Source organism: Benincasa hispida, chromosome 8, assembly GCF_027475165.1.
Source record: "Benincasa hispida cultivar pf3 chromosome 8, pf3_genome.v1.1, whole genome shotgun sequence".
NCBI lineage: Eukaryota > Viridiplantae > Streptophyta > Magnoliopsida > Cucurbitales > Cucurbitaceae > Benincasa > Benincasa hispida.
This window is the reverse complement of record NC_143485.1, coordinates 32,251,609-32,323,697: the sequence shown is the minus strand read 5'-3', so window position 1 is coordinate 32,323,697 and position 72,089 is coordinate 32,251,609. Positions and strand designations below refer to the sequence as shown.

Sequence of the window (72,089 nt, the reverse complement as noted above, 5' to 3'; positions counted from 1 at the left end):
TTGATTCTCGAAAAATTACTCACGGAAAGTCTGTCAAGTAAATACGATTTGCTAAACGACAGCTTGGAGAGACTAGACAATCGCGGAGTGTTTCTATACGATAGACACTCAGCTAGCCAATGAGCTAAACGATCGTGCAGCTTTAGCTAAACGATCACATAGCATTTGTTAAACGATTGGGTATTTTCTATATGATAGACTTTGACATCTCCCACTTGCTCAATCATTTACATGATTGTTCTTCCTTCGATCTCACCCCTAACCAAGTCCACATAGAGCCCATACTTCTGGATTCTCACATGGAGAATACCAAGGTAGCCATTTTGGTGGTGTCATACTCAACTTGAAATTGTCGAGGTTATTTGGAGGTTGTTCGTGGTGTTCATGTGGAGTCCGTTGTGTTCGTGATCTTGGAGATCGTTGTGTTCGAGTTTGATGTGATCGTATAGTGTAGCAGTCGTGGTGTTCAAGTGTTCGTGTGTTGCCGTCTTGCTGTGAACGAGCATTCGTGATCAAAGGTGTTGAAGATGAGTCTTCAAAGGTATGTGTGTTCTTTCCCTTGATCACTTAGTAAAGCATGCTATAATTTCGATTTGTGCATGACCGTATATTTCGGTTTATTGACTATAATTGTTGTTGTTCATATACGATTGAAATTTGGAACGATTCTTCCGCTGCTCATGGAAATCCTCATGATCGATTTTCTTCAAAATATTACAAGTTAATCACAAAGCATGAGAATCATACAATAAAATTATTGGGCGTCAATCAACAATTAAAATCATACAATTCATAAATATAAATTCAGATTAAAACCCATAAACAAGTTTGTATACATCAATAAATCAAAATCTCACAAAATTACATCGAGTTCCTCCAAATCCCTGAGCTAAGAAACCAAAATCTTATCTTTCCATGGAGGTTGAGAAGCTACAATCCAGCATCTACTCAATAAATTACTAAAGGAACGCCCAAAATACAAAGTGGAAGAGAAAAGAGAGGGGAAATTCGACTAGAGGCCGAAGGTGGGCGCATCTTCTGGCCTTAAGGGAAGAAACATATATATAGGGGTTGGTTGCAGCATCGCAATGTTGTAAACAGCATTGCAACACTGCCTTGTGCGCACGTTCATCATAATGTTCATAGCGTTGCAACGTTACAAGCAGTATTGCAACGCTACCCTGTTTCGCCCGAAATAGACAGCTTCTGCCTTATAGTGTTGCAACGCTCCTCCGAGGGTATTTTCGTCTGTTCATGTCCATTTGAAGCTCGTTTGCTCAAATTAGCTCCTAATTACTCCAAATTAACCTCAAATAGATAGACTGATTCTACCTCCAAGATGCTCAATACCTACAAAATCATCAAATAAACACATTAAACATAATAATGACCTAGAATTAAGAAGAGGAAAATAGCACATTTTTTATGCTATCAAATACCCCCAACTTAATTCTTGATCATCCTCAAGCAAGGTGGAATCACACATTCACACAGAAAATTATGCTTGCTCAATCATAAGGATCGTTACTCTAGTCTCAACAGTCTATAAGGATGAGATTTGCAATCAAAAATGAAATCCGATTACAATAAATCAACAAAGAACATTTAAAAATGATTCTAAATCTACTCATGCATGAGTGAGTGAAAATCCCTACTAATTAAGCTCGCGAAGCCCGGAATGGTTTTATAGGGCCCTCAATTCATTTTCCCCCTACACAGGCTCGAAGGTTTAAGAGCCAAGCTTCCTAGACTTAACTTTGTAATGGAACACTTAAGGAAACCAAACTTTTATTCTATTTTTTTATATTTTATTTATTTTCCTTTTTTTTTCTCCTTTTTACTTTACATAAAAGAGGAAACTTATCTAAACATGCCAGCTTCATTTTGGCTTACGCACACGGGTGTCATGCGATTCATCCAACTATGAGCAATGTCTCCTAACAAGGTGTCGAAGCTTATTCATTTCTCAGGGTACTTTAGCTTAGAGGGAAACTACGGGTGTCATAGCCGTCCCAGGTTAATCATAACCCAAGAAATAGAAGTATTCCCCTAAAAAAAAGCATACAAACTTGCTTTTACTTTACAACACACGCTGCCTTTTACAAACTTGCTTTTTACATACTTTACACTTGGCTTTTACAATAGAAAACAAGAGTTTGGCAAAAACTTAGGCATCCAGTACTAGGTTGAGTTTTCAGTCACTTAACACGTATCACCTAGGCCTTTCAGGGTGACAACAAAAATATTAGCCCAATAAAACAACTCTAAGCATGCAAATCCAAATTTCGTTGGACAAGGGACTTAAAGATGCATGAAGATAAGAAAATTTTTAGAACGGGCTAAAAATCATGATCATGCTCTTTAAACATAGTTTCATGCAAACCTAATCACAAAAAGGGTGCGTCGTCCACTACTTCATCATAACAAACCAAGCAAGAGAGCAAGAAAGCAAATTAAGCACACAAACATTGTTCGAGTACAGCGCTCAAGGACCCCAACAATCACTACATACCCCACCCCCAACTTAAAATGATACATTGTTCCTAATGTATCTCTAATCTAAGCCCAATAAAATAAAAGAGTTAAGGGAATAGAAAACCTCCCTTGGTGACGCTTCTACACACGGGATGGTGGCAAGATGGATGCCGTAAATTGATCTTCTTCTTCTTTAGAGCAGAAGGAAATATCTTACAAAAGAAAAAAGAAGTTAAACTAGAAAGCAGTAAAGGAAAGTAAAAAATTTTATCACCTGGCTCCCTCCAGGAATGACAAATTTTAAACGTTGATTGCTCGATGTGACCTGTCCTCTATCAAGGTACAAAGAAATTCTCGTATTTCTCTGGTCCCTCCTTGGATGAGTTAATATAGCCTGGTAAGGCTATAAGGTTTCTCATTTCTGAAGAGAACCAGACAGGTCGAATTTTAGAATTTGATAAAAAAAAAAAAAAAAAAAAAGGTAAAAAGAAAGAATCAAAAGACTCAAACGACTCTAAAGAGTCCAAAGAAAGAAAAGACTCAACAGACTTGTGAGGACTAGGGGGACAAAACTCAAACATATATGAAATATCAGGAGTCAAAACAGGGCGAGGTCTTTTAACCTCTAATTCTATCACCTGGATGTCGACAGATTTAGGCTCTAAATTCTCCTTAACCTCACAAACTGGCAAGCATGAAGTGACGTCCTTCTCATCACTGGAGTTGTAGCACTCCGCAAGGAACTCGGCCTTCGAGGTATAGACGATGGACTGCTCTGGTGTGCTTTCAAGTTTCTGCATGGCCTCGTTCAGCTAGGAAACTCGAATGATCAATCCTGCAGCCGAGCTTGAAAATCCTACTGAAAAATCTTTGTATCCTGCTGAAACTGAAAAGTACTATTAGCAAGTTCAGAAACTAAAAACTCCAAAGTCATACCTGGGCACGAATCTCCAAGAGGTGGTTTATGCTCCTCCACCGTGTCGACATGAACTACCTCATACCTCTGGATCTCTGGAAAATCAAAAGAGTGGTCTAGCAACGGCTCGTCCGGCCTCCCAGCTAAAGTTGTAAGTCAAGCAACAAAGTCACTCAGACTTTGCAAGTCAGTCCTACCCTCGACCTCAGGGCGAAGACTCTTCTACTAGATGTCCTTGAACTCTTGCTGCCTATGGAGGTTATCCTGCTCAAACTTAAAAGCTCTGTCAGCAAGCTCCATAACCAAAGCCTTTAAAGACTTACCGGGTACAACCAAATTATAATAGCTAAAAATGACTTTTATTTCTTTCTGGATGGTTATGTCGAGTACAACCAAATTATGATAGATCTAGAAGATCAAGACAAGACCACATTCACCTGCCCATATGGGACCTTCGCTTTTCGCCGCATTTCGTTTGGCCTCTGCAATGCTCCAAGCACATTCCAATGGTGCATGATGGCCATCTTTTCAGATTATCTCGAGGACTCTGTGGAAATCTTCATGGACGACTTCTCTATTTATGGGAACACCTACGAAGTCTGTCTAGCTAACTTGGAGAAGATACTTAAGAGATGCGAAGAGACGAATCTGGTGCTCAATTGGGAAAAATGCCATTTCATGGTAAAGGAGGGCATAGTGTTGAGACACAAGGTTTCCCGTGATGGGTTGGAGGTGGACAAAGCAAAAATCGAAGCAATTGAAAAACTTCCACCTCCAACAAGCGTGAAGGCTGTACGAAGCTTCTTGGGGCACGCTGGATTCTACAAACGCTTTGTTAAAGATTTTTCGAAAATAGAACGACTGTTGAGTGCGTTGTTAGAGGCTGACGGAAAATTTGATTTTGACGACAATTGCTTCAACACATTTTAAATTTTGAAAGAGGCGCTGATTACCGCACCCGTACTAATTGTACCTGACTGGACACATCCTTTTGAAATTATGTACGATGCAAGCGGGTATGCGATGGGAGCACCTTTAGCGCAAAAGAAAAAAACAATCTTGCATCCCACCACAGAGAAAGAGCTTCTGGCGGTAATTTTTGCGTTGGAAAAATTTCGAGAATATTTGCTGGGGACAAAGGTACTCATCCATACTGATCATTCGACAATAAAATACTTAATGACAAAGAAGGACGCAAAGCCGAGATTGATCAGAGGGGTTCTCCTCCTTCAAGAATTTGACATAGAAATAATTGATCGGAATGGGACAGAGAACCAAGTTGCAGATCACTTGTCTAGACTGGAAAATCCTGAGGTTGACCGCAATGAGTCTGAGGTGAGTGCGATGTTCCCGGATGAGCAGCTGTTCCATATTGAAGAATTGCCCTGGTATGCAGACATAGCCAATTATCTCGTTTGCGAGCAATTTTCTAAAGATTACACCTACCACCAACAGAAGAAGCTCAAGCATGAATGCCGACATTATTATTGGGATGAGCCGAATCTGTATAAAAGAGGGGCAGACTATATTTTTCGATTATGCGTACCAAATGCTGCTCAACAACGCATATTATCCCAATGTCACGACTCACCATATGGTGGACACTTTGGAGGGCAGCGCACAACAACCAAAGTTTTACAGAATGGATTCTTTTGGCCTACATTGTTCAAGGATGCAGTTGACTACGCAATGAAGTGTGATCGGTGCCAACGCACAGGTAACATTTCATAGAAACATGCAATGCCAATGAACACCATCTTGGAGCTTGAATTGTTCGACGTATGGGGGATTGATTTCATGGGACCATTCCCTCCTTCAAATGGTAAACATTACATTTTATTAGTCGTCCATTATGTATCCAAGTGAGTAGAAGCAATAGCATGCACCGCAAGTGATGCGATGGTAGTCTCCCAGTTCCTGAAGAAACATATTTTTACTCATTTTGGCACTCCCCATGCCATCATAAATGATGAAGAATCCTACTTTGTCAACCATAATATCAAGAAGCTGCTGCGCAAATACAACATTCTCCACAAAGTGGCCACCACATACCATCTCCAAACGAATGGTCAGGCGAAAGTGTCCAATCGAGAAATTAAGTTGATACTTGAGAAGGTAGTAAGGCCTTCACGAATAATTGGGCAACAAAGCTTGACGATGCGTTATGGGCATATCGGACTGCATTTAAAACACCCATAGGTATGTCCCCATATGCATTGGTATTTGGTAAGGCGTGCCATTTTCCTTTGGAGCTGGAATATAAGGCACTGTGGGCAGTAAAGAAGCTGAACTTTGATTTGAAGAAAGCAGGAGAAGTGCGAAAAATGCAACTAGTCGAGCTAGAAGAATGGAGGATTAACGCATATGAAAATGTGAAGATTTATAAAGAGCGCAACAAGCATTGGCATGACAAACGCATATGCGGTAAGAACCTTCAAGTCGGGCAAAAGGTCTTACTCTTCAACTTACGTCTACGGCTCTTCCCAGGAAAATTAAAATCACGTTAGTCTGAACCCTTCATCATTAAAGAAATATTCCCACTTACTGCGGTGGAGCTGATCACTGAGGATGGAAGCCGTACATTTAAGGTTAATGGACAGCGAGTGAAGGCATATTGCGGAGGTAATTTCCAGGCAGAAAAGATCTCCGTGAAGTTGAAAAACTCGGAATACCCTTTGTTTGATTCTTGAATTCTCATTCCTTCGTCACTTTAATCATTAGTTATCTATCACATTTTACTCTTTATTACCTCTAAAAAAAAAATCTTGTTGTTTTGTTTAAAATCATTTGTCCCTCTCTTTGTTTGTTTACAACGATTAAGGCACGGGATTGCGAAGATGCTACATGAAGCACCAAATTATCTCACTCGATCACCGTAATCCAAAGAAGAGAGATCGCCGCAAAGAAGGATGCGTCAATACACAATGCGGGCGACAGCGCAAATTTGGGGGTGTATTCTTCCTTATCCTTTATTTCAAATTTTGCGCTATCGCATCGCATTTTAGTTTTAAAAGTCTTATCACCGCATCCTCTTTGATTACCGCAATCATTTGACATAGATAAATTTAGTAAGTTATCGCAGGCTGTTTCTTTGCCAAGTATAATTTCAATGATGAAAAATATGCTTCTATTTCTTTCGTATATACTAGAGTCATCATAACTTTAAGATATTCACCTCATAAAATATTTCTAGAAGTTAGGGGTTTGTTAGCTTTCTTTCAAACTCTCTTTACGAAACTTTCTAAGAACATCGTATGACTTATATCAATCTTTTGGCAATGAGGACATTGCCGTATTTTAAATTTGGGGGTGAGGTATTTATTTTCGACCTTACTATTCTCTAAAATAAAAATAATATTAATAATAATAAATTAATTAATTAAAATAAAAAAATCATATATATTTTGGAAATAATAACTCCACTGTCAACGCAATGAGAAACCCATGTTGATAAGAGTTAAGTTGTGAAAGGCACTTACCCTTAGTTGGATGTCCGTATGACACACGTGGGGGCAAGCCAAAACGAAAGTAAGTCACTAGGATCAACGCATAAATAAATGACCGCAACTCCGCTATAAAAAAGGTATGAGTTTAGTCTGAGAAAGAGCGCATTGCTCGTAGTTGGATGTTCACATGACACACATGGGGGCAAGCCAAAACGAAGGCAAGGCACTTGGATCAGCGCAAGGTTAGAAAAAAATAATAATGACAAGAAATATGCAAGGATAAAATCAATTGACACCCCGGTGGAAAATTTTCTTTTTGAAATAAATCATGCGATGTTTCAGAAGTTAGTAAAGTCTTTTTGAAAGCTAAGCTTCGGTCCCTAGGTCTTAGAAATATTTTGAGAAGAGACTTGAATAAGACTTAAGGAAACTTTAGTATATAGGATTTGAACGAAGTATCCTTGAGAAATCTAGGAAAAGAACATTGCGGTTGACTTGCTAAAGAAATCTTTAGCTTATGCTTGAGGACAAGCATTGTTTAAATTTGGGGCTGTGATAACGGGCAGAAATGCACATTATCATAGTGCTAAGTTCTTAAACAATGTTGGATTGCGTTGATAAAACATGTCAAATTGCGTCCATCAAGCATCCATTTCATAATATTGCGGTCGCATGCGTTCATCGCATTAGAACAGTTGATTTTAGTGTTTTTATGCAGAATATGCATTGACGCAATGCAAGAATTGCGATCATAGAAAATCATTGGTCAAGCGCAACTTCATCACAAGGCTTTACGATGATTGTGTTCGCAAACATTCGCCCGAGAAGGATTGCCGCAATTTGGTCAGCGCAACATGGTGGGCGCATCTGGGTGAAAGGCTAATTAATCGCGATGGGACAGAAAGCTAATGACAGTCGAATCCGAATTAAGTTGACAGCCGATAACAATCACAAGTAAATTCATCTTTTCGGTGACAAACATTCGACGCATCATTCAGGAATTAAAGCCGTCCCATCTGTACAATCATGAGAGAGAAGCAGTCGTTCACCTTGGATGTTCTATAAATACCAGAGGCATCCTTCAGAAAAGAGGTTCACCATTCTTTAGTTCGAAGTTTCATACGCCCTTGTTCATAGTTTTCTTTCATTTTAAGGCGGACGCGAGAGAGGAGGTTGTGCCGATAGATCGTTCCGGTAAGCTTGGGAGAGCGCCGGAAGCTTCAAGGACAGAGAGAGTTCCGACGCCTGCGGAAGCGGGAACATCTTTAGATCCGAATAGAGATTACAGTGTAAAAGCCTCGGTCAACAAGGAATTGCTACCAGGCTCTCTACCTTTAACTTCCATTGTTATTTTGTACTCCATTCATTTATTGAAATGGAATCTACTTCTCTATATCTGTTCACTCTCTGTTATTTATGCATGAGTAGCTAAATTAGTTGAATGGGTTGAGAAGCATTTAGCTAGCACAACTAGCGAATCTTCACTCTATACGATTATCTTGTATTATGAGTGCTTCATTCGTCCATTAGAGATACTCGGAAGGGTAGTCTAAGGACAGAATCTAGGCTTGGGAAGGTCAGGTTAGAATCTAGGCTCAGAAGAGTCAGATTAGAACGCACAAGAGATAGGAGCTTAGGAATAAGCACTATTTTTTATCAACGCATCGCATGCATCCTAAAGATAGGATATGATTGTATGCGGTCACCTTGCTTTTATGCACTTTGCATCATCGTATAGGACAAGAGTAGAGACTTAGGGATAAGCTCTATGGATACTTTTGAATTCAACACATGCATTCTAGACTTAGGAGCATCGCATTTGCATTATAAAATGACTTGTTGTGCATGGTTGTAGCATGATCGCATAGTCTTACGCATTCCCAAGTAATGCTAGCTAAAGATCTTCTCAACCCGTTCATCGCATACTCAGTGCATCTATCACACAATTGAATTTTCTCAAATCCGTCGCATTTGTTTATTTTTTCATTAATGCAATCAACAACAAACCAACAATTTATTTATTTGGTTACCGCAAAGTCTTCCTAAAAATTACCAACGCAACCTGTTTTCACAAGTCCCTGAGTTTGACCCTGAACTTACCATGAAACTCAGTGGAATTTACACTTGGATTTCGCTGAGGAAACTTGCGTGCACAACGCAATTTCACCATCGCATATCATCCACATTTTCACTTCATAAAATCAAGCATCAAGTTTTTGGCGCCGTTGCCGGGGACTTCAGCCAAATAATGTGCTAACGGTAATTTTTTCTAATTTCTTTGCAGACTCTCAATCTCTGGAAAATTACGGCCCGGAGATTGAGAGAACGCTTAGATGAAGACTGAGAGACTGCCAACAGCAACCACAATCAAATAAAGAAGAGATGGCGAAGCTGCCTGAAAACGGAGCACCAAATGATAACAATGTCATAGCAAATCCAATCCTGCTGGCAAACCTCTATGATTTCTCTCCAGGAATCATGAGGCCTGCCCTCAACGGAAGCAGATTCAAAATGAAACCGGTGATGCTATAGATGATCCAAACTGCAAGACAATTTGGAGGAAGGCGTGGCGAGGACCTGCATGCCCATCTTCTTTTCACCAAGTGGCCAACTAAGGAAGTCAACTCGGCAAGCTCGTGGTGAAGGCCACTTACCTCATCATCAAAATTTGCAATCTGGCCATTGGACGTCCAAGATTAATTTAGAAATCCAGCCATGCTTAACTAACACAAAAAGAAAACAAATCAAAACAAAAGAACCTTTAACTAAAAATTAACTAAGAAGAACTAATTAGTTTCTGTGGCAACGGCGCCAATTTGGTGGGGTAGAGTTTACTGTCTCCCATAAACCCGCACCTACACAAATAATATTTATAAATCACCGAACGAACTACTTATACTAACTGGTAGTACAAGCGGCAAGTTCGGGGTCGAACATCAGGGAAGCGCGGAAGATTAGTTCATTGAAGCTCATTTTCAATATAAATGGGGGGGTTGGTGTGGATTGATAATTGAAAGTGCACGAAAATAAAATGCAAGAAAAGTAAAGATAGAAGCGCAATTAATCGAGATGTCTCAGCTTAGAGGAATGGATTCACCTAATGTAATTTAGATCATTGACCAAATTTATGATTTAAACTTCTTATTTATGCTTAGCCCAATTGATTGGAATCCCAACCAATGGTCTTAATTATCTAATTAATCAAAATGCACAAAAAACGAATCTTCTCCATACAAATTAATGAATCGCATTAAGTTTTAGGGATTACGCTAAGATGAGTATTTAACTTCCAACGTCTAATTAAACAATCAATATGGTTTTTCTATAGGTTGCTAGGAGTAGTCCTTTTTGCCTAACAAACCTATTGCTTCCATTGGGATTAACTTATAAATCTTGTCAAGTATTACAATTTAATCACAAAGCACTAGAATCACACAACAAAATTATTGGGCGTCAATCAACAATTAAAATCATGCAATTCATAAATATAAATTTGGATTAAAACCCATAGACAAGTTTGTATACATCAATAAATCGAAATCTCATAAAATTACATCGAGTTCCTCTGAATCGCTAAGCTAAGAAACCAAAATATTACTTTCCCATGGAGGATGAAAAGCTACAATTCGTCATCTACTCGATAAATTACTAAAGAAGTGCCCAAAATACAAAGTGGAAGAGAGAAGAGAGGGGAAATTCGGCTGGAGGCCGAAGGTGGGCGCATCTCCCCGACCTAAAGGGAAGAAACATATATATAGGGGTTGGTCGTAGCGTTGCCACACTGCCTTATGCGCACGTTCATCATAATGTTCGTAGCCTTGCAATGCTACCCTGTTTCACCCAAAATAGACAGCTTCTGCCTTATAGCGTTGCAACGCTCCGTCCGAGGGTATTTTCATCCGTTCACGTCCCTTTGGAGCCCGATTGCTCAAATTAGCTCCTAATTGCTCCAAATTAAACCTAAATATCTCGTAACGATCGATTCTACCTCAAAGATGCTCAATACCTACAAAATCATCAAATAAAAACATTAAACATAGTAACGACCTAGAATTAAGAAGAGGAAAATAGCACATTTTCGGTGCTATCAATCTAGCAAGACTATATTGCTAATTCTACCATGGAGGCAAAATTTGTAGCTGCTTGAAAACCTACTAAAGAAGTCATTTGGCTTAGGATATTGTGGTAATAGTGATATTGTGGCTCCAAACACGTCAATGCCAATCACCCTTTATTGTGGTAATAGTGATATTGTGGCTCCAATGAGCCTCAAAGCCATAAAAAAGGAAAGCATATCGAGCGCAAGTATCATCTCATTCAAAAAATAGCGCAACGAGAATATGTGATCGACACGAGATTGTTTCAGAGCACATTGTTGCTGATTCGTTTACAAAGGCTCTCACGACGGAAGCTTTTTAGGGTCACCTGGAAAGTCTGGGTATGGGATATGTGTCATCTTGTTTAAGGAAAGTGGGAGTATTATGAGGTATAGAGTACGTCTTAGTTTATTGTGTTGTGTACTTTACTTTATATTGTATTTGTATTTTACTCCCCACTCACTTTCAGACAAGTGGGAGATTGTTGGATTTAGTGTTCTAAATCTCATGGATCTTATAGTTTGTAATTTGTAAATATAAATTATTTATTTAATAAAATAAGATGTATTTTATTTGACAATTATATTTCATTAACTCAATCAAATAAACTACTATCCAAGTTTATTTAATGTAGCTTAAAAAATGTGTGGTAGACATACCGTGGATCTTGTTCAAGTAATAACCTAAAAGGCCTGTTGTATGTAGATAAGGTTGAGTATCTTATCCTGGTGACACTATGGGTACAACCCACTGTGTCCGTGTTACAAGAGTTGTAAGTATTACATACAATTTGATCCAAATCGTTCATGTGAAGACATGTGAGTGGGGGTATCCTGTAAAAAATGTCACACCCCCTCCCGAGTGCACTTTTCTAGCCCAAAACAAGGCGTGAAGATAGCATAACCACCCTTTTGTAATACTTACTACCCGACTTAACCTGTTTTTCTTGCTCCCGTACTTATAAGCTAGATAAACATCTAAAATCTAAACAAGACTATTTATTAATGATAATCCAAAGTTTATCGTACAATTCTCTGCCAAGTACAAGGGTTAACCCTTTTTATAGCCAAATACAGACAGGTGATAACAGGCAGAAATGCACGTTATCATAGTACTAAGTTCTTAAACAATGTTGGATTGCGTTGATGAAATATGTTACTTAGTGTCCATTAAGCATCAATTTCATAATATTGTGGTCGCATGCGTTCAGCGCATTGGAACAGTTGATTTTTGTATTTTCGTGTAGAACATGCATTAACGCAATGCAAAGATTGCGATCATAAGAATTCAATGGTCGAACGCAACTTCACCGCAAGGCTTTGCGTTGATCGTGCTTGCAAACATTCGTCCAAGAAGGATCGCCGCAACTTGGTCAGCGCAACATGGTGGGCGCATCTGGGTGAAAGGCCAATTAAGAGTGATGGCACAGAAAGTTGATGACAGTCGAATCCAAATTAAGTTAACAGCCGATAACGGTCACAAAGTACATTCAGCTTTATCGATGATAATTATTTGGCGCGTCAATCAGGAATTAAAGTTATCCCATCTATACAACCAGGAGAGAGAAGCCGCCTTTCACCATGGATGCTCTATAAATACCAAGTGCATTCTTTAAGAAAGGGTTCACCGTTTTTACAACAAGTTGATCAGTCCGCACGTCTTTGTTCTTAGTTTTCTTTCATTTTAAGGCAGATGCAAGGGAGAAAGTTGTGCCGGTAGATCGTTCCAGTAAGCTTGGGAGAGCGCTGGAAGCTCCAAAGACAGAGAGAGGGTCGACGCCTGCGGAAGCGGGAACATCTTTAGAACAGAATAGAACTTTCAGTGTAAAAAGCCTCAGTCAGCAAGGAATTGCTACCAGGCTCTCTACCTTTAACTTCCATTTTCATTTTGTACTCAACTCATTTATAAGAATAGAATTTGTTTCTCTATATCTATTCACTCTCTGTGATTCATGCATGAGTAGCTAAATCAGTTGAATGGGTTGAGAAGGATTTAGCTAGCACAACTAGCGAATCTTCATTCTTTGCGATTATCTTGTTTATGTATGCTTCATTCGTCCATTAGAGATACTCGGGAGGGTAGTCTAAGGACAAGATCTAGACTTGGGAAGGTCAGGTCAGAATCTAGGCTCGGGAGATTCAGATTAGAACGTATAATACAAGAGATGGGTACTTAGGAATGAGCACTATTTGTTATCAATGCATCGCATGCATCCTAGAGATAGGATATGATTGTATGCGATCACCTTGCTTTCATGCATTTTGCATCATTGCATAGGACAAGAGTAGAGACTTAGGGATGAGCTCTATGGACATTTCGCATTCAACACATGCATCCTAGATTTAGGAGCATCGCATTTACATTGGAAAATGACTTGCTGTGCATGGTAGTAACATGGTCGCATAGTCTGATGCATTCCCGAGTAACGCTAACAAAAGATCTTCTTAACCCGTTCATCGCATACTCATTGCATCTATTAACGCAACTGTCTTTTCTCAAATCCGCCGCATATATTTATTTCTTTTTCATCAACGCAAACAACAAACCCAACACTTATTTATTTACTTAGTTACCGCAAAGTTGTCCTAAAAATTACCAGTGCGTACTGTTTTCACAAGTCCCTATGTTCGACCTTGGACTTACCAGAAAACTCAGAGGAATTTACCCTTGAATTCCACTGGGGAAACTTGATGGCACAACGCAATTCCATCAACGCATATCATCCATATTTCTACTTCATAAATACAAGCATCAACAGGAACCTAGGAGCCCAGTGAGTGAATTTTAAGAAACATGCTTTGCAACAATATTTTAAAATAATAACATAGTTTAGTAAGCAAAGCAGTTCATAAAGCTTATTCAGTGTACATAAAGAACACTCATCAAACCTGTACCCACACTGGTTGGGGTAGACTGACTCAATATGCCCAACCTAACTGGAGTAGACCAACTCAATACTCTCAGTCCTTGCTGGTGTAAACCAACTCAATACTCTCAGTCCTTGCTGGTGTAGACTAACTCAATACATATAGCATAAATTTGTCGTACGTGCACGCAGAGCTCTTGTCTTGGTACTAGATTCAATGGTTTGAAACCTCTTTCTCAAACCATAACTTTTTATAATAAAGCATGGATATTCAAACAAGAGTTTTCAAATAACTCAAGCATATCATAATTTTCAAAGCTTTGCTTAAACAAGAATTTTCTTTTAAAATAGTCACTCACAACTTAAGCATATAAACATATTTGCAAAACATTTAAGAAGTCACTCACAGTTCACCGACAAGGATTCCCTTGAGTTTCTCGTTCTTCGAAATCTTGATAATCCTAAACTTAAGTGATAACCTCTTAATTAACAACTATAACTTAAAACATTTCAAGATTATCCTTAATTTCCTCTCTAACCCAATTTAGGGTTTACTTTTCTAAATTAACTTCTTAATTAACCCCCAAAATTAACTTAGGATCTCCAATTGTTTCAAATTTAGGTGTAAAACATCATAATAACATCAATTGGAACCCAAGTTAATCATAAAAATAGCTAAATAGTTCAAAAATATCAATTTTCCTAATTTTTAATGATGGTCAACAAAAAGTCAACGGGGTCAACCCAAAGAAAGTCAACCTCATTTTCAACCTTTAGCATTTAGGTAACCCATTTTTGGCCAGTTTTTTTGGCTACACTCTGGCAACCAATTTCTCCCAATCTCTCCATAGTCACTCAAATTAACTATACTAACCTCTTACCATCATGTAACTTCCTCACTTATAAGTTTGGAGCTGAGAAACACCTTGAATCGTCCAGAATCATCCAATAACGCCACGGTGCTTGATTTTCCGTTGAGAAATTTTAGAATCTAAATTCGACAAATTCCAGCCAAAATCAATCAAATTAACCCCTATAGAATGATAGAGAAACTTTTAAAGTAGCTTACCTTTTAATTTGGAGCCTCAAATCACCCTCTAAGGCCACGAATTAATCCAAAAATGAAATAGAATTCTTGTTTTTCTGTTAACTTCGACCAACTGTGTTTTTCTTCTTTTTCTTGTTCGTCTGGCCACAATTTCTCAATGAAAATCTCTCAATTTCTTCCCTATAAATTCCCAAAAGGTTTAACTTACTTTCCTTTCAAGTAATTGCTCTGAAAGAGGATGTTAAACCAATTTCCTCTCTTCCCCTTTTATAGGACAAGAACCTCAAATCCCACAAATCCACCTTCAATTATTGGTCGACAGCTCGTACGTCCAATCAGCCACGAATCCTAGCAGATGATCTTCCACCTCTTATCCTTCAAATCACAAATTAGCAACTCAATTTCTTGAATTTCTCAAACTTCTTCAAATCCCCTTTTCCTTCTTATCCTTTTTGGTTCTCCCCCTTTCTCCCTAATTATTTTACTATTTCTAGTTCAAATGGGACTAGTACTTACTAAATTTTCCAAAATTTCACTCAAAGCCATCAATTTCGTCAAATTTATAAATGTTGACTTTTGATCTTTAACTTTGACTATTGCCATTGATCGTTGACTTTGACCTTAACTTTCTTGAGCATGCCTACTTCATTATCCAATGTCCTATACGTGTTTGACTCGGTTGGCTATCCTCAAAGTACTTCTCGTGTTCCTCTTTATTTCCCACATCTTCCTTAAGACTCGTTCCAATTTAAACCAAATCTTGAGTTCCCGAGGTTACTCACCATCACAAGTCCTCTAGCATCCTGAGGAGAGGTAAAAAAAGAGAGGTTTACACAAAAAGTTTATATAAGACCTGACCACGAAATGTTTGATCTCTCTTTATAATACTGTTAATTAAATAGACTAATATTTCATAGTATGACCATAGTTAACTCGATCTTAATTCTGAGTGGGTTACGAACTTCTATCTATAAGGGAAATCCTTTGAATTATATGGGTGAGAGTGGCATATATCGCCGACTCAATAAACCTACCATTTTAGGGATTTCTCCAAATGAGAACTGAGACATAACTCCATAAGATGGAATCACTCATTCCTACACTCAGGAAAGTAGATGAATTGCTCTATTACGTGCTAACTCCAAGTCTTAAACAAGGGGCCCCTCCCTCACATTGGCTCAAGAATGATTTTTTTATGATAGAACCATAAACAAGTTGGTCATTAGAGGATCATTGGGACTTAAGGAGAAAGAAATAATTACAGGGGTAAAATAGTAATTTTTACACTGTTGTAATTACGAGCAATTCGTGGAGGATTGCCCTATTAATGACTATTTATATCCATGGACACAGAAATATATCTACAATATGAAGAGTATAGATGTGGATCTTTGGTAGAGTGACCCACGATTCATGGATGTTAATTAAGTTAATTAAAGAGTTTAATTAATTTAATTTTGAATCATTAGAGCTTCTGATCTATAGGTCTACTAGGTCCCCTATAGTTGCATGGGAGTGGAGAGGGGGTGTGAGGGAATTTTTTTCCCCTCAAGTTAGTTTTTGTTTATTAATACAAAAACATAATAGATGTTGGGGATGCTAGATCTTACTACTCTCTGCATTTTTTTAACTCTTTCAATCTCTCAAAGAAAAAGTGTTCTCTCAAAAAATTCTTCTTTTCCCAACCAATTCGGATCCCACAATCCAGCTGATCTTCCTTGAGAATAGTCGGATAATCTAGTGGTGGTGTTTTATTGTTCGAGTTCTTGGGAGATCGTGCAGAAGAAATTCTCAGACGTCCTTAAAGAATTTGTCTTCAAATGTATTATTTTTTCTATGTTATAGAAAATTCATGCTCAACCTTTTAATTCTGTAAAATCAGTTTTGAGTTTTTCCCTTCCTAATTCAAAGATAAAAACATTTAAATGCTTCCGCATTGGGATTCAATCCCTTCACAAGGTTCATCAATATTCTGATTAAAGCCATAAAACTAGATCGTAGTATCAAATCTTGTTGCGAATTTCCTAAAACTCGTAGTTCGTAATCATGGAAACATATTCTATTTATCAATAAAAGTATTATTGAAGAATTTATTCAATAAAAGTGTTATTGAAATTGAAATTGCATTATGCTATAAAATCTAATAAACAAATCCATGGCTATAGTATGAATATTGTGTACCTCGTCGTGGATAAGATTGGGTACATAGCCAATAAAAGAGGATCAAGTTATAGTATATAGCCAAAAAGGTCTATAAGTATATGGATAAGATTGGGTACCTCGTCGTGGGGACACTATGGATGCGGCCTACTTTGTATACTGATACAAACAACGTGATCCCGAAATCATTCATGTGGAGACATGTGAATGGGGGCATCCTATGCAAAAGAGTTTTACATAAGACCGAACCATGAAATAGTCACTTTTCTTTAAACAGCTTTTTACTGTTAAAACTGACTATTTCAATTCGATTACCTAGGGTAACTCGATCTTAATCCTGAGCTAACTATGAACTCATGTTTATTCGAGATTATCCTTTGATCTGCATAGGTGAGAATAGTTTAACAGCATTGCTCAACAAGCCTCCCATTTTGGGGATAAGACGGAATAGATAGTTGGGAACATAGTCCTGCAAGATGGAATTCACTCCTACCCGTTTTAGTGTTAGTAGATAGGTTGTTCATTTAAGTATTGATTCCTGGTCTTGAATAAAGTGGCCCCGCCCTCTCATGGCCGAGAGGGACATGGTTTATTAGTTGGACTATAAACCAATTGTTCAATAGAGGATCAGTGGGAGATTAAGGAGCAAGATGTATTTATAGAGGTAAAACGGTAATTTTGACCTAGCTGTAAAATATGAATGACCAGTGAAGGATCAACTTACTGATGAAGGTTAAATCAAGTGGACAGAAATATATCTATAGTGAGGAGAGTGCAACCATCGAGCTATAGTGATGTGTCTCGGTGGTTAACGAATATTGATTAATTAGGGTTAAATAGTTTAACCGATTAATCTCAAATCGTTGGAGCTCATGATCTGTAGGTCCATAAGGTCCCTCTACTAGCTCATAAAAGATTAAACCTTGGATTAGAAAATTGGGCGAATTTGAAGTGTTCAAATACAAAATTAAAGTTTGGAATTTGAAATGTTCAATTACGATGTTAGGGTTTGGATAATTATATTCGATATAATTAATGTTTAAATTTGTCAAAATTGAAGAGTTTAAAATGTTTAAATATTGATTTAAATATTGATTACATGAATAGGGATCATGTTTGGATTAGGTGTTTTATTAACTTAATCTTTGATATTAAATTATTGATTAATTAATTAATTCAATTCAATTAATTCATTTCAATTTTAAGAAAATTCATTTTTGGAAATTGATTTTTAGTTTAATATAATTTAAGTTAAAAATTGAATTAAATTATAACTAAAATTGCAAATAGTGAAATTATCCAACATTTGATGGTTTTGATGATTAATCCCAAAATCAACACCTAGCCCACTATGTTATTGCCTTTCGAAGTGTCAAATTGGTTGATAACTTAATGCTTGCAAGTGTTTATTGAATAAATAGTTCAATTTCAGAAATGAAAAGGGATGCATGTTGAGTTAATTGAAAATTTTGAGAATTTTTGAAATTCTCTCAAACTCTCTCCAATCCCAACTTCTATTGAGCTCAATTGAGAGTTTCTACCACTTAATGCAAGGCTGAGAATGGTAGAGAAGCTCCTCTTGGTAGTCTACTAAAGATTTGGAGTTCAATTTCATGGAGTTCAGCAAGAATCAACAAGAATTCTATAAAGGTATACACATATGAAACCCTCTTTATATTGAAATTTTTTTTCAACATGCTTTAAACTAAAATCAAATGTATTAAGGTGCTTAATGATTATGTTAGCTTCTGCTTTATGCTTGTTTACTCTGTCAATTGGTATCAGAGCATGACTTAAGCACTCAATTAATGTTAATTTGAGTTTGGTGGGTGAAATTCTAGCATTGCATGTTTGGTGACTGTTATGGTTTTTAATTCAACTTTGGCATTAGAATTATCTTTGATTCAGTTGTTAAATTTGTAATTGGCTCTTGGTTGATGAGCCTTAATGTATGCTTAAGGGTATGTAATTTTATTGGAGTCAATAGAGTTGAAAATAGGTTGTAATTGAAGATTCAAGCAAGCAAGGTCAGAAGCAAAAACTGTAGATTCAACCACTACCTTCGCAGCGTTGTGACGCTATTCTTAGAGCGTCATGACGTTGTTCATCTTGAAGCCCAAGGCGTTGAAATATTAGGATGGAGCATTGCAACGCTACTCATCCCAACCCAGAAACGTGCACGCACTAGGACTAGTTCGCGGGAGTAAGCCAGTTCGACCGATTTTGGCTGTTAGGGGTCCGGTTCAACCCAAATTTGTCTGGTTCATACCATTTTGGAGCTTTGGAGGGCCGGTTTGGGTGGTTTGAGTCGGTTTGAGCGGTCTAGAGGCACTTTGAAGCTGTTTTTGTATTGAATTTGTATTAAATTAGTTTATTTTCTTTCTTAGGATTCCAGGTCCATATCAGTGTTTAAATTTGTTATGCATGTGATGTACGTTATATTTAAATTAAACATATATGTGCATATTGTAGGCCATGTAGATTTTAAATCTCGCCATAGGAAAGCATGTTTCATGCATTAACATATGTTATAAATTAATTATAATATATAGTATGCATGATTAGGGTTTCATAAGTTTAATATAATTGTTATATTAATGTATGAAATGCATATGTGAATGTTATAGCATGTGTCTATAGTTTTATATGAGTTATAAAATGGGTTAGACATTTAAAATCTATAACAAAGATAAGATGCATGCTCACTTAAGTTTAATAACAACTTGTTTTAATAGTTAAAATGGGTTGTTATCTTATAAAACACGATTACAAACTCAATGGGTCTATAATCCTGTCTCAAGCTGGAGGTATTTAAGTTTAGAGTTTACGTAACACCTCCTACCTGGGGATTTTAGCTGAATTACTGAGTGTTGTTAACCGATTTTATGAGCATGCGTGGGCAGTGTGAGGTAATAAAATGGTTCTATCACTTAGACATCGTAAGTTGAATCCAAATAGAAACATTATACTTGGATAAACCACATAGACTTAGGATGTTTTTTTAGCCGAAATATACCCAAGTACAAAAGATACCCAAATAATTAGAACACTTCAGTGGGAGATTAATAATATATGCGATATATTATTTTTAGCTCTTGCATCCCTAAGAGTTCACACCGTGAGATCCATGCTTGACTTCGTGTCGCTTTTACTGCGACTGCTCTATTCAGAAAATGTTTGCATGGGTCAATATCAAGGTGAATAGGGGAAGTAGTTCATAGTAAGTGGGTGTAGGAAAAGTATCAACATATCCTACGGTCTCTTCTATTAGTTTGAACCGTGAGATTCCTATGTTGCGCCTGTTGTTGTTTTTTAGGTGACACTAGCTAGTTGTTTTTACAATCCAATCTAAGGTCTTAAAGAATAGTAGGGAAGATCAAGTGATAGTCTACAACTTGTTGAGAGTAGAAATCAAGTTGGAATTGAAGGATTGAAGAGTTCTTCAAAGGTAATCTCAGAAACCCTATTTCTTAGTTATGAACATGCTTGCTTGCTTGCTAAAATTGATAGAATTAGAGTACTTAGATCTTAATTGCTTCCACATGTTGAATGTCAACAACAACAACTGGTATCAGAGCATGATTTAAGCACTCAATTCATGTTAATTGTAGCTTGGTGGGTGTTTTTCATAAGTTGTGTGAAGGTGGGTGCTAATATGGATAATTTCATTTTTGGCATTAGATTTCTTTTTGACACTGTGATAATTATTGTAATTGGCTCTTTGTTTATGGGCCTTAATGTGTGCTTAAGTGTCTATAAATTTGTTAAAGTCAATAGAATTGCAATTAGGTTGTAATTAAAGAAAGAAGGAAGCAAGCTCAGCAGCAGAAAAACATTTTTGAAGCTACTGCCTCGTAGCGTTGCAACGCTCCAAGCTCGCAACGTTGCAATGCTGCTCTTGGAGCATTGCAACGTTGTTCATCAGATAGCCCTGACCCGATCCATGACCCATTGACTAATCTCGTGAGCTCTGCATCTCATGAAGTTTGAGTTGTCTCGTGAGCTTCAGACGTCCCGTCCACTCTAGCCATCTCGTGAAGTTTCAATCATCTCGTGAGCTTCTGACATTTCATGCACTCCATCCGTCTCATGAAGCTCTAACCACCTGGTGAATCTCCAGACGTCTCGTGACTCATCAGCTCCTGTGCACCAGCTACTCCCTCTGACTCGCCCGCTCGACTGAAGATGGTTCAACCCGTTTAGATGGTCTGGACCAGTCTAGTTCAACTGGTTTGACTAGTTTTGATCGATTTTGGCCAGTTTTTGGAGTTTTGGAGCTGGTTCAAGGGTTTTTCAAGTGGTTCGAGCCGGTTCAAAGTGTTTGAAGGTAGTTTGAGGCAGTTTACTGTTTATTATTGTAATAATTTAGGTTGTTTGCATGCTTAGGATGCCAAAGCTGGTCCATATCAATATGTGTTTAATTATTTATGCATTATGAATGTATGTTATAATTAAATAATATTGTATGCGCATATAGTATGCCATGTAGATTTGAAATCCCACCATAGGAAGCATATAACATGCATTAAGAGTATTTTATAAATGGTTATAATATAGAGTATACATGTGTTACGGTTTCATGCTTTAACATAAAGTGTTATAAATTGTGAAATACTTGATGAATGTTATGGATTGAAAGCATGTCTATATTTTATAAAGTGTTATAAAATGAAGTAGATATTTAAAATCCACAACAAAGATAAGATGCAAGCTCACCTGGGGTTAACAAATAACAACTTTTTTTAAATAGTTAAAATAGGTTGTTATCTTGTAAAACTTTGGTTACAAACCCACCCGGGCTAAAATCCTATCTAAGGTTGGAGGTACTTAAGTTGACGATTTACAGAACACCTGCTACCTAAGGATTTTTAGTCGGTTCTTGAGCATTGTTAGCCTAGTTTTATGAGCATGCATGAGTTATATAAGGTAATAATCACCTAGACTTAGGTTGTTTATTAGCCAGAATATACCTAAAACAAATAGAACAATTCAGTGGGAGATTAATGACATATACGATATGTTATTCTTAACTCTCATATCCCTAAGAGTTCACACCATGAGATTCATGTTCGGCTTTATGTCACCCTATGAGTGACCTCTATTTAGAAAGTGTTTACATGGGTCAATAGCAAGGTGAATAGGGGAAGTAGTTCATAGTAAATGGGTAAAGCGTTGGGTTTTATGTCCTAAAACTCGTGGTTTGTAAACAATAAACTTATTCTATTAATCAATATAGATTTGATTGAAGTTTGATTCAATAAAATTGTTATTGAATGTTTGAATTGCTTATTTCGTTTTAGAAATAACCTAAATCCAATAAACTTAGATCCATGGCTATTACATGAATAATTGAACTTTATGTGGAGACTTAAGAGTGGATCAAGTTCGAGTAAATAGTCAAAATGGTCTATAATATACGGATGAGGTTGGGTACCTTATTCTAGGGACACTATTGGATGCAGCCCACTTTGTAGATGTTACAATTGTTGTAAAGTGCTACAAACGAAGTGATCCTAATTCGTTCATGTGAAGACATGCGAATGGAGGCGTCCTATGGAAAGAGTTTGTATAGATCGGACCAAGAAATTAGTCACTCTTACTTTATAACGTTGTTTACTGTTTAAGACTGACTATTTCAAAGTGATGACCTAGGTAACCTAACCTTAATCCTGAGCTAACTATGAACTCCTATTTATCCGAGGTTATCCTTAGATTTGAATGGGTGAGGGTTGACTCAATAGCGCTGGCTCAATAAGCCTCCCATTTCACTCCCACCCGCTTTTAGGGATAATGGAGAGGTTGTTCCCTTAAGTGCTGACTCTGGGTCTTGAACAAGGGGCCCCACCCTCTCGTTGGCCCGAGAGGGACTCGATTTAGTGATCGGATCACAAACCAATTATTCATTAGAGGATCAATGGGATATAAGGAACAAGATGTAATCACGGAGGTAAAATAGCTTTTGACCCAGCCATTATTACGAATAATCTTTGAAGGTTTGACTTACTAATTATGGTTATATCAAGTGGACAAAAATATATCTACAGTGAGGGGAGTGCAACTACTGGGCTTTAGTCGAGTGACCCGATAGTTAACGAATGTTGGTTAATTAGGTTAAAGAGTTTAGCCAGCTAATCTTGGATTGTTGGAGCCCATGATTTATAGGTCCATTAGGTCCACCTATTACTCACAAATGAATTAAACCTTAAAAAAGTGTGATAAGAGAATTTAAAACGTTCAAATTCAAATTGAGGGAATCGGTAATTATATACGATAAAATTACACGTATATTTATTGAATTAAATGAAATTGGAGAGTCGGATAATATTTAAATATGATTTAAATATCAATATTACATGAATGGAAATTCATGTCTGTGGAATAAGTGGTGTAAATAATTTAATATTGGATATTAAATTGTTTTCATTAATTAAATTGTTTAATTAATTATTCAAATTAATTTTATTTAAAATTAATTATTTGAATTGATTTTGATTAAAAATTTGAATTTTTGGAAAATTCAAATATTAAAATTCCATTTTAGATTTAATTTAAATTTTATGAAAATTTAATTTAAAGAAAATTGGATTTAAAAATGAAAATTTGGAAATACCCTAAGTGGGCTTCTCCATCTTTTGACACTCATCTTTCCACTTTAATTTCCACTCAAATCTTTATGGATTTGGTGTCATTCTTCTATGCAATTTGATGGCACTAAATAAGCAGAATAAAAGTTAGTTGATTCAGTTGAGATGAAGTGCATGCAAAGTTGAATTTTGTCGGTGAAGGTTGAAGACGTGTTCTTCAAACTTCAGTTGAAAAACCAGTCTTCTTCCATAAAATTCCCTCTAAGCTCAACTCATTTTAGGTTCCACCACCTAATCTAAGGTTCAAGAGAATAATAGGGAAGATCCAATGGTAGTCTATATCCTTTTGGAGTGAAAAATCAAGCTGAATTCGAAGTTAAAGAAGGTCTTCAAAGGTATATCTTCAAACCCTCTTTTTCTGTTATGAACATGCTTTCTTAAATGCAAAAATTTTTGAATTAGAGTACTTAATGATTCTGTATGTTTCCGCTAATTACATGTTAACTCCAACATGAAGGATGTGCGTCAACGTATCCGAAGGTCTCTTCCATTAGTTTAAACCGTGAGATATCTATGTTGCGCCTACTTGTCGTTTTTAGGCAACTTAAGCTAGTCGTTTTACGGCGACTATCCTCTCGGAGGGTTGTAACATGGGATTCAGAATAACTCAAACTCCAAAAATGGATAGGATCTCTTAGGTCCATTCCCAACCTTGACTTTCCAATTCGATAGCATCGTTAGGGCCGACATCTGGGGTCTAAAAATGGAGGGTTACACTTACAAGAGGTACTAATTGTTAGTAAATTCTTGACTGGAAATGGTAACTAAATGACTATAAGAATAAGAGTTATTCTAGAGTTAGTATTTAGTCAAGAATGTCTTGCTTCAGTGAAGGAGTATTTGACTACCCCTCGATAGCATCTATTTGTTGGAACATACCATCGTGCAACAGAAGTGACCAGGATCCATAAGCACTCTAATTCAATAATTTTGGCAGAAATGAAAGCATGCTTCAGTAGAAATAAATGAGTTTCGTGACATACCTTTGTAGAACTTCCTCAAAGCTTGAATCCAACTGCAAATCTTCTCTGAATCTTGATGTAGACCACCCCAAGATCTTCCCTACTATCCTCTTGGTGCACTAGATTGAGTAGTGGGACTCAAAATAAGCCTGAATTAAGGGAATATAGAGATAAGCTCACAGCAGCAACCCAGCACAGTAGTAATCCAGCAGAAGAACTCTTTTCTTCTCACGAATTGTTTAGAAAAATTTGATCGGTTGCATTACCTCAAAATCACTCCAATCTCTTCATTATATTGCAGGCGATCATGCAAAGAGATTAGCTGCATGAGATGCAGCTCATTCTTGGAGTAAATGAAGACCAAGTTGATGGGTTTAGTGTGAGCAACTTGAAGAAGTAATGGAAAATATCATTTTTCCATTTTGTGTTTTTTCCTTCTTTTTCAATTTTGATAAATTGATATCATAAATAAATTTCATTTTATAAAATTGAAAATATTATTAATTTTACAAAATTAATTTCATAAATTAATTTTCTTAATAAAATTAATAAATAATTATTTAAACAATTTAAATAATTCTAATTAATTTAATATCAAATATTAAATTAATTTCACAATACCATGTTCAAATATTTAAATCATGTTTAAATATTATTTCTTCAATTTCATTTAATTCTAATTTGAACATTTCAAATTAACTCATCACGCTACTCTAGAGCTTATATATTTACGAGCTAGTAGGGGGACCTCGCGGACCTACAGATCATGTGCTCCAACGATCCGAGATTAATCGACTAAACTCATTAGACCAAACTAACCCCCATTCGTTAACTAATGGGTGATTCCACTAAAGCCCATAGTTGAACTCCCCTCACTGTAGATATATTATGTCCACTCGATATAACCATGATTAGTAAGTTAACCTTTCACAAGTTGTTCGTAATAACGGTTGGGTCGAATCTCTATTTTACCACCGAAATTACCTATTGTTTCTTAAGTCCCACTAATCCCATAATGAACAATTGATTTGTGATCCAATCAACAAATCCAATCCCTCTTGGGCCAATGAGAAAGTGAGGCCTCTTGTTCAAGACCCAGAATCAGCACTTAAAGGGAACAACCTCTCTACTAACCCTAATCAGGTAGGAGTGAATTCCGTCTTGCACCTATGTCCCCATCCATTCATCTGATCTTATTCCCAAAATGGGAGGCTTATTGAGCAGAGACATTGGTCTACTCTCACCATTTGCAGATCAAAGAATAATCTCAAACAAACAGGAGTTCATAATTAGCTCAGGATTAAGGTCAAGTTACCTAGGTCATCACTTTGAAATAGTCAGTCTTAAACAGTAAACAGAGTTATAAAGTAAAAGTGACTGACTTTGTGGTCCGATCTTGTACAAAACTCATTTGCATAGGACGCCCCCACTTCTCATATCATAACATGCACAAATTAGGATCACTTTGTATGTAGCACTTTAAAACTCTTTGCAACAACTATAGAGTACGCCACATCCAATAATGTTACCAGAATAAGGCATCCAACCTTATTCATATGCTATATATCATTTTTACTATTTACTCGAACCTGATCCACTTGTATGTCTCCACATAAAGTTCAAGTACTCATGTAATAGTCAAGGAACTTTAGGTTTATTGGATTTCTAAAAAATAATATATTCAATAACAACTTATTGAATTTTCAGAATAAGTTCTATTGTTTACAAACCACGAGTTTTAGGACATAAAACCCAACACTATTCTGACTCACTAAAGTATCGTTGCAAATAAATAATGAAATTTGGGTACATTATTACTTTTTCTAAAATTTGATTGGATTTAAAAGCAATATACTTATTAGAATTTTTTTATATTTTCAGCATGTCAAATTCTTCTAAATTACTCGCTTCTGATAAATTTAACGGTATTAATTTTTCAATATAGAAATCAAATATAAACGCAATACTAGTAGATGATGATTTAAAGTTTGTTTTAACAGAGGAATGTCCTCCATCTCCCAACTCATCTGCAAACCAAAGAGATTGGAATGCATATGACAGATGGATTAAGGCAAATGAAAAGGCTCAAATCCATATCTTAGCAAATATATACGATATACTAGCTAAGAAATTTGAGAACATGATTTATGCTAAAGAAATCATGGATTCGTTACAGATATTGTTTGGACAATTTTTCAGGAATGATATTCTTGAAGAAGTTTATAACCATGACATAAAGGATAGAACCTCTATTAATGTACATGTCCGGGATATGTTAAAAGTAATAAACATGAATATCATAGATGAGAAAACTAAGAAAGCACAACAAAGTAAATATGGTTTACTTGTCATTGAAACGTGTTTAGTGGAAAATGATAAATTAACCTGGATATTAGATTCAGGTGTTGTTAATCATACTCGCGCTTTCACTCAGGAAACTAGTTCCTGGAGGCAGCTTTTAGATGGTAAAACAACCTTTAAGGTAAAGACTGGGGAGGCTGTCTCAGCTAAAGCAGTGGGAGATATGAAGTCATTTATTGAAGATAGATTCATTTTACTTGAAAATGTTTATTACATTCCTGCCATGATGAGTAATGTAATATCTATCTCATGTTTGCTAGAATAAAAGTATAAAATCTCTTTTGAAATTAATGAAGTGTTCATTATTTCAAAAGGTATTAAAATATGTTTTGCAAAACTAGAAAATAACTTATATGTGTTAAAACCAATTGAGGTAAAAGTTGTTTTGAATATAGAGATATTTAAAACAGCTGAAACTCAAAATAAAAAACAAAAATTTTCTCCTAATACCTATCATTAGCACTTAAGACTAGGCCAAATTAATCTCAATAGGATTGAGAGATTGGTTAAGACTGGACTCCTAAATTAGTTAAAAGACAACTCTTTACCACTATGTGAATCATGTCTTGAGGGTAAAATGACCAAATGATATTTTATGGGAAAAGGTATTAGAGCCAAAGAACCCTTAGAACCCATACATTTTGACATTTGTGGTCCGATAAATGTTAAAGCATGAGGAGGATATGAATATTCTATCAGATTTATTGATGATATTCTAGATATTGTTATATTTACCTAATGCATCATAAGTCTAAAACCCTTGAAAAGTTCAAGGAATATAAAGCAGAGGTTGAGAACCAATTAGGTAAAAATATTAAAACACTTCGATTGATCAATGTGGTGAGTACATGGACCTAAAATTCCAGGACTATTTGATAGGACACATAATTCAGTCTCAACTCATAACACCCGATCACCTCAACAAAATGGTGTAGCGAAAAGGAGAAACAGAACCCTATTAGACATGGTTCGTTCAATGATGAGTTATGCTCAGTTGCCTAGTTCTTTTTGCTGTAGAGACTGTTGTGTATATTTTGACATGGTTCCCTCGAAAAATGTTTCAGAAAAACCTTACGAGTCATGGCGTTCAAAAGTATGCCTATTTGTAGGAAACCCCAAATAGACAAAAGTTGGTCTATTCTATGATCCTCAAGAAGATAAAGTATTTGTATCGACAAATACAACATTCTTAGAGGAAGACCACATAAAAAATCATCAACCTCGCAGTAAACTAGTATTAAATGAAATGTCCACAGAAGCTACAGACAAATCAATAAAGGTTGTTCATCAAGCTATTCCTTCAACAAGAGTTGTTGGTGAAACTGGTCCATCAAATTCTTCTCAAGAGTTTAGAATGTCTCGATGTAGTGGGAGGGTTGTTCAATAGCCTGATCGTTACAAGGGTTTGACAGAAACTTAAGTCGTCATACCTGATAATGGCTTAGAGGGTCCATTGACCTTTAAACTGGCAAAGGAAGATGTGGATAGAGACCAAAGGATAAAAGCCATGGACCTCAAAATGGAGTCTATATACTTCAATTCAGTCTGGGAACTTGTAGATCAACCAGAAGAGGTAAAACCTATTGGTTGCAAATGGATCTACAAGAGAAAACGAGACCAAACTGGTAAGGTATAGACCTACAAAGCTAGACTCGGGGCAAAAGGATTTACCCAAAAAGAAGAGGTGGACTGTGAAAAAAAAACCTTCTCTCTGGTTACCACGATCAAGTCTATTAGAATATTCTTATCCATTGCTGCTTTTTATGATTATGAAATATGACAAATGGATGTCAAGACAACCTTTGTGGCTATCTTGAAGAGAGTATCTATATGTCTCGACCAGAGGGGTTTATAGAACAGGGTTAAGAGCAAAAGGTTTGCAAGCTTAAAATATCTATTTATGGGTTGAAACAAGCATCTCGATCCTGGAATATGAGATTTGACAATGCGGTAAAATCTTATGGCTTTGAACATAACATTGATGAACCTTGTGTTTAAAGAAGATTGTCAATAAGACTATAGCTTTTCTGGTTCTATATGTTGATGATATCCTACTCATTGGGAATGAGATAGGATTCCTGGCTGACGTTAATAAATGGCTAGCTTTGCAATTCCAAATGAAAGATTTGGGAGATGCACTGTATATTCTCGGAATCCAAATAGTTTGAAATCGCAATAATAGAATGCTAGCATTTTCTCAGGCATCTTATATAGACAAGATGTTCTCTAGATATAAAATACAAAATTCTAAGAGAGGTATGTTACCTTTTAGGCATGGAATTCATTTGTCTAAGGAACAATGTCCTAAGATACCTCAATAGGTTGTGGGAAATGAATTCCCTATGCATCAGTAGTTGGAAGTTTGATGTATGTCATGTTGTGTACACACCCTGACATATGCTATGCAGTTGGAATGGTCAGTAGATATCAGTCCAATCCTAGATATGATCATTGGACTGCCATTAAAAATATCCTCAAGTATCTTCGGAAAACGAGGTACTATATGCTCTTGTATGGTGCTAAGGATTTGATCCTTATTGGATACACTAATTCTGATTTTCAGACCGATATGGATTCCAGGAAATCAACTTCAGGATCAATATTCACTCTAAATGGATGAGCTATAATATGGATGAGTATAAAGCAAAGTTGTATTGTTGACTCCACCATGGAAGCGAAGTATGTAGCTGCATGTGAAATAGCCAAGGAAACAGTATGGCTTAGAAAGTTCTTGACTGATTTAGAAGTGGTTCCAAATATGCATCTATTCATCACCCTCTATTGTGATAACAATGGAGCAGTTGCAAATTCCAAAGAATCAAGAAGCCATAAATGCGAGAAACACATCGACCGCAAGTACCATCTCATTAGAGAGATAGTACACCAAGGAGACGTGATCATCATGCAGATAGCCTCAGAAGATAATGGTGATTATTAGTTACAGTTACAAGGAGTTGTTTCTGTCTAATGGTTGAGAATGTCTCATTTCAATGAAAGGGCACTTGATCACCCTACGGTGACTTTTGTCCTACCTCACTGAAGCATCATTGTAAAATAGATGTCACTTAGGGTCTAGACTATTTTGCTAAAACTTGATTGGTTTTCTAAAAGTGGTTTAATGCAAGTAGACTAAATTAAGTTTGTTCTTTTTCAACAATTTAAAATGGTTACTGCTACAATTAGTTTACTTGTCGCCGACAAATTAACTAGAGAAATTACGCTAGTTGGAAAAATACGATCAACACAATTTTGATCATCGATGACCTGCATTTTGTCCTGATGGAGGAGTATCCTTCCATTCTACCTCCTACTGCTCCTCAAAATGTTCAGGAAGCTTATGAGTGCTGGACAAGGTCAAAAGAAAAGGCCCGAGCGTATATCTTGGAAAGCCTTAACAAAGTCTTGGCCAATAAGCATGAGCCCATGCTCACAGCCCTTGAGATCATGGAGTCCCTGAAGGGAATGTTCGGACAATCGTCCGCACAACTCAAGTACAATGCTCTCAAATACATCTTCAATTCCTATATGCAAGAAAGGGCATCTGTTAGAGAACACGTTCTCAACATGATGTTCCACTTAAATGTGGCAGAGATGAACGGATCAAACATCGATGAGGCCAGCCAGGTTGGCATCATTCTAGAATCTTTATCAGAAAGTTTCCTTCACTTCTGTAGTAATGCTTTTCTGAACAGGATTGACTACAACCTGACTACCCTGCTCAATGAGCTATAAACTTTTCAATCCTTGTTGAAAAGCAAGGAGAAGAAGGGTGAAGCAAATGTTGCTTCATCATCTAAAAAGTTTCATAAAGGTTTGACCTCCGGAACTAAGTCTGCACATTCTTCCTCTGGCACCAAAAAGTGAAAGAAGAAAAAGGGTGGAAAGGGGAAGGTTGCTGCTAACCCAGGAGTTGTTGCTCTAAAGGGTTGACAAAGGAAAATGTTTCCATTGTAACCAAGACGAGCATTAGAAGAGGAACTGCCCAAGATATTTGGCAGAAAAGAAGAAGGACAAACAAGGTAAATATGATTTGCTTGTGTTGGAAACTTGTTTAGTAAAGAATGATGATTCTGCCTAGATTATTGACTCTAGGGCCACTAACCATGTTTGTTCTTCATTTCATGGTTGACGTGTCCTGAAATGATGATGAACTCCCACGGCAACTGAATGCTGGAGAGATGATGATGCGAGTTGGAACCGGACACGTCATCTCAGCTGTGGCAGTGGGAGGTCTCCGGTTAACTTTACAGAACAAAGTTCTCATTCTGAATGATGTATATGTTGTTCCTGATTTAAAAAGGAACTTAGTTTCTATAAAGTATCTTTTGGAACATTTTTATCAATTAAACTTTTCTTATAATAAAGTTTTTATTACTAAGAATGGTATTGATATATATGATAACAGGTAGAAATGCACGTTATTATAGCTCAAATAAGTAAAATAATGAGAGAATGCGACGGTAAAAATAAGCAATATCATTTCCAAAAGCGCTAAACTAAGAAAATTGCGATCACATGCGCCCATCGTATAAAAGCAGTTAATTTACTTATTTTGTGCAGGAAATATGCATTGGCGAAAGTAAAATTGCGATCCAAGAAATTAGGCGCCCGCACGCTTGAAAGATTGCGTCGCAAAGTCATGTGATCATATGCGATCATGAGAAGTTGCTCAAAAAGGTGGCTACATAAAGAATGTGCATCAAGGTAATGGCACAATAAATCACGATGGGACAGAAAGCTGATGATGATTGAATCCAAAATTAGTTGACAAGTTGTTAAAGCCACACTGTAGCAAGTCCATTCAACTTTCGGTGACCATTAATCGGTGCATCAGAGCAGAAGATTTAATGACCGCCCATCATTGCAATCATTAGAGAGAAAGGTTGTTTCACCTAGAGCTCTATAAATACTGAAGGCCACCGTTGTAAAAGGGTTATCGGAGATAGAATAGAAAAGAAGTTTTAGATCGCCATATAGAATAGAGAATAAGTTAGAGAGTCATTAGTCTGTTCACGTACATATTCATACTTAGAGTTAGAAGATGGAGACGAGCTAAGAGACGAAGAAGCCAAGAGATCATTCCCAGACAGATCGAGAGACTGTCGGAAAGCGCTACAAAGGGAGAGAGGGCCAACACTTGCAAGAGCAAAGATATTCATCTGGACAGAGTTGGAGTGAAAAAGACAGTGTAAAAGGCCTCGACAAGTAAGACATTGCTTACCGGGCTTCTTATCTCTAAATTCCATTGTTATTTTGTATTCAGCACTTTATTTATAGAAAATGGAAATTTCATTTCAATCTATGTTCAATCTCTCCACACTTCGCATGAGTAGCTAAATTTCTGAATGGGTTGAGAAGTACTTAGCTAGCATGACCTAAGATTTACATTTTATGCGATCATCTTGTCTTATATATGTGTCATTCACCCTTTAGAGATACTTGAAAGAGTAGTCTAAAGACAGAATCTAGACTTGAGAGAGTCAGATTAGAATCTAGACTTGAGAAAGTCAGATTAGAACCGCATAAGCAAGAGATAGAGACTTAGACATAAGTTCTATTGCTATTAACACATCGCATGCACCCTAGAAATAGGATATGATAGTATGCGGTCACCTTATGTATGTGTGCATCATTCATCATCGCATAGACAAGAATAAAGGCTTAGACATAAGTCCTATCGACTTTTTCGTATACATCGCATGCGTCCTAGAAATAGAAGTTCTGGCATTTTCATTGAGAGATGACGTGCTATTATTTGTGTGTAGCATGATCGCATAACATGTGCATAATCTTAGGAAGTGTTAGCTAAACCCCTTCTCAACCCGTTCATCGCATACTTATTGTAACTCTAGATTTCATCAACTCTTCATTCGAACTCCATCGCATAGGAAATATTCTTAATCAAAACACCATCCAACTTATTTGTTTTCACCACCGCAAGAGAATCAAAGTAACCGTCGCATATTACTCAGTAGTCCCTATGTTCGACCCTGGATTTACCAGAAAACCTAGTGAGGCTTATACTTGGGTCTTATTAGGAAAACTTGCATGTGCAACGCATAACACATCACCGCAAATACACACCATAGTCGCATCACAATTCATAACGCATCAATATGTTCTGCTAAACTGGAAAACAATTTGTATGTGCTAAGGTTGTTAGCAATAAATGCCCTCCATAACATAGTGATGTTTAAAATTTTCGTAACTCAACAAAAAAGACCTAGAATTTCTCCTATGGAAAATGCCCAACTTTGGCACCTAAGATTAAGACGCATTAATCTCAATAGGATTGAGAGGTTGGTGAAGAATGGACTTCTAAGCGAGTTAGAAGAAAATTGTTTACCTGTGTGTGAGTCATACCTTAAAGGCAAAATGACTAAAAGGTCTTTTACTGGAAAAGGTCATAGGGCTAAAGAACCTCTAGAGCTAGTGCAGTCAGACCTTTATGGTCCGATGAATGTAAGAGCTAGAGGAGGTTATGAATATTTCATCACTTTCACTAATGATTATTCTAGATATGGGTACGTTTATTTAATGCGACATAAGTTTGAGTCTTTGGAAAAGTTCAAAGAATTCAAGGCTGAAGTTGAAAATGCATTTAATAAAACGATTAAAACATTTCGATCTGATTGAGGTGGAGAGTTTATGGATTTAACTTTCTAGAACTATATGATAGAACATGGAATAGTATCCCAACTATTAGCACTTGGTACACCTCAGCAAAATGGTGTATCATAAAGGAGAAATTGAACCCTGTTGGACGTGGTTCGATCAATGATGAGTTATACTTTCTTACCTGACTCATTTTAGAGTTATGCAATAGAGACTGCAGTGTATATTCTTAACTGCGTTCCCTCCAAGAGTGTTGCTAAAACACCTTTGGAGATTAAAAACAAGAGCAAGTGCAGAAAAAAAAGGTTTGAATCAAATTAAGGAAAAATCTTGGGATTAGTTTGTATACTTTTATTTTCTATCCTTAGGTACTAGTTAATTTTTTCCAATTATATAAACCCCTCAACCTATTAGGAATTCTAATAGCCTAATTAGCTAATTTTTGATAAAAATTTAAATCAACCCTAATTCAGTCTTTACTTTTCCTTCTTAGCGACACCCAAGTTAAAACTGAAAAGCATTAAGAAAGGGTTCAAATGTTGAGACATACAACAAGCCAGAAAGCCATATCTTGTTGCATGATTTATTTGGGAAAGATTATATTAAGACCCACATGAACTTGGCCAAAAAAAGTCTAGACCTTAACCATGCAATCCTAATATTTGCAACTTAATCGATCAATGATGCATAGACTAGAAAGATTTTGCAAACCTGAAATTCAACAAATCAATTTGTTAGAAAATTTTATTGAATTCAATTAAAAATAAAACAAATCCCCCAAAGGGTTCACGACAATTGAATAAAATAAACTAGTTGGCCTTCAAGAATTAAGACATATAAACTATCCCAAGAAAATAATTTAGCCTCAAAAAGGCATATTCAGAATACAATGATCAAAAAGAGAATCGAGGCTGACTATATGAATAATTGCTCAGCAATTTGACTCAAACCACTCAAAAACTCGACAAAACACTCAAATTTCTCCTTATTTGGGCTTGTTCTCGAATCAGTAGTGGTATTTTTCAAGGCAACATTCTCTAGGAAGCGTCAAGCATTACGACTATAGATGTGACGCGGCTGTGCCACACGCATCTCTGATTCTCCGTCAAAGTTCATAGCTTTGCAATGCTATGCTTCTGTCTTCCAGCGTCAAGCCCTCAGCGTCAGGGGGTGTTGCGACAGTGGCGGTTTCTCTACTCTGAAGCGTCGTGACACTTGAGGCGGCATTGTGATGCTGCCCTATTCCTAATGCTACTACCTTACAGTGCCAAATGAGCATTGGACTTAGGCATAATATAAGTGTTGCAACGCTGGCGCAAGGCAAAATCGTCTTTTTTTAACTCAACTCGATTTAGTACATTTAGACTTCAATTTTTCCCTCTTTTGGCTCGATTCTTTGTCTTATCCACGTGTCAGCTCCATAGGGTTAATTCGCCTTGAAAGTAAGACAATAAAATCTAAGAATTACCCAAATATAGGAAGTTAAGGCCTAAATTTAGCTCTTTTTGAGAGCTAATTGTTGGGGTTGATACCCTAAACTCTCGTAAGGTCCTGTAGTTTGTAAACATCTGTATGAACAAATGCTTGTGATGTAATAATATGAGATATTTTCTTCACTGTTGTCTATGAAATATGAGATGTTCTGGCAATACTCTTGGAGGGAACTGCGTATATCTCTGATCATTCATGTAGAGACATGCAAGCGGAGGTGTCCTATACAAAGGAGTTTGTATAAGACCGGACCACGAAGTGTTTAGTCTCGTTATATAATGTAGTTCATGACAGAGACTTTCATTTCACTAGGATGACCATAGGTAACATGACCTTAATCCTGAGTGAGATGGTAACTTCTGCCTATGAGGGTGGTCTTTTGATTTGTATGGCTGCGAGTGGCTAGATTGCCGACTCAAACCTACCACTTTGGGGATTCGTCTGATTGAGGAGATGAGAACTCAGCTACACAAGATGGAATTTCCTTCCCCGAAGCAGGGGTAAGTAGATAGATTGCTCCCATAAAGGCTAATTCCGGGGCTTGAACGATGTGGCGCCATACACCTTCTCATGGCCCAAGAGGTGTCCACTCATAGTAGGACTATGATGTATTTTTCATTAGAGGGATCTGTGATACTTAAGAAGTTAGATGTAACTACAGGGAAAATACGATAAAGTTTTGATTGTGCGACAACCTTCTAAGCGAGAGACTAAATGATCGTGTAGACGCCTTTGACTAAAAAATCATATAAAGTTTTACTAAACGATCGCGTGGCTTAGCGAGATTCTCTAAATGATCATGTAAACGATCAAGATCATTTTCCTAAACGATTGTGTAACTGTTGAGTTTTACTAAACGGTCAAGCACAAAGTCTATACGATAGACAATATACTCTCCCACTTGCTTGGTCATATAGTTTGATCGTTGTTCCTTCAACCCTGTACCAAATTCAACAGAGCCCACACCTCCTAGATTCTCACTCCGAGAATACCAAGGTTGTCGAGTGGTGGTATCTGAGAGGTTGTTTGTTCATGGAGAAGACTGTTCGTGATCTAAGCGATAGCGAGAGATTTGGGCAAACGATTGCAGCGATAGGGATAGGTTATTGTTCCATACTTCACGAGAGCGATAGAAATTCAGAAGAATGAATCTTCAAAGGTATGTCTCTCGTTCCTTTTGTTTTAGTTACTAAAGCATGTTGTAATTTGTTAGAAAATGCATAACTAGTTTGTATGTTTATGAATGCTTGTAATTCTTTCACAATGAATTTGGATCGATCATGCTTCCGCTAATGGGTTCTCTTTGATAAGAGTTCCTTCAATTGGTCTCAAAGTTAGGTTCTGATATTCCAAATCCATTGTTGTATAGAATAGCATTTACATTCTTGGTGGGTGTAAGCATGTCTACATTTTGTTTAAGTGTTAAATATGTTTGTGTGTGTGGATTAATGGAGTTTCTGGGATGATTGCCTCTGGTTGTTGAATTCTTTTACATTTTCAAAGTTAATTGTAAGGGTCCCTGTGATTTTGGGCATATAAACTTGCTATCGAGTCTGTTATTCAAAGTGTTTAACTTAGTGTGAGTCGCTCATGATGAAGCTTCAAAGCAAGGAGTTGTGCATTACTTCGAGGAAGAGGAAGACCAAGCATTGGTCAGATCGTGTAAACGATGGGGTAAGTATGGGATACTCGGCAGCAAGGTAGACGTGCACGCACTAAATGATTGTGTAGCTCAGCAAGCTTCATCGCTTATACACGATCGCGTAGTAAAAGTTACTTAGTGCTTGTTCTATGATCCTCTAGACAACTTCATAGCAACGTAGTCATCTATCTGATCGTTTAGACTTGCATTGTTTTAAATTAGTGCGCTAAACGATTGAGTGGCCTCATGCTTCATCACATTGTAAATGGTACTCGATTGTAGCTAAGCGAGCATGGTTACTCGTCCAATTTACTAAACGATCAGGAAGAAGTCTTCGCCCGGGCAATTCAAGAACTAGTTTGCTTGTGAACCGGTTTGCTCAATGGATTTATGTAATAGATAGAAGTTATTTCCAGTTGTTGAGGCTAATCATCCCGGTTCATTAATTTTGTGAATGTACATAATATGTATGTTTTATTATATGTCATATAATATGCCATATAGTTGAAATCCCACCATAGGTTATGCATTGGCCATGCATCATCTCTATATTGTAAGAGTTATGATATAGTAGTTTGCATGATTTAAATTACCCAAGAGTATGCTCATGCATCATATAATATAAGAGCTATATTTATGAATGCATTAAGCATATTCATGCATCATCTTTATATTATAAGTGTTATAATATAAGGGTGTATGGAAGCATGTATGCTTAGTTCATTACCAAGTATATAAGAGTTATATATAGTATCGAATGGACATTGCATGAAGCATGACACATAGGTTAAATTTATAAGAGTTATAAATACCTAGTTATGCATAGCAATGTGAATGGTTTTGGTTGTTTCTTTTATAAGAGTTATAAGGGAAATTAGAACAAAAATCAATAAGAAAGACATACATGCAAACTTAGGCTTGAATCATGTTTTTAAAAGAATTTTAAAACTTGATGGAGATAGACCTAAGATCACAGTTCTAATGAGATTAGCAACCTAAGGTTTAATCTTTTAATCAGTTTAATAGGATTAAATTGACTAATAAAAGATTAAATATGTAGCAAATCTATCTATAAGGACCTTTTGTCTAAGGCAGGTTCTGGCTAGGCTGGGATACTTAAGCTGACGAAAATGGAACACCCCTACCTGGGCACCTACCTGGAAAGGTAAATTAGATAGATTTGATGCATACATGCAAATTTGAGGATAGTCTATTAAAGAGTTTAATGCGACTTGACTTGAACTTGTTTAATATCAAAGACAAGAGTTTTTTTTTAGCAAATTAAAACACTTAAATAAAATCAGTAGTCGAATGATCTAAGTTAATGAACCCCTAGGTAGAACATTCAGTGGGAGGTACTTAGGGTATATGATACTTCACTTAAACCTCTTCACGTTTCTTCCTTTATGTTCTCACATGAGATCTATCCTCAGTCTCGAGGCACCCTGGGAGTGTCCTCTGATGACAGGCAGAAATGCACGTTATCATAGTGCTAAGTTCTTAAACAATACTGGCTTGCGTTGATAAAATATGTTAGATTGCGTCCAAAAAACATTAAATTCATAACATTGCGGTCGCATGCGGTCACGCATAGAAACAGTTTATTTTTGTATTTTTATGCAGAATATGAGTTGACGCACGGCGAAAAGAGCGATCATAAGAAATCAGCAGACGAGCGTAATATTACTGCAAGGCTTTGCGGTGATTATGTTCGCAAACATCTGCTCAAGAAGGATTGCAGCAAAGAGCCGACGCAACTTGGTAGGCGCATCTGGGTGAAAGGCATAATTAATCGCGATGGGATAGAAAGCTGATGATAATTGAATCCGAATTAAGTTGACAGCCGCTAACGATAACAAGTACATTCAGCTTTTCGGTGACAAATATTCGACGCATCAATTAGAGAATTAAAGCCATCCCATCTGTGCAATCATAAGAGACAAGCCGCCTTTCATCCCATAAGCTCTATAAATACCGAAGGCAACCTTTAGAAAAAGGGTTCGAAAATTCACAAGTTCGGATTAGTTAGCTCAGCACGTCTTTGTCTATAGTTTTCCTTTTTATTTTAAGGCGGAGGAGGAGAAGAGTAGAGATGCCGGAGATCGCTCAGGGAAACTCAAGAGAAAACCCTGAGGCGTAGAAGCAGAGAGTGGGCCGACTCTCGTGAGAGCGAGATTATCTTTTGAACACGAGTGAAAGACGGTGTAAAAGCATGGGAAGCAAGAGATTGCTACCAGGCTCTTTATTCTATTCCTGCATTGTTGTTTTGTACTTCATCTTTATATGTATACAATGGAAGTTCTTATTCTACATCTGTTCACTCTCTTAGTACGCATGAGTAGCTAAACTAGTCGAATGGGTTGAGAAAAACTAAGCTAACATGACCTAGAAAGTTCATTGCTTGCGATTATCTTGTGTTATGTTGTGCCAAATATCCCTTTAGAGCTACTCGAGAGAGAGTCTAAAGAAAGAACCTAAGAATCGAGAGAGCTAGGTTAGAATCTAGACTCGAGAAAGCAAGATTAGAACTGCATAAACAAGAGATAGGGACTTAGAGATAAGCTCTGTTTGCCAACCTGCATCGCATGCACCCTAGAGATAGGTATGATATTATGTGGTCGCCTTATTTGTGTTTTTCGTTCTGTCATCGCATAAATAAGAATAGAGGCTTATGTTTAGGTCCTATAGATTTAGCGCATATATCGAATGCGGTCTAGTATTAGAAGCCGTAGCATTCGCATCAAGAGATGGTATACTATTGTATGTGTGTTGCAGGATCACAAAGCATGAACGCATCCTATGAAGTGTTAGCCAAAACTCTTCTCAACCCGTTCACTGCTTATTAATCATATCTTCAGTTTTATCAACTATTTTCAAACTCTGCCGCATTTGTTTATTTTTCATTACCGCAAACAACAACCTCAACAACTATTGATTTATTTAGTTACCGCAAAGTTTTCATAAAAATTACCACCGCAACCTATTTTCCCAAGTCCCTGAGTTCGACCCTGGACTTACCAGGAGACTTAGTGGGGTTTACACTTGGACTCCGCTGAGAAAACTTGATGCTCAACACATTTTTCACCATCGCATTTCCTCCATAATTCCACATCATAAAACCATGCATCAAGTTTTTGGCACCGTTGCCGGGGACTTCGGCAAAATAGTGTGTTAACGGTAATTTTTTTTATTTCTTTACAGATTCTCAATCTCTAACGAATTACGACCCGAAGATTGAGAGAACGTTTAGATGGAGATTAAGAGACCACCAACAACAACAGTCAGATAAAGAAGAGATGGCGGAGCAGATTGGAAACGAAGCACCAAACGAAAACAACATCATGGCGAATCCAATCCTTTTGGCTAACGATCGTAATAGACCCATTAGGACTATGCATCGCCAAACCTCTATGATTTCTCTCCAGGAATCATGAGACCTGCCCTTGACGGAAGCCAATTCGAAATGAAGTCGGTGATGCTGCAGATGATCCAGACTGCAGGACAATTCGGAGGCCGACGTGGCGAAGACCCACACGCCCACCTCTGAAACTTTATTGAAATCTGCAATACTTTTGTGTTCCCGAACATCTCTGCCGAAGAAGTTCGACTAACTTTATTCCCATTTTCTTATTTTCTCTTTGTGATCAGGCAAGAAATTGGGCGTATTCCCTTAAGCAAGGAGAGATCACTTCATGGGAACAGGTCGTAGAGAAATTTATGAAGAAATATTTTCCACCTACTGAGAATGCTAGATGAAGGAAACTAATCACGAATTTTGAACAAGACATGGACGAATCGCTCAACGATGCCTAGGCGAGGTTTAAGAGGTTGGTCTGGGACTGTCCACACAATGGTTTGACAGACTGCCTTCAGATGGAAATTTTTATCATGGTTTGAATCTCGCTTCGCAGATTGCTGCCAATGCGGCAACTGCTGGTGGTCTGCTTGACAAAACATATGACGAGGCTAAGAATATCTTGGATCGCATCTCTAAAAACCATGAGGATTGGAGAGAGAGTGATCAGAGACTGAGAATCAAGGATAATGACGCAAGTAATGGTGCTATTGCTTCACTACAGAATCAGATGACCACAATGATGTAGCCCAACACTGCAAAATGGGCAAATAAACACAATTAGTCAAAACACCACAAGGTGTGCGACTTGTGGTGATGGGCACGCAATGGAAGAATGCCCGCAAAATCCACAGTCCGTTTACTTTGTAAAAAATAATCCCTTTTCGCATACCTACAACCCCGGGTGGAGAAACCACCCCAATTTTGCATGGAAGAATCAGCAACAGAATTTCCAATCTGTGGCACAAAAAGAAGGGCCACCTGGATTCTTCCCGCGCAACAATGGTCAGACAAGCAATCAAGCTAGTAGCTCGCAACCTCTGCAATCATCCTCTTTGAAGAGCCTGTTGAAGCAGTATATAGAGAAAAACAAAACTATGCTTCAAAGTCAGGCTACATCCATCTGTAATCTAGAATTACAGATGGGCCAGATTGCGAGCAAGTTGAAGAATAGACCGCAAAGGGCTCTGCCGAGTTCAACAGAACTCCCACACAACCCGGGGGGATCAGGTAAAGAGCAATGTTAGGTTGTAACATTGCGAAGTGGAAAAACTTTGGAGGGAGAAAGAAAAGAGCCAAGACAGATTGCTCCCATTGCGGCAGAACCTGAAATTACGGTGACGCAAGAAGAAGAAAGAGAAAAAGAAGCAATAAAGCCAGAAGTTATGTCGACCTCAAAGCCAACAGAGAAGGGGACCGTGAGAGTGCAGTTACCACCTTTCTCGCAGAGACTAAGAAAGAGAAAGAATGAAGAGGTACAGTACCAACGCTTCCTGTCTATGTTAAAACAATTACATATTAATATCCCATTCAGTGAAGCGATTGAGGAGATGCCTGCCTACGCGAAGTTTCTAAAGGAAATGGTAACCAAGAAGAAGGGAGCTGGTAAGTTTGCCACGGTGGCTTTAACACAAAGTTCGAAATCAATCATTCCACCGAAGATGAAAGATCCTGAGAGCTTTACTATACCTTGCTCCATAGAAGGACTGTACATCGGGCAAGCATTGTGTGACCTTGGAGCCAGCATCAATTTGATGCCTCTGTCGATCTTTAAGCAGTTGAATGTGGGGCAACTCACACCCACGACCGTGACACTCCAACTGGCTGATAGATCTCTGGTGCATCCAGAGGAAAAGGTGAAGGACGTGTTGAGCACCATTGACAAATTTATCCTACCAGCCGACTTCATCATCTTGGATTACAAGGTCGACAAAGATGTGCCCATCATCCTGGGGCGACCATTTTTATCAACAGGTCGCACCCAGATTGATGTGCATAAAGGGGAGATAACTTTGAGCATCAATGGACAGAAGCTCAAGTTCAACATAATCCGTGCCATGAAGTTTCCTGACGAAGAAGACCTGCATGACTCAGATGACGACCAGAATTTGATTGAAGAAGAAAAGTTTGATGAAGAGAATGAAGAAGAGAATGTAAACACATCCATTGCTGCCTATAATGCGATCATAACAAAAACAAGCAAGGAAGAAGGGATGATCGCAAATCAAGAAGAAGAGCCAACAGAAAAAAAAAAAAAAAAAAAAAAAAAAAAAAAAAAAAAGATAAAAAAACGCAACCGTCCCTAGTAAAACCATCAACAATGGAATTAAAGACCCTGTCGAACCATCTAAAGTACGCATTTTTGGGGCAGAATGAGAAGCTGCCAGTAATTATTTCCTCTGAGCTTAACGAAGACCAGAAGAATGCATTGATGAGCATTCTAAGGAAACATGTGCGAGTAATAGGCTGAACACTCGCGGACATTAGAGGAATCAGCCTAGCTTACTGTATGCACCGCATTCGTCTCGAAGAAGACCATAAGACAACGATCGAACATCAGCGCAGGCTCAACCTTGCGATGAAAGAGGTCGTTGAAAAGGAGATCATGAAATGGTTAGATGCTGGTATTATTTATCCTATAGCAGATAGCATGTGAGTCAGCCCCATGCAGTGTGTGCCAAAAAATGGTGGCATGACAGTAGTCCCAAACGAAAACAATGAACTAATATCGCAAAGGACCGTCACTGGGTGGTACATTTGCATGGACTACCGCAAGCTGAATGTGGCCACAAAGAGAGATCATTTCCCCCTTCCGTTCATTAATCAAATGTTGGACTGTCTAGCTGGAAATGACTTTTACTGCTTTCTGGATGGCTATGTCGGGTATAACTAGATTATGATAGCTCCAGAAGACCAAGACAAGACCACATTCACTTGCCCATATGGGACTTTGCTTTTCACCGCATGCCATTCGGCCTCTGCAATGCGCCAAGCACGTTCCAAAGGTGCATGATGGCCATCTTTCAGACTATCTTGAGGACTCTATTGAAATCTTTATAGATGACTTCTCTGTCTATGGGCTCACTTATGAAGTTTGTCTAACCAACTTGGAGAATATACTGAAGAGATGCGAAAAGACGAATCTGGTGCTTAACTGGGAAAATGCCATTTTATGGTTAAGGAGGGCATCGTGTTGGGGCATAAGGTTTCTCGGGACGGGTTGGAGGTGGATAAAGCAAAAATCGAAGCAATTGAAAAACTTCCACCTCCAACAAGCGTGAAGGTTGTATGAAGTTTCTTGGGGCACGCTGGATTCTACAGACGCTTTGTCAAAGACTTTTCAAAAATAGCACGACCACTGAGTGCATTGTTGGAGGTTGACAGAAAATTTGATTTTGACGACAATTGCCTCAACACATTCAGAGTTTTGAAGAATGCGCTGATTATCGCACCCGTGTTAATTGCACCGAACTGGACACTTCCTTTTGAAATAATGTGCGATGCAAGCGGGTATGCGATGGGAGCTGCTTTGGCATGAAAGAGAAAAACAATCTTACATCCCATTGCATATACGAGTAAGACGTTAAATCCTGCTCAGACCAATTATACCACCACAGAGAAAGAGTTTCTTGCGGTAATTTTTGCATTGGAAAATTTTCGAGCATATCTGTTGGGGACGAAGGTACTCATCCATACTGATCATTCGGTGATAAAGTACTTAATGACAAAGAAGGACGCAAAGTCGAGATTGATCAGATGGGTTCTTCTCCTTCAAAAATTTGACATAGAAATAATTGATCGAAAGGGGACGGAGAACCAAGTTGCGGATCACTTGTCCAGATTGGAAAACCCTGAAGTTGACTGCAATGAATCAGAGGTGAGTGCGGTGTTCCTGGATGAGCAGCTGTTCCATATTGAAGAATTGCCTTGGTATGCTGACATAGTCAACTATCTTGTTTGCGGACAATTTCCTAAAGATTATACCTACCACCAACAGAGGAAGCTCAAACATGAATGCAGATATTATTATTGGGATGAGCCGAATCTGTATAAAAAGGGGGCAGACCAGATTCTGTGACTATGCGTACCAAATGTTGCTCAACAACGCATATTATCGTTGTGTCATGACTCACCATATGGTGGGCACTTTGGAGGACAGCGCACCGCAGCCAAGGTTTTACAGAGTGGATTCTTTTGGCCAACATTGTTCAGGGATGCAGCTGACTATGTAATGAAGTGTGATCGGTGCAAACGCACAGGTAACATTTCATGGAAACATGCAATGCCGATGAACACCATCTTGGAGCTTGAATTGTTCGACGTGTGGGGTATTAATTTCATGGGACCATTCCCTCCCTCGAATGGTAAACATTATATTTTATTAGCCATCGACTATGTATTCAAGTGGGTAGAGGTAGTGGCGTGCGCCGCAAGCGATGCGGCAGTAGTCTCTCAATTCCTGAAGAAAAACATTTTCACTCGTTTTGGCACCCCACGTGCCATAATAAGTGATGAGGGGTCTCACTTTGTCAATCATACTGTTAAGGAGCTGCTGCGCAAATACAACATTCTCCACAAAGTGGCACCGCATACCATCTACAGACGAGTGGTCAAGTCGAGGTGTCCAATCGGAAGATTAAGCTGATACTCAAGAAGGTATTAAGGCCTTCATGAAAAGATTAGGCAACAAAGCTCGATGATGCGTTGTGGGCATACCGGACTGCATTTAAAACACCAATAGGTATGTCCCCATATGCGTTGGTATTTGGTAAGGCGTGTCTTTTGCCTCTGGAGCTGGAATATAAGGCACTGTGGGCGGTAAAGAAGCTAAACTTTGATTTGAAGAAAGCAGGAGAAGCGCGAAAAATGCAACTGGTCGAGCTAGAAGAATGGAGGATTAACGCATGTGAGAACGCAAAGATTTACAAGGATCGCACCAAGCACTGACATGACAAACACATATGCGGTAAGAACCTCCAAGTCGGGCAGAGGGTCTTACTATTCAACTCACAACTACAGCTCTTCCCAGGAAAATAAAAGTCACGTTGGTTCGAACCATTCATAGTTAGACAGGTATTTCCACATGGCGCGGTTGAATTATCAAATGATGACGGAACCAACATATTCAAAGTTAATAGGCAGAGCTGTAGGTGGAAAATGCGTATCATGGAAAAGGCTGGCATCGCCAAGTCGACTCCGTGGAACTAAGGAACTTTGAATAAAGAAGGAAGTAGGTGGTCCCTGTGTTATCAGACGATCGAAATCCAACAGGGACGCAAGTTTTGGGAATCATGGAATCTTCAATCCTTCTCTACTACTCAGAATTTTCAATTCACTATATCTTTTCAGTCTTAATCTATTCTTACACTTATTATTCTAAAAAAAAATTGTGGTAAAAGAATGTTGTTTTGTTTAAAATTATTTGACCCTCTCTCTGGTTTTCTTGCAACGATCGAGGCACTTGATTGCGGAGATGTTACACGATGAAGCAACTTATCTTATTCCGTCACCGCAATCCAAAGAAGATAGATCGCCGCAAAGAAGGACGCATCGCATTTTAGTTTTAAAAGTTTTATCACCGCATCCTCTTTGATTACCACAATCATTTGACATGGATAAATTTAGTAAGTCACCGCATGCTATCTCTTTGCCAATTATGATTTCAATGATGAAAAACATACTTCTATTACTTTCGTATATACTAGAGTCAACTTAATTTTAAGATAGTCACCTCATGAAATATTTCTAGAAGTTAGGGGTCTACTAGCTTTCTTTCAAACTCTCTTTACGAAGCTTTCTAAGAACATCACATGACTTCTTTCAATCTTTCGGCAATGAGGACATTGCCGCATTTTAAATTTGGGAGTGAGGTAATTATTTTCGACCTTGCTATTTTGAAAAAAAAAATTGAGAATAACAACTCCACTGTCAACGCAATGGGGAAATCCATGTTGATAAGAGTTAAGTTAAGAAGGGCACTTGCCCGTAGTTGGATGTCTTCATGACACACGTGGGGGCAAGCCAAAACGAAAATAAGTCACCAGGATCAACGCATAAATAAATGACCACAACTCCACTACCAAGTAGGTATGAGTTTAGTTTGAGAAAGAGCGCATTGCTTATGGTTAGATGTTCACACGACACACGTGGGGGCAAGCCAAAATGAAGGCAAGGCACTTGGATCAGCGCAAGGTCAAAAAAAAATAATAACGTCAAGAAATAAGCAAGGATAAAATCATTTAACACCCCGGTGGAAAAGTTTTCTTTTTGAAATAAATCGTGCAATGTCCCAAAATTTAGTAAAGTTCTTTTGAAGGTTAAGCTTGCGATCCCTAGGCCTTAGAAATATTTTAAGAAGATATTTGAATAAGACTTAAGGAAATTTTGGTGTATAGGAGTTGAATGAAGTGTCCTCGAGAAATCTAAGAAAAGAACATTGTGGTCTTGCTAAAGGAAATCTTTAGCTTATGCTTGAGGACAAGCATTGTTTAAATTTGGGGATGTGATAACGGCCAGAAATGCACGTTATCATAGTGCTAAGTTCTTAAACAATGTTGGCTTGCATTGATAAAATATTTTAGATTGCGTCCAAAAAGCATTAAATTCATAACATTGTGGTCGCATGCGGTCATCGCATAGAAACAGTTGATTTTTGTATTTTTATGCAGAATATGCGTTGACGCAAGGCGAAAAGAGCAATCATAAGAAATCAGCGGACGAGCGCAACATTACCACAAGGCTTTGAAATGATTGTGTTCGCGAACATCTGCTCAAGAAGGATTGCCGCAAAGAGCCGGCGCAACTTGGTGGGCACATCTGGGTGAAAGGCATAATTAATTGCGATGGGACAGAAAGCTGATGACGGCCAAATCCGAATTAAGCAGACAGACGCTAACGATAAAAAGTACATTCAACTTTTCGGTGACAAATATTCGGCGCATCAGTCAGAGAATTAAAGCCATCCCATCTGTGCAATCATAAAAGAGAAGCCGCCTTTCATCCCAAAAGCTCTATAAATACCAAAGGCAACCTTTAGAAAAGGGGTTTGAAAATTCACAAGTTCGGATCAATTAGCTCAGCACGTCTTTGTCCATAGTTTTCCTTTTTATTTTAAGGTGGAGCAAGAGAAGAGTAGAGACGCCGGAGATCGTTCAGGGAAACTCAAGAGAGAACCCTAAGGTGTAGAAGCAGAGAGCGGGCCGACTCTCGCAAGAGCGAGATTATCTTTTGAACACGAGTAGAAAGACGATGTAAAAGCCTGGGAAGCAAGAGATTACTACCAGGCTCTTTATTCTATTCTTGCATTGTTGTTTTGTATTTCATCTTTATATGTATACAATGGAAGTTCTTATTCTACATCTGTTCACTCTCTCAGTACGCATGAGTAGCTAAACTAGTCGAATGGGTTGAGAAGAACTAAGCTAACATGACCTAGGAAGTTCATTGCTTGCGATTATCTTGTGTTATGTTGTGCCAAATATCCCTTTAGAGCTACTCAAGAGAGAGTCTAAAGAAAGAACCTAAGACTCGAGAGAGCTATGTTAGAATCTAGACTCGAAAGAGCAAGATTAGAACTGCATAAACAAGAGATAGGAACTTAGAGATAAGTTTTGTTTGCCAACCTGCATCGCATGCACCCTAGAAATAGGTATGATATTATATGGTCGCCTTATTTGTGTGTGTCATTCTATCATCACATAAATAAGAATAGAAGTTTATGAGTAGGTCCTATAGACTTATTGCATATATCGCATGCGTTCTAGCATTAGAAGTCGTAGCATTCGCATCGAGAGATGGTTTACTATTGTATGTGTGTTGCATGATCGCAAAGCATGAACGCATCATAGGAAGTGTTAGCCGAAACCCTTTTCAACCCGTTCACCGTATATTCATCGTATCTTCAATTTTATCAACTCTTTTCAAACTCCTCCGCATTTGTTTATTTTTCATTACCACAAACAATAACCTCAACAACTATTGATTTATTTGGTTACCGCAGAGTTTTCATAAAAATTACCACCACAACCTATTTTCCCAAGTCCCTGAGTTCGACCTTGGACTTACCAAAAAACTCAGTGGGGTTTACACTTGGACTCCGCTGAGAAAACTCGAGTGCTTAACACATTTTTCACCATCGCATTTCCTCCATTATTCCACATCATAAAACCACGCAGCATCCCCCTAAAGGATCGTGTTTGGGTAAGTCAATACCAAGGTGAATGGAGAGAATATTCATAGTAAGTGGGAGCGGGACATGTGACAACATATCCTATGGTCTCTCTCATTAGGTTGGATAACGCTTTTGTGCATCGCCTCGAGGCACCCTGGGAGTGTCCCCCTATAGGATGGCAGTTTTGCACGACTCTTTATCTGATCTCTTGTATAGGTTAAGGTCGCTTTATCTCTTGTCCTAATCTGCTTTTTTCCTACAGTGGGCGCATTAAGGCGGGACTCTGGGGACGAAAATGAGGGATTACACTTATGCGAAATTGTTAAAGGTTAACAGTTATGGACCGAAAAATGGTGACTGTTAGTGTCAGTTACAAGAGTTATTTCTGCCTAATGGTTGAGAATGTCTGATCCCAGTGAAGGGGCATTTGATCACCCCACCGATGACTTTTGTCCTGCCTCGTTGGGGCATCATTGTGAAATAGATGTCTTTTCGCTTAGGGCACATGGAAACTATTTTGCTAAAACTAAAATTGGTGTTAAATTATGTAAGAGCATGCTCATGTATTATATAATATAAGAGTTATATTTATGCATGCATAAAAAGCATTAACATGCATCATCTTTATATTATAATTGTTATAGTATAAGGGTGTATGGAAAGCATGTTTGCTTGGTTGTTACTTGTATATAAAAGTTATGTATAGTAATGGCCGGACATTGCATGAAGCATGACACATAGGTTATTTTATAAGCGTTTTAAAGGTCAAGAGAAATTAGAACTAAAAGCAATAAGAAAGACATGCATGCTCACTTAAGTTTATTTCATGGTTTTAAAAATGTTTAAAACTTGGATAACATATACCTAAGATCATGGTTCTAATATGATTAGCAACCCTTAGGCTTTAATCTTTTAATCAGTTTAATAGGATTAAATTGACTAATAAAAGGTTAAAGTGTAGCAAATCTATCTATAAGGGACCTTTTGTCTAAGGCAGGTTTTGTTTAGGCTGGGGTATTTAAGTTGACAGAAACGTAACACCCCTACCTGGGAACCTACCTAGAAAGGTGAATTAGATAGATTTAATGCATACATGCAAGTTAAGGACAGTAAGTGTTTAAATGTGACTACTTGAACTTGTTCTATTTCATAGACAAAAGTTGTTATGAGCGAGCTTAATAAATAACTTAGACTAAAATTAGTAGTCGGATTGTCTAGGTTAATAAAGACCTAGGTAGAACATTCAGTGGGAGGTACTTGGGCCATATGATGCTTCATTTCAATCTTTCATGTTTCTCCTTTATAATCCACACCGTGAGATCTACCCTCAGCCTCGTGGCACCCTGGAAGTGTCCCCCTAAAGGATGGTGTTTGGGTAGGTCAATATCAAGGTGGATGGAGAGAATGTTCATAGTAAGTGGGAGCGAGAAGTGCGACAGCATATCCCACAGTCTCCCTCGTTGGATTGAATAAAGTTTATGCGCATCGCCTCGAGGCACCCTGAGAGTGTCCCCCTATAGAATGGCAGTTTTGCACGTTTTTGTATTTGATCTCCTGTAAAAGGATAAGGTTACTTAGTCTCTTGTCCTAATCTGATTCTTCCCTGCGGTGGGCTCATTAGAGCTGGACTCTGGCACCGAAAACGAGGGGTCACACTTACGCGGAATTGTTAAGGCTTATTTTTCATCATTGAAATCATACTTGGCAAAGAAACAGAATGCGGTAAACTACTAAATTTATCTATGTCAAATGATTGCAGTGATCAAAGAGGATGTGATGATAAACTTTGAGAACTAAAATGCAATGTGATAGAGCAAAATTTGAAATAAAGATAAGGAATAGTACATCCCCAAATTTTGTGTTGTCGCCCGCATTGTGTACTGACACATCCATCCTTGCGACGATCTATCTTTTGTGGATTGCGGTGATGGAGTGAGATAATTTGCGCTTTCATGTAATATCACCGCAATCCTGTGCCTTAATCGTTGTAAACAAACAAAGAGAGGGTCAAATGATTTAAAGCAAAACAGCAAGTTTTTTTTTTTTTTTTTTTTTTTGAGAAGGAAAAATAAGTAAGATGCAGATAGCTTAAATAATAGTAATGTGACAAAGGGATAAGTGTTTAAGAGTCAAGTAAGGGGTAGTCCGGGTTTTTCAGCTTCACGGAGGCTTTTTCTGGCTGGAAATCACCTCCGCAATATGCTTTAACTCGCTGTCCATTAACCAAAAATGTCCGGCTGCCATCCTCAATGATCAGCTCCACCGTACCATGTGGAAATATTTTTTTAATGATAAAGGGACCGAACCAACGTGATTTTAATTTTCCCGGTAAGAGCCGTAGTCTTGAATTTAAGAGTAAGACCTTTTGCCCGACTTGGAGGTTCTTACCGCATATGCATTCGTCATGCCAGTGCTTGATACGCTCCTTATAAATCTTTGCATTCTCATATGCGTTGATCCTCCATTCTTCTAGCTCGACCAGCTGCATTTTTCGCGTTTCTCCTGCTTTCTTCAAATCAAAATTCAGCTTCTTTACCACCCACAGTGCCTTATACTCCAGCTCCAAAGGCAAATGACACGCCTTACCAAATACCAACACATACAGGGACATACCTACTGGTGTTTTGAATGCGGTTTGGTATGCCCACAACGCATCATCGAGCTTCATTGCCCAATCTTTTCGTGAAGGCTTTACTACCTTGTCAAGTATCAGCTTAATTTCTCGATTGGACACTTCAGCCTGACCATTCGTTTGCGGATTGTATGTGGTGGCCATTTTGTGGAGGATGTTGTACTTGCAACAGCTCTGTGATATTGTGATTGACAAAGTGGGATCCTTCATCACTTATGATGGCTCGGGGAGTGCCAAAATGAGTGAAAATATTTTTCTTTAGGAACTAGGAGACTACCACCGCATCGCTTGCAGCGCATGCTATTACCTCTACCCACGTGGAGACATAATCGACGGCTAATAAAATGTAATGCTTACCACCCAAGGGAGGGAATGGTCCCATGAAATCAATCCCCCATACGTCGAATAGTTCAAGCTCCAAGATAGTGTTCATTGGCATTGCGTTTTTCCATGAAATGTTACCTGTGCATTGGCACCGATCACATTTCATTGTGTAGTCAGTCGCATCCTTGAATAATATAGGCCAAAAGAATCCACTTTGCAAAACTTTGGCTGCAGTGCGCTGCCCTCTAAAGTGCCCACCATATGGTGAGTCGTAGCATTGTGACAATATGCGTTGTTGAGCAGCATTTGGTACGCATAATCGAAAAATCTGGTCTGCACCTCTTTTATACAGATTTGGCTTATCCCAATAAAAATGTTTGCATTCGTGTTTGAGCTTCTTCTGTTGATGATAGGTGTAATATTCAGGGAATTGTTCGCAAACCAAATAATTGACTATGTCTACATACCAGGGCAATTCTTCTATATGGAATAGCTGCTCATCTGGGAATATGGCACTCACCTCAGACTCATTGCGGTCAACCTCAGGATTTTCCAGTCTGGACAAGTGATCCGCAACTTGATTCTCTGTCCCCTTCCGGTCAATTATTTCGATATAAAATTATTGGAGGAGAACCCATCTGATCAACCTCGGCTTTGCATCCTTCTTTGTCATTAAGTATTTGATCGCCGAGTGATCGGTGTGGATGAGTACCTTTGTTCCCAATAGATATGCCCGAAATTTTTCCAACGCAAAAATCACTGCCAAGAGTTCTTTCTCTGTGGTGGTATAATTTGTTTGAGCAGGGTTTAATGTTTTACTCGCATATGCGATGGGGTGCAAAATTGTTTTTCTCTTTTGCGCTAAAGCTACTCCCATCGCATACCCGCTTGTGTCGCACATGATTTCAAATGGCAGTGTCCAGTCTAGCGCAATCAACACGGGTGCGATAATCAGCGCATCTTTCAAAACTCTGAATGCGTTGAGGTAGTTGTTATCAAACTCAAATTTTCTGTCTGCCTCTAACAACGCACTCAGTGGTTGTGCTATCTTAGAAAAGTATTTGAAAAATCGTCTATAGAATCCAGCATGCCCCAAGAAGCTTCGCACAACCTTCACGCTGGTTAGAGGTGGAAGTTTTACAATTGCTTCAATCTTTGCTTTGTCCACCTCCAACCCATTCGGGAGACCTTATGTCCCAACACTATGCCCTCCTTCACCATGAAATGACATTTTTCCCAATTGAGCACCAGATTCGTCTCTTCACATCTCTTCAGAATCTTCTCTAAGTTGGCTAGGCAGACTTCATAAGTGTTCCCATAAACGGAGAAGTCATCCTAAATATTTCCACAGAGTACTCGAGATAATCTAAAAAGATCGCCATCATGCATCTTTGGAACGTGCTTGGCGCATTGCAGAGGCCAAACGGCATGCAGGGAAAAGCAAATGTCCCATATGGGCAGTGAATATGGTCTTGTCTTGATCCTCATGAGCTATCATGATTTGATTGTATCCGGCATAACCATCCAAGAAGCAGTAAAAATCATTCCCTGCTAGTCGGTCTAGCATTTGATCGATGAATGACAGAAGGAAATGATCTTTCTTTGTGGCCGCATTCAGTTTTTGGTAGTCCATGCATATGCGGCATCTAGTGATGGTCCTTTGCGGTATTAATTCGGTGTTCTCATTCGAGACTACCGTCATTCCGCCCTTCTTCAGCACACATTGCATGGGGCTAACCCATGTGCTATCTGCTATAGGATAGATAATGCCCGTATCTAGCCATTTGATAATCTCCTTCTTGACGACCTCTTTTATCGCAGGGTTGAGTCTGCGTCAATTGTTGCTTTGTGGTCATCTTTAAGACGAATGCGGTGCATATAGTACGCAGGGCTAATTCCTCTAACGTCAGCGAGCGTCCAGCCAATTGTTCGCACATGATTCCTGAGAATATACATCAACGCATTCTCCTAATCTTCGTTGAGCATAGAGGAAATTAACTGGCAGCTTCTCATTCTGCCCCAAAATGCGTACTTCAAATGGGTTGATAGGGTCTTCAATTCAAGTGTTGGTGGCTCCACTAGGGAAGGTTGCGTTGTTTTTCTTTCTTCTGTTGGCTCTACTTCTTGCTTTGCGATCATTTCTTCTTCCTTGTTTGTTTTTGTTATGATCGTATTGCAACCAGCAACGGATGCACTGGCATCCTCTTCTTCATACTCTTCATCAATCTTTTCTTCTTCAATCAAACTCAAGTCATCATCAGAATCTTACAGGTCTTCTTCATCCGAAAACTTCATGGCACGAATTATATTAAACTTGAGCTTCTGTCCGTTGATACTTAAAGTAATTTCCCCTTTATGCACATCAATTTGGGCACGACCCGTAGATAGAAAAGGTTGCCCAGAATGATGGGCACATCTTTGTCGACCTCATAGTCTAAAATGATGAAGTCAGCTGGCAGGATAAATTTGTCAATTGTTATCAGCACATCCTTCACCTTTCCTTCTGGATGAACCAAAGATCTGTCAGCCTGTTGGAGAGTCACTGATGTGGGCACAAGTTGCCCCACATTTAATTGTCTAAAGATTAACAGAGGCATCAAATTTATTCTGACTCCCAAGTCACACAGGGCTTGCTCGATGTAGAGTCCTCCTATGGAGCAAGGAATGGTAAAGCTCCTAGGATCGCTCATCTTCGGTGGAATTATAGATTTGGAACTTTGCGTTAATGCCACCGTAGCAAATTTTCCAGCTCCCCTCTTCTTAGTTACCATATCCTTCAGAAACTTGGTGTAGGTAGCCATTTCCTCAATCGCTTCACTGAAAGGAATATTAACATGTAATTGCTTTAACATAGATAAGAAGCATTGGTACTGTACCTCTTTGTTCTTTTTCTTCCTTAGTATCTGCGGGAAAGGGGGTAACTGAACTTTCACGGTTCCCGTTTCAGTTGGCTTTGAGGTCGACGCAACCTCCAGTTCTACTGCTTCTTTTACTCTTTCCTCTTCTTGCGTCACCGCAATCTCAGGTTTAGTCGCAATGGAAGTTGTTCTACTAAGCTCCTTCTTTTCTCCTTCCACAGTCTTCCCACTGCGCAATGTCACAACCTGACATTGCTTTTTACCTGATCCCCCCAGGTTGCGTGGAAGTTCAGTTGAACTTGGCAGAGCCCCTTGCGGACTACTCTTCAACTCACTCGCAATCTGGCCAATCTATAATTCAAGATTGCGGATGGACGTAGCCTGACTTTGAAGCACAGTCTCGTTTTTTCTCTATGTATTGCTTCAGTAGGCTCTCCAAAGAAGATGATTGCGGTGGTTGTTGTGAGCTACTTGTTTGATTGCTCGTTTGACCGTTGTTGCGTGGAAAGAATCCTAGTGGCCCTTCTTTCTGCGCCACAGGTTGAAAATTTTGTTGTTGATTTATCCAAGAAAAATTGGGGTGGTTCCTCCACCCGAGGTTGTAGGTGTTTGAAAAGGGATTGTTTTTCACAAAGTATACATATTGTGGATTTTGCGGGCAATCTTTTATCGCATGCCCATCACCGCAAGTCGCACACCTTGCGGTGTTTTGATTGATTGTGTTGATTTGCCCAGTTTACAGTGTTGGGTTGTTGATCGCAATTCCTTGAATTAAATTCATTATTGCGGTCATCTGGTTTTGTAAAGAAGCAATAGCACCATTGTTTGCGTCAGTATCTTTGAGTCTCAATCTTTGGTCGCTTTCTCTCCAATCTTCATGGTTCTTAGAGATGCGATCCAAGATATTCTTCGCCTCATCATACGTTGTATCAAGCAGACCACTAGCGGCTGCTGCATTGGCAACGGTCTGCGAAGCGGCATTCAAACCATGATAGAAAATCTCCATTTGAAGGCAGTCTGGCAACCCATTATGTAGACAGTCCCGAACCAACCTTTTAAACCTCGTCCAAGCATCGTTGAGCGATTCGTCCATGTCTTGTTCAAAATTTGTAATCAGTTTCCTTCGTCTGGCGTTCTCGGTAGGTGGAAAATACTTCTTCATAAATTTCTCCACTACCTGTTCCCAAGAAGTGATCTCTCCCAGCTTGAGAGAATATGCCCATTTCCTAGCCTAGTCATAGAGAGAAAATGGAAACAACGTTAGTCGAACTTCTTCAACAAAGATGTTCGGAAACACAAAAGTATTGCAGATTTCAATAAAACTTCGGAGGTGGGCGTGCGAGTCCTCGCCACGCCTTCCTCTGAATTGACCTACAGTTTGGATCATTTCAAATCTACTTCCATCAAGGGCCGGCCTCATGATTCCCGGAGAGAAATCATAGAGGTTTGGCGATGCATAGTCCCTAATGGGTTTATTGCGATCGTTTTCCAACAGAATTGGATTCACCATGACATTATTATCATTTGGTGCTCCATTTCCAGGCTGCTCTGCCATCTCTTCCTTGTATGATTGTGGTTGTTGTTGGCGGTCTCTCAATCTCCTTCGAAATGTTCTCTCAATCTCCAAGTCGTAATTCGCCAGAGATTGAGAGTCTGCAAAGAAATCAGAAAAATTACCGTTAGCACTCTATCTTGCCGAAGTCCCCGGCAACGGCGCCAAAAACTTGATGCTTGGTTTTATGAAGTGGAAATGTGGATGTTATACGATGATGAAATTTCATTGTACACTCAAGTTTCCCCAGCGGAATCCAAGTGTAAATTCCTCTGAGTTTCCTAATAAGTCCAGGGTCGAACACAGGGACTTGTGAAAACAGATTGCGTTGGTAATTTTTATGAAAGCCTTTGGGTAACCATATCAATAAATAAGTCATTGGGTTTGTTGTTTGCGTTAATGAAAAATAAATAAATGCGACGGATTTGAGAAAAGGCAGTTGTGTGATAGATGCAATGAGTATGCGATGAACGGGTTGAGAAGATCTTTAGCTAGCGTTACTTGGGAATGCATCAAATTATGCGATCATGTTACAACCATGCACAGCAAGTCATTTTCCAATGCAAATGCGATGCTCCTAAATCTAAGACGCATATGTTGAATGAAAAATGTCCATAGAGCTCATCCCTAAGTCTCTACTTTTGTCCTATGCGATGATGCAAAATGCATAAAAGCAAGGTGACCACATACAATCATATCCTATCTCTAGGATGCATGCGATGCGTTGATAACAAATAGTGCTCATTCCTAAGCTCCTATCTCTTGTTTATGCGTTCTAATCTAGCTCTTTCGAGTCTAGATTTTAACCTGACTTTCCCAAGTCTAGATCCTATCCTTAAACTACCCTCCCGAGTATCTCTAATGGACGAATGAAGCATACATAAACAAGATAATCGCAAAGAATGAAGATTCCCTAGTGTGCTACCTAAATGCTTCTCAACCCATTCAAGTGATTTAGCTACTCATGCGTGAATAACAGAGATTGAACAAGTATAGAGGAGGAAATTCCATTTTTATAAATGAGTTGAGTACAAAATGACAATGGAAATTAAAGGTAAAGAACCTGGTAGCAATTCTTTGCTGACCGAGGCTTTTACACTAAAATCTCTATTCTGTTCTAAAGATGTTCCCGCTTCCACAGGCATCGGCCCTCTCTATGTCCTTGAAGCTCCCGGCGCTCTCCCAAGCTTACCGGAACGATCTACCGGCACAACTTCCTCCCTCGCGTCCGCCTTAAAATGAAAGAAAACTAAGAATAAAAGCGTGCGAACTGAAGTATGAAATCTCTAACTGCTGAACCCTTTCTCTAAAGAATGCCCTTGGTATTTATAGAGCACCCATGGTGAAAGGCAGCTTCTCTCTCCTAGTTGTACAGATGGGATAGCTTTAATTCCTGACTGATGCGCAAATAATTATCATCGAAAAAGCTTAATGTACTTTGTGACCGTTATCGGCTGTCAACTTAATTTGGATTCGACTGTCATCAGCTTTCTATCCCATTGCGCTTAATTGGCCTTTCACCCAGATGCGCCCACCATGTTGCACTAACCAAGTTGCGGCGATCCTTCTTGGGTGAATGTTTGCGAGCACGATCAACGCAAAGCCTTGCGATGAAGTTGTGCTCGACCAATGATTTCCTATGATCGCAATTCTTGCATTGCGTTAACGCATATTCTACACAAAAATACAAAGATTAACTGTTCTAATGCGTTGAATGCATGCGACCGTAATATTATGAAATTGGTGCTTAATGGACGCAAGTTAACATATATCATCAACGCAATCCAACATTGTTTAAGACTTTAGCAATATGATAACGTGCATTTCAGCCCGTTATCAAAAGTCGGATTAGATTGCATAAGCAAGAGTAGAGGCTTAGAAATAAGTTCTATCTGCTACATTCCATACACATTGCATGCATCTTAGAAATAGGAAATGTGGCATTATGCATTGAGAAATGTAGTACTTAATATTTGTGTAAAGCATGATCACATGACTTGTACAAATTCTTGAGAAATGTTAGCTAAATCTTTTCTCAACCCCTTCATCGCATACTTGTTACAATAGTACCCCTTCATCACATACTTGTTACAACATTACTCTTTCATCGCTCCGCGTTTAACTCCATCGCATTAAAAAATCTAAATTAAAACACCATCTACTTTTTTATCACCACCACAATAGAATCAGAGAGTCTGTTGCATATCTATTTGTAATCCCTGTGTTCGACCCTAGACTTACCAGGACCCTAAGAAGGCTTATCCTTGAGCTTTGTTAGGAAAGCTTGTATAATCATCGCATCCACATATCATCGCATGATAAACCAACGTATCAGCTGGACTAAGGCAAGTGGGAAATTTTATTATACTGGGCCTTTGTGCCCTAGTTTATTGTTTGTACTAGTTTTTGTACCCCCCCTCACTTTAGGACAAGTAGGAGATTGTTGGGGATGATGCCCTAAAGTCTCGTTTTCTGTAGTTTGTAAACAATTTGCACGAATGCTAGCGAGGTATAATATATGATATTTACTTCACTTCTTGACTTTGCACATTGGATGTTTTATTTGCTTTACCACAAACCAATAAACTAAAATCCCTGGTTATCTTTATGTAACTTAAGCAAGTATGTGGTGAGATACAAGTGAATCATGTCTTAAGTGATAACCAAAATGGTCTGTAGTATATGGATATAGGAGGGAAACCTTATCCTGGTAACACTACGGATGCGGCCTGCTTTGTGGAATAGTTACAAGTGTTGTGACTTGTCAGAGATGGTCTGATCCTGATCATTCGTGTAGGGGACAATGCGAGCAAGGGCATCCTATACAAAGAGTTTGTAAAAGACCTGACCACTAAGTGTTAATGTCTCGTTATATAACACTGTTCATGACAGAGACTTCACTTCATTAGGATGACCGTAGGTAACATGACCTCAATCCTGAGTGAGTTGGGAACTCTTGCCATTGAGAGCGGTCCTTTGATTTGCATGGGTGCGAGTGGCCAGGCTGCCGACTTAAACCTACTACTTTGAGGATTCGTTTGATTTGAGAGCTGGGAACTCAGTTACACAGATGGAATTCACTCCTTCCCCGAAGCAGGGGTAAGTAGATAGATAGCTCTCTTAAGGGCTGATTCCAGGGCTTGAACGATGTGGCACCACACACCTTCTCATGGCCCGAGAGGTTTTCACGCATAATTGGACTATGTTGTATTGTTTATTAGAGGGATCAGTGGTACTTAAGGAGTGAGATGTAACTACAGGGGCAAAACGATAAATTGGCCCAGCTGTACTTATGAGCATCTATGAAGGGTTATCGTACTCACGATTGGTTATATCCGATGGACATAGAAATATATCTGTGGTAAGAAGAGTTCAGTTGTTGGTCTTTAGTGGAATGTCTGGCAGTTAACAGATGGTGGATCTCGTGGCTAAAGAGTTTAGTCAACTATTCACGTACCGTTGGAGCTTCGAGCCATAGGTCCATAAAGTCTCCTTGGTAACTTGGATACAAGTTGAGAATCAGTTTTTAGGTCAGTTTGAAATGTTCAAATTGACAAGAGGGAGTTCGATTATATATGATATAATTGAACTGGTTAATTATATATGATATGATTGATTAAATGTATGAGATACATTAATTTGAAGGAAATTTGATATAAATATGATTTATATCAAGTAAAGGAGAAAACACTATGGTTGATATATAATATCAAACTATAGGTTATGAATATAATATGATTATATTTATTATTTTATTAATTGGACAGTTATGAGATAATTGTCCGGCGTTTTCTCCGAATTCATGCGTTAATGGGAAGTCCAATTCAGTTTTAGTAACTGAAGAATAAAATGAAAATGGTTTTCATTTTTGCATGATATATGCATAATCACTCACGGTGTGTTTGCAATCGATCGCTTAGTGTTTTCAAAGCCTATACGATAGGGCTAAAGTACTAAACGACTGCATTCACCCATGCGCCCTTTCTCTAAATGATCGCTTACCATTTCCTAGACGATCGCTTAGCGCCTGAGCTTAACTAAACGATCATATAGACAATCGCTTAGCTTTCCTTACACAATCGTGTACCTCGCCTAAACGATCAAGCATCCTATACGATAGTCACTCACTTCTCCCACTTGCTTGATCTTTTGTACACGATAGCCTTTCCTTCTCACCTCTACCAAATCTGAACAAAGCCCACTCTTTGGATTCCCATTCCGAGAATACTGAGGACTCCGAGTGGTGGTGTCTTCCCCATTTTCTGATGTTCATGCGATGTCGTTCGTGGTAGATGACTGGAGGTGCTGAACGATTGCTTGTTGATCTAGCGAGAGCGAGAGGAGTTCGTTCACGGAGAGAGCGAGATTTCAAGTGAAGAAGTCTCTTGTTTATTTATCTGAAAACATGTTTGTAATTTAGTTGTGGTAATGCATATCTGATTGTGTGAATGTATTTGTGGAAATTCTGTCATAATGAATTGGAAAGATCCGCTTCCGCTCATAGATACTCTTGTATAAGAGTTCCTTCAATATTGTATATGATACAATATTAAACTATAGGTTATATGTTATATGTGATATAACATATAGTTTAATATATATATTATAGATAAAGTGGTTATCATATAAATATATATTAATTTTTTATTAAAATCATTTTTTAATTAATTTGTTTTATTTGAAAAACAACTCCCTCCCCCTTTTTGCTCTCTAGTACGTGAAAATGGGGAATTGGTGCAGGGAGTTGATATGATCATCTTCTTCCCTTGAGTTTGACAGAAAAAATGGAACATAAAAAACTCTTTGAAAAAGAATTGCTCTCCACATCTCTAATCTCTTCTCTCCCCTCTTCTTCTAAAAACCAAGATCTCACAAAATCCTTGGATTCTTATCCTAAAGAATACAGAGGAAGCCAATTGGTGGTGGCCATTTAGGTTAAATTAGGGTTTTGAGTTTGTTGCAATTCCAGAGAAAAGAAATTACGAGAAGAAAAGTTCTTCAAGATTTAGTTTCCATCTCCTTATGTATTCTATTTTCTCTTATTTTTTTCAGCATGCTATAATTTTTATTTTCGAATACATAATAGTTCTGTTTGATTCTGTAAAATTTGGGATTTTAGTCCGATCCTATTTTCACTCAAGAACCTTAACCGATTCCTTCAATAACGAGTTATTGATGAAGAACCATGAATCTCGACCAACTGGAACAACACCATTCTCTAAAGTGAAAGTTGTGAATGTTAATAATTGTGGTCAAGGTCGTGACTATGGTAGAGGAAGAAATAATTCAAGATGGTAGTTCTAATCATTCAAATTTCAAAAGAACCACACAAAATGATGATCACAAAGGAAAAGCTCTACAAGATAAGAGTTCAAAGAGTGTTGAAAATAAATGCTTCCGATGCGAAATGACTGAGCATTGGTCACGTACCTGTCATACGTCAAAACACTTAGTTGACCTCTATCAAGCCTCCATGGAGGAAAAAGAGAAAAATGTGGAAGCAAATTGTGCATACCAGGATAATGATATATTTGACCCATCCCATATGACAAATTGGGATGTGGCGGACTTCTTTGAATCTCTTGAAGAGAAGATTGGCACAGTTGATGGAACTTCAAGTATTTTTTTTTTTACCGTGAGAATATCTAGACTTAATGTTATTATTTTCTTTTATCTATCTTCATTTTTTCTTTTAGTAACTTTTGTATATTTTAAGTATTGTTTTTCTTATTGTAATTATTTTCTTTTAATGAAGAAACATGAACCATTTTCATACGTTGGGTGATTAAAGAATGAGTAAAGAAGATCTATGTCTAGCAGACAGTGCAACTACATACACAATACTTACAAATAAAAAAATAATTGTCCAAATTGACAATGTTGAAAGCAAAAGTAAATACAATATCAGGTTCTGCAAACTTGATCGAAGGTTTTGGAAAAGCAAATATTATTTTTCCTAGAGGAACAAAATTTACAATTGACAATGCATTGTTTTCTAGTCAATCAAAGAGAAAACTTCTAAGTTGTAAAGATATACGTTGCAATGGTTATCATATTGAGACTAATAGTAAGAATAATGTGGAATATCTATATATATCTCTACTGTCTCAAATGAGAAACGTATATTAGAAAAGTTATCTGCTTTATCTTCTGGATTGTATTATACTCATATACGAGTAATTGAAACATACGTAACAATGAACCTGAAGTTCATGAATCCAGATATATTTGCTATTTTTCATGATAGATTAGGTCATACAAGGTTTATAATAATGAGAAGAATTATTGAGAATTCAAGTGAACATTCATTAAAGAGCCAGAAGATTCTTCAATATAATGAATTATCATGTGATGCTTGCTCTCAAGGCAAATTAATAATTAGACCATTACCAACTAAAGTGGGAATTGAATCACCTGCATTTTTAGAACGAATTCATGGTGATATATGTGAACCTATTAACCCATCAAGTGGACTATTTAGATATTTTATGGTATTAATAAATACATCCAGTAGATGGTCACACGTGTGTTTATTATCAAGTCAAAATCTTGCATTTTCAAGATTACTTGCTCAAATAATTAAGTTAAGGGCACAATTTCCTAATTATACAATTAAGACCATTCGTCTTGGTAATGTTGGTGAATTTACATCCCAAGCTTTTGATAATTATTGTATGACAATTGGCATAACTATTGAATATCCTGTAGCTCATGTTCATACACAAAATAATTTAGCAGAATTATTTACTATAAAACGTTTCCAATTAACTACAAGACTATTACTTATAAGAGCTAAGCTTTCTTCATCTGCATGGGGACATGCTATTTTGCATGCAACGTCACTTTTACGCATTAGGCGCTGCTGCTTGTCTTTCTTTTACGGGTTGTCTATCATGAAGATGGACACTGGCTTAGGGGCGGGCGACCTTATTCACACAGCGAAGAAAGGCCGAATGGAGGGGTAGGCTGGTTCACTTGAAGAGAATCTTTTCTATGATCAGACTTGACCAGTAGTTTATCACAAGTACTCGCCATTACAATTAGCTTATGGTCATGAGCCAAATATTTCCCACCTAAGAATTTTTGGATGTGTAGTATATGTTCCAATTGCTCCACCACAACGCACTAAGATGGGTCCTCAAAGAAGGTTAGGAATAATGTTGGATATGATCCTTATCAATTATTAAATATGTTGAACCCCTGACGAGTGATGTATTTAATGCACGATTTGCTTACTGTCATTTTAATGAGACAATTTTTCCAACATTAGGGGGAGGAATTAAGAAATTGGAAAAAGAAATTACATGGAATGCATCGTTATTGTCTTATTTAGATCCTCAGACAGATCAATGTGAACTTTAAGTTCATAAAATAATTCATTTGTAAAATATAGTAAATAAATTACCAGATGCATTTATAGATGCAAAGAAAGTAACTAAGTCACATATACTAATTGCAAATATTTCATCAAAAATTGATATCCCAACACAACAAGTTATCATTAATGAGTCTGAAACACGCCAGAAGCGTGGTAGACCAGTGGGTTCCAAAAATAAAATCCTTGAAAACGAACAATAATTAATAGTCAAAAAGACTTGGTTGATGATGTTAATACTCATGAAGAAATATTCAACATGACTAGTGAGGAAGGTGAAATATCTAAAGATAATAATGAGATCTCAATAAACTATGTCATGACAAGAAAAAGATGAAATTGAACTAATGTAGTTATTGACAACATTTTTGCATATAATATTGCTCTTGAAATTATATCTGAAAATGAGGATCCTGAACTAAAATCTATCAGACTTTCAACATATAAAATATTGGCTTCAGTGGAAATAAGCAATCAAGGTAGAATGGAACTCAATTTCAAAACGACGAGTTTTTGGACAAGTAGTCCGAACACCAAAAGGTGTCAAACCTGTGGAATACAAATGGGTATTTGTGAGAAAAAGAAATGAAAATAATGAGGTCATAAGATACAAAGCAAGATTAGTTGCACAAGGTTTTTCACAGATATTTGGTATTGATTATGAGGAGACATATTCTCCAGTTGTGGATGCAATTACACTAAGATATTTGATTATTCTTATTGTGTATGAAAGTCTGGATATGCATCTTATGGATGCGGTCACAACATATTTATATGAATCTCTTGATAATGATATTTTTATGAGAATCCCATAAGGATTTAAGGTACCTAAAACATAGGTATCAAATTCCTGAGAATTGTATTCAATAAAGTTACAGAGATCACTATATGGATTGAAACAATCAGGACGGACGCAGTACAATCGCCTGAGTGGATATTTATTGAAAGAATGATATCAAAATAATCCAATATGTCCATGTGTTTTTATAAAGAAATCACAATCAGGATTTGACTGTATATGTTGATGACTTGAATATAATTGGAACTCCTAAAGAGATTTTAAATGTAATAAAATATCTTAAGAAAGAATTTGAGATGAAAGATCTTGGAAAAACAAAATTTTGCCTTGGTTTACAAATTGAGCATTTAGCGAATGAAATATTTATTCATCAGTCAACTTATACAGGAAAAATTTTGAAAAGATTTTATATAGACAAAGCACATCCATTAAATATTCCAATGGAAGTTCGTTCATTGGATATAAAAAAAGATATATTTCGACCTCGAGACGATAATGAAAAACTTATTGGTCCTGAAGTACCATATCTTAGTGCAATTGGTGCACTTATGTATCTTGCTAATAATAAAAGACCAGCTATTGCATTTTCAGTAAATTTATTAGCTAGATATAGTTCTTCTCTTATAAAAAGACATTGGAACGGAATTAAGCATGTACTTCGTTATCTCCAAGGAACAACCGATATGGGTTTGCTTTATTCAGATAAATCAAATTTTGACCTAGTTGCTTATGCAGATTCTGGATATTTATTTGATCCACACAAAGCTATATCTCAAACAGGTTATTTATTCACATGTGGAGGAACAGCTATATCATGACAATCGGTGAAATAGATCATAAGTATCACTTCCTCAAATCATGTTGAAATTCTTGCAATTCACGAGGCTAGTCAAGAATGTGTATGGCTAAGATCAATGACTCAACACATTCGTGAAACATGTGACTTGTCTTCTAATAAAAATCTTCCAACGATATTATACGAAAACAACACAGCTTGCATAGCCCAAATCACAGGAGGACGGATTAAAGGAGATAGAACAAAGCATATTTCATCGAAGCTTTTCTACACTCATAACCTTGAAGAAAATGGCGACATCACTGTACAATAAATGTGTCCAAAGGATAACCTGACAGACTTATTTACAAAGGCATTACCAACCATAAATTTTGAAAAATTGGTGCACAACATTGGAATGCGGCAACTCAGAGATCTTAAGTGATCTTTTTATGAGGGGAATAAATATATTGTATTCTTTTAGGAGTATATATTATATGAAATATGTACTATTTTTCCTTCACTAGGGTCTTTTCTATTGGATTTTTCCTAGTAAGGTTTTAACGAGGCATATTTCATATATATGTGGGCATCTAAGGAGGAGTATTATAAATATTATAAAAATAAATAGATGTCCATTACTTAGTGTCTTAAAAGTCATGTGTCAATCTCCATATTGTCCATGTACCTTGTAGTTATTCATGCTCAGTGTATCTATAAGACCACATCTTGCTTGCCACTTTGCCTATAAATAGTGGTATTTGATAGATCTTAAAATCATATACATTTGTGAAAAATCCACTTCAAATTTCTACTAAATTTTCATAATTTTAGTTATTTTATTTAATTATTTATTTATTTATTTATTATTATTATTATTATTATTATCATATTTATATATTATTATATTATATTTTTTTTCATATCCGTTGTGCCCCTCAATTTTACAATATATATATGTGGGTCATTTATATAAGTTTTGGGTCATCTTGAACAACTTTCCTGAAAGTAGCGGCCAACTCATAAGAATTCAATCCAAGAGCAAAAGGTTCAGAGGAGGAGTATAAGAAACCGACTCGGACCGAACCGGTTCTGTTTGGGCTATATTTGGTGAATCGAACCGGTTCGGTTGGTTCGCTGATTCGACCGACCAGCCTAATACAGGGTTTTGTTTCGTCTTTCCATTTGCTTCGTGATCCCACGTCTCTCTCCCTTCTCAATCATCGCGTGCCGTCAGTTTCTCCTCACCAGTCACCACCGTTCCCGCCGTCGCCGTTCTCTCTCTCTTAGTTGCTGGTCGCTGGTCGCAGTTCGAAGTCGAACAGGTTTGCGCTGTCACCATTCTCTCTCTCTCTTTCGATTTTTTTTTTTCAGTTGGATTTTGATTGTTCGAAATCATCGGAGTTGTTTTTGTCAGTTTTCAATCAAAAGAAACTTCTTTGAGGTTCTGTAATACGTTGTCCAACCAGTCACAATAATATCTAAGAATCTTAGATGTCATTTAATGGAATGATTTAAACTTTCTTCTTGAAGGTTTTAAAAATCGGGTAGCTATAGTATTGAGACTTGAGTTTTGGATAAAAATATTCCTCATTTTCTTAAAGTGTACAGAGGCAAATATACACACTTAGATACAGTTGAGTTAGAAACTAACTCTAGTTAAAATACAAAGAGTAAAACTAACTCTAATATATAGCTTTGGGGATGTTTTTTTTTTTTCAATACTTGTTCAAAACTCTTCGATAAGTTTTGTAGAATTTGAAGAATTGTTTAGTTTTAAGTAACTCTGAAATACTTGTTTGCTTTCTCAGCTGACTGATAAATTCATCTTTGAAGTTCTGTTGCAAACTAGTTATACACTTTCCTAGCAAATAGGCACCTTTTATTTGTACAAGTGAAAAGGGATTAGTTTGAAGTATTTTTGGATTTGGAAAATTCAAAATAGTTTTCTGGTTTTTATGGAAAATAGAGTAGTGGAAATATGTATTTATTTATAGTTGAAGGAGTGAAGACTGGAATTTTCATGATAATGAAAAGTTAAACTATATACATTGGGAGGAATGAATATCAAATTCAGCATTTGGGTGGTTTTCTTTTGGCTAGATTGGAAGAATGTTGTGGTTTAGCTTAGCTTCTTTTTATTAAAATTCTATGGTTTGACTCAGTTAAGGATTCTTAAGAACTTGTCCAACCTGATGTCCTATAGCTGCTGTGTTCTCCATTGTTCAATTAACTTGTCCAACCTGAGTTATTTGCTTGTGCTTATTATATTTTACAAGGTCAAGGAGTAGTGAAGGGCGTATTGCAAAGAAAAACGAAGCTGATGGAAAGGAGATGCATTCTGATCAAGTAAATGAGAGTCGTTACTGCCTAAATGACGGTTCTGAAGCGGGTTGGGTCAGTTTGGGTCCTGTCCGTACATAACCGACCTGGGTCGGGTTGGGGCAATTTTTAAGGACACCCGATCCGGCCCAATTTCACCCCTAACTTCGGAGGGTAGGCTGAGCCTTCACCTAAATGAACATGATTTGATCAACAAAGCATGTTCTACAAATTTTGTTTCTCATCTTGCAGATTTCTTCCTCATTTCTCTCCACCTGGGTTTCTCTTTTCTACTCAATCCAACTGCAAAACCCCAATAAACCCCACTTTATTTTCGTCAAATGCAGAATCGCTGCTGGCATTAATTTTCCAAGCTTGTAACGACCATTCTCTTCTTCGTCAAGGTAAACAATCTCATGCTCAGGCCATTGTCAGTGGACTTGGCCAAAATGGAGATTTGGGTCCTAGAATTTTGGGTATGTATGTGCGTACTGGAAGTTTTGAGGATGCCAAGAACTTGTTTTATACTCTTCAATTGGGACGTACTTCAGCTTGGAATTGGATGATTAAGGGGTTTACAATGATGGGTCAGTTTAATTATGCTTTGTTGTTTTATTTTAAGATGTTGGGCGCTGGAGTTTATCCTGATAAGTATACATTTCCTTATGTAGTTAAAGCCTGTGGTGCTTTGAACAGTGTGAAGATGGGTAAGATTGTTCATGAGACTGTTAATTTAATAGGTCTTAAGGAGGATGCCTTTGTGGGTAGTTCTTTAATTAAGTTGTATGCAGAGAATGGTCACTTGAGTGATGCCCAGTATCTGTTTGATAATATTCCTAAGAAGGATTGTGTTTTGTGGAATGTTATGCTGAATGGTTATGTGAAAAATGGAGACTCTGATAATGCCATTAAGATCTTTTTGGAAATGAGAAATAGTGAGATTAAGCCCAATTCGGTAACTTTTGCTTGTATTTTATCTGTTTGTGCCTCAGAGGCAATGCTTTACTTAGGTACTCAACTTCACGGGATTGCTGTTAGTTGTGGGCTGGAATTAGATTCTCCAGTGGCTAATACATTGTTGGCTGTGTACTCGAAATGCCAATGCTTACAAGCTGCACGTAAACTGTTTGATACAATGCCGCAAAGTGACTTGGTGAGTTGGAATGGAATAATTTCTGGATATGTACAGAATGGTTTGATGAGTGAGGCTGAACATTTGTTTCGGGGGATGATAACTGCAGGAATAAAGCCTGACTCAATCACTTTTGCAAGTTTTTTACCATGTGTTAATGAGTTGCTGAGTCTCAAACATTGCAAGGAAATTCATGGTTACATAGTAAGACATGCTGTAGTTTTGGACGTGTTCTTAAAAAGTGCTTTAATTGATATATACTTCAAGTGCAGGGATGTGGAAATGGCACGAAAAATTTTGTGTCAAAGTAGCTCGTTTGATATCGTAGTGTGCACGGCCATGATTTCAGGGTACGTGCTTAATGGGATGAATACAGAAGCATTGGAGGCATTTAGATGGTTGCTGCAAGAGAGAATGAAGCCTACCTCGGTGACTTTTGCTAGTGTCTTTCCAGCTTTTGCTGGCTTGGCTGCTTTAAACTTAGGAAAGGAATTGCATGGTAGTATCATAAAGAATAAGCTTGATGAAAAATGTCATATAGGCAGTGCTATTCTGGACATGTATGCAAAGTGTGGAAGATTGGATCTTGCTCGTCGCGTTTTTAACAGAATGACTGAAAAGGATGCTATCTGCTGGAACTCCATGATTACGAGCTGTTCCCAGAACAGCAAGCCAGGGGAGGCCATTGATCTTTTCCGCCAGATGGGAATTGAGGGAACTCAGTATGACTGTGTGAGCATATCTGGTGCTCTATCTGCTTGTGCAAACTTACCTGCTCTCCATTATGGAAAAGAGATCCATGGCTTAATGATCAAAGGCCCTTTAAGATCTGACCTTTATGCTGAGAGTTCACTGATAGACATGTATGCTAAGTGTGGAAACTTGCACTTCTCTCGGCGAGTGTTCGACATGATGCAAGGAAAAAATGAAGTCTCCTGGAATAGCATCATTTCTGCCTATGGCAACCATGGTGATTTGAAGGAGTGTCTTGCTCTATTCCATGAAATGTTAAAAAACAACATCCAGCCTGATCATGTCACCTTTCTTGGTATCATATCTGCTTGTGGCCATGCTGGCCGAGTCGATGAAGGAATTAGATATTACCACCTCATGACAGAGGAATATGGGATCCCAGCTCAAATGGAGCACTATGCCTGTGTGGTTGATTTGTTTGGTCGTGCAGGTCGTCTGGATGAAGCATTTGAAACCATAAATAGCATGCCATTCCTTCCAGATGCGGGTGTATGGGGAACGCTACTCGGGGCCTGCCACGTTCATGGAAATGTTGAGCTCGCCGAAGTGGCATCAAAACATCTATTTGATTTAGACCCTCTAAACTCTGGCTACTATGTATTGCTTGCAAATGTGCAGGCTGGGGCTGGAAAATGGAAGAAGGTGCTTAAAGTACGAAGCATAATGAAAGAACGAGGAGTTCGAAAGATTCCTGGTTATAGCTGGATCGAGGTCAATAATGCCACCCACATGTTTGTTGCAGCCGACGGGAGCCATCCGCTTACTGCCCAGATCTATTCCATGCTGGATAGTCTTCTTTTAGAACTGAAAAAAGAAGGATATGTTCCTCAACTCTACCTTCCAATGCACCCACAACTTCTGAGTAAATCATTATCAGAAACTGTTGCAAGATGAACAATTGAGAAGCACAATTAGAAATCGAAATGTTTGTGTTAGACCAGCGATCAATTATTGATAGTCTTACTTGCAATAGGGCTAGATGAATTAACCAGATTTTTTCATTGTATCCAATTGCGACTTGAAGAAGTCATTTTGTTAATCTGTTTAGTTTACAATGTTTTACAAGAGATATATAAAAGAGAATAATGTTATGATATTTTCTTAAGCTGGTGATCAGGGGAAGGTTGGGGGATTCAAATTTCAATACTAAAATCTCATTTCTCTTCATAACATTGCTCAAAGAGAAAAGGGTTAGAACAAAGAAAGCCTGAAAGAGAGATGAAAAAAGGGGGGAGAACAATTATTGAGTAGATGAAATATGGGGAGACCCACATTGATCCAATGCTTTGACATTTTAGAACACGAAAGGGAAACTGAGATTTCTATTAAATATAAATTTTGTGGACACCAAAGAATGATAAGACCCTCTGTCTTAACTCATTAATGATATGATGTTAAGCTCTGTCCATTCTCCTCATCTCTTTCTTCGTCCAATGATCCATTCCGTATTCTATTGTCCTTTCTTTCTTTTTTAATTTGTTGGGTTCATCTTTAACATCAGAGTTAGATTCTTGGGATGATCACTGGTTGTTTCGATTCGATTTTAGATATATAGATCAGTTCGATTCAGTTGGGTTTTTAGTTTTTAGTTTTTAGTTTTCTTATAATTTTCAATCAAACCAAACCAATATTTAAGTGAAAACTGAATTTTTTGTTTGATTTGGTTAGTTTTAGTTAATACCCCTATTAGATTCAATATTCATAGCAAATTTCAAAGTTAGATAGTAGGAGTTAAGATTTAGATCAATTTTTTATGACGTAGGAATTGCATATACGAGTACGAGACACATGTTTGAATCATGAACATGGTGACATGTCATTGTTTTTAAAAAAAAAGTGTGGATATGAACTTGAACACAATAAGACGTGTATTAAAATATACCTCTTCTAAAATATTTATCATTTTTATACCAAAAGAAAATTCAAAGTCAATAACTTTATGCATTTATATGCCCAAAAGGATGAGTTTGATATATTTCGTCCTGTATTATTATGTCTTTGTTTATTAGTATATATAAGAAGCAAACCATACATATCTAACAAATTGTGAAGTAGTCTTTTCACGTGCAATATTGGGTTTTTTTTCTTTTAATTAGAGATACAACTCAACATAGAAAATTTCAAGAAGCTTATTTTCTTCCAATAAGTAGATTCAAAATTAAGGTAAGGGATGAAAAATATGAAAATAAGAGCATGTATCATAAATCTTTAGTAAATGTGACATTGGATCTATAGTTTTTCTTCCAATTCTAAATTTTTTATCTAGTAAATTTGTAAATGAATATATGTTTAGGGATTAGAGACCGTTTAATAAATGAAATGCTTATTTCTTTCGTTAAAAAAAAAAAATCTTTCATTATTATTTATTGTTAATAATGATAAGAAACAAAAGCTTTTTTTGAATGATTTCTTTGTATAATTAATGCATCTAACACATCTATGGTATTGAAAAATGGTTCAATACACATCTAACAACTGTGAGTGTCGGACATTGACAAGCTAAACAAACTAAAGTGTTCATACTTCTTAGGTCATAAATAGCGTATAATAGAGCTATCGATTTAAGAAAAATAAAGGTTAAAATGTAATTTTAGTCCCTATGCTTTGTAGAAATTTAAATTTAGTTAATGTGGTTTATAATTAAAACTTAGTCTTTATGGCTTGATAAAACTCCCATAAATAGTCCTTATAGTAGGGACTAAGCATGATACCATAATGAGTATTTCCGAAGTTATATCAAAATAATACGAACTAAATTCTTGCTTTTAAAATTATCGAGACTAAACTCGAACTTTTTTCAAATTATAGGAACCAAATTTATAATTAAATAAAAAATAGAACTAACAAACATGGAATTGGTTATTTTTTGAAAGTGACAGAATCAATTAGAATCAATCTAAACCAAAGTCCATCGAAATGAAAGCTATGAGAAGAAAATATAAACACAAGAACTTGAAGAAAGTCTTAAAATGGGATAGCTAGAACCAGCTATTGTAAATGTGAAATGTTTGTAAATTAATGATAAAGTTTGAATTATTGCTTCGTCGGTTCTTTTAATCAATAATTACAAACCAAATTCTATTATTAGTTGTTTTCCCACCTTCCCAAATAGTGACTTTCAACAATCAAAATAAATTGTTGGCTTCACAACATAATTTGGTTGGATGATTTTGCCTTTGATGTATATATTCGAGTTGAAATGTAATTTTAATCCTTGAATTTAGAAAAAAATGTCATTTCAGTCCCTCGACATTAAAGGATTAATGAAATGTGACATATGATTTGTTCTATTATTATTATTTTATTTTTTTAGTTCAGT

General features: G+C 37.6%; 1 protein-coding gene across 3 annotated transcripts; it reads left to right on the top strand.

Annotated features, from left to right (window-relative positions):
• The first annotated feature begins 65,748 nt into the window (after positions 1 to 65,748).
• Positions 65,749 to 69,875, top strand: LOC120083548 (Pentatricopeptide repeat (PPR) superfamily protein). 3 transcript variants are annotated; one of them, XM_039039347.2, is made up of 3 exons: positions 65,754 to 65,888; positions 66,843 to 67,472; positions 67,557 to 69,875. In XM_039039347.2, the coding sequence occupies exons 2-3, from the start codon at positions 67,106 to 67,108 to the stop codon at positions 69,662 to 69,664; spliced, it is 2,475 nt and encodes an 824-aa protein (XP_038895275.1). In that variant the 5' UTR covers positions 65,754 to 65,888; positions 66,843 to 67,105; the 3' UTR covers positions 69,665 to 69,875. The 3 variants fall into 3 exon arrangements, with proteins under 3 accessions (XP_038895274.1, XP_038895275.1, XP_090172225.1); XM_039039346.2 differs by having other exon boundaries at positions 65,749 to 65,888; positions 66,843 to 69,875; XM_090316099.1 differs by lacking the exon at positions 65,754 to 65,888 and having other exon boundaries at positions 66,843 to 67,059; positions 67,138 to 69,875.
• The last annotated feature ends 2,214 nt before the right edge of the window (positions 69,876 to 72,089 follow it).

Coding starts and splice junctions, on each gene's coding strand:
- LOC120083548 (XM_039039346.2), top strand. CDS start 67,106: ATGTTCTACAAATTTTGTTTCTCATCTTGCAGATTTCTTCCTCATTTC.